Source organism: Nicotiana tabacum, chromosome 2 (genome assembly GCF_000715075.1).
Source record: "Nicotiana tabacum cultivar K326 chromosome 2, ASM71507v2, whole genome shotgun sequence".
NCBI classification, from domain to species: Eukaryota; Viridiplantae; Streptophyta; class Magnoliopsida; order Solanales; family Solanaceae; genus Nicotiana; species Nicotiana tabacum.
This window is the reverse complement of record NC_134081.1, coordinates 95,396,142-95,457,089: the sequence shown is the minus strand read 5'-3', so window position 1 is coordinate 95,457,089 and position 60,948 is coordinate 95,396,142. Positions and strand designations below refer to the sequence as shown.

The following is a 60,948-nucleotide window of genomic DNA, read 5'->3' as shown; positions in this document are numbered from 1 at the left end:
TCATATATAAGCCGAGTTCTTGTATCTTGGTCCTAAAAAACTTAATATCATACTTCCCAACGGAGGCATATACAAGACCACCCTAAAAAATAGATTCATTATTAGGATATATCATATTGCTAATAGATTGCATAGGAATTAGTGCACAATTGTGAAGCCAACTTTAGGAAACAGAAAAAGAAATACTTATACTACATATAATCGTTTCATATATGAGACAAGTTTCATTATGTTCGTCCTAACAAATTTAATAACAAACTTACCGATAATCGTTTAACCGAGACGACCATATCTAATATCTGCCAGAAATCTATTCTGAACACAATGGATATTATTTAGTACAAAGATTCAGTATAAATGAATTATAATAATTTCTACAATGAGTTCTATATCAATTAAAGAATATTTTAAATAGAATTTGAATTACTGGCGATTTTCTTAGACAGTCGAGAAACACAATTGTGAATCCAACTTTTAGAAACTGATAGAAAAATACTTATACTACACATAATCGTTTCACATATAAGCAAATTTTCTGTATGTTGTCCTAAAAAAATTAGTAACAAAATTTTTGATGATAAACTTTCAGAAACAGAATACTGGTACTACACATAATCGTTTAATTAGTACTGTGAGCACCTAATTTTTGACTATATTTGAATTTTTATCACCTTCTACTATGTAAATATTTTCAGAAATTTAATATATATATATATTATTGAAGGCAAAGAAATTTAATATATATTTTTTTAGCTTTGTTACATTTTTTTTATATAGGGTAAAAATTAATAATAATTTAAAAGGTCAATTATTACTATTAGTATTATTTTTATTTTTATTTTTAACTTTATTTTTAAATAAAATGAATTAAAAAACCGAAAATAAATAAATTTATTATTATTATTATTATTATTATTGTAAATTTAGGATGGAAATTAAAAAAAATAGTAAAAGTAGAAATATAAAAATAAAAAGTAAAAGTAAAAGTAGATGAAAATTATTTAATAAAAAGGTAAAAGAAAGTGAAAAATTAAAAAAATAAAAGTAAAAGAATGTGAAAATTTAAAAAAATGAAAAGTAAAATAAAGTTGTAATTAAAAAATAAAAGTAAGGGTATCTGATTTATTTTTTTAATAAAAGTAAAAGTAAGTGAAAATTAAAAAAAGAAAAGTAAAATAAGTGGGGAAATAAAAAAAGAAAAGTAAAAAGTGGGATTTTAAATATATTAAAAGTAAAAAAATGAGAAATTAAAAAATAAAAGTAAAGGAAAGTGGGGAATTATTTTTTAAAAAAATAAGAAAAATGGGAAGTGAAAATTCTTTTTAATTAAAAAATAAAATTTAAAAATAAAATTAAAAAAAATGTGAAAATTCCAAAAAAAATTCTATAAATAGAAGAGAAATGTGAGGGGGGAAAAGGGGGGAGAGAGGAAAAAAAAAAGATAGGAGAGAATTGAGAGAAATTTATTTTCTTCTTTTAGGATAAGGGAATTTCTACTTGTGTCATTTTTTTCGTCTTTCTTTCGAAAAAACCAGCACCTTCACCACCCAAAAACAACCTTTAAACCTCCATAGAAAAAAATCTTTTAATACCATAAACTACCATTCAAACCCAGTCGAAACAGTGAGGTTTTTAGTTTGAGGTCGTCGACGAGTTTCGATGCTCCGTTTAAGGTCTTGCGTGCGGTATGAATGAGTTTAAGATTCAAAGTTGTAAAACCGTAAAGTTTCAGATTCAACTTTTGAGGTCCACTTCTTATCTTGTTTTGATTAATGATATGAGTTGCTTCTTTTTCTTTTGGTGTTCATTTATATCTTGAATGATTGAAATTATTCTCTGTTAAACATGCCAATTTTTGAGCTTCCTCTTTGTATATTTACTTTAGTTCATTAGCATGTTCTCTTAAAAAGGGTTCATCCATGAATGGTTTAATAAAATTTGCTAATTAATAAGTGAGTTATGATTGTTTATTAAAAAAAAAAATTCTTATTGAAATGGAAGCTCAAGCAATGTTATGTCTCTATTTGGTTATTTAGTCATTCATGTGTTAATAAATGAGCTTTAGTAGTTCCATCTTTGTTTTAAATTAAGCTGTTAATTGTCTAAAGTATAAAGTTAAGTTGTTAAACAAGTTTAACTAGAATTATGTCACTGGTGAAGATCCAATGTTTGGGCCTAGACACATGGGTTGTTGAAGGAAGTGGAGTTGTGATGTTACTATAAGCTAATGAAAAAAGTTATTTTATTTTTGGGCCAAAACTTGAAATCTGCTAGGCACATTAATTTCATACAATGACCCCTTTTTGTAGTTCTTGAATAATTAATTTAATCTATTTCATATTTTTCTACAATGACATACTCTTATGGCTTTACAAATCTCAAATTAGTTTAAGACAAATAATTCATAAACTTCATAGCTTGCTTTAGGTGCGATTAATAAATTATCGTGGCCATGGGTACGGTTCCCGTGGCATGGTCACGATACATAAATCCCAATTCGAGTGCGCGTTTCACGCTACTTTACCATAACTTCAAATAATAATAATAAACATATTGTAAATCGCCAGTGTGTTTCACGTGGCGCGGTTTGCAATGTGTACCAAACGACAAGTGTACGACATCGTAACTTGTTCAAGAAATAACTCCATAAATATTAAAAATCGATTTAAATACATAATTAAAAGCGGTCAAAGGTAAAATACACAATAGGTTTAAAACAGGTAATAAATCAGATAATTAAAAAGTAAAAAAAAATAATTAAAAAAATCAGATAATTAGGCCAAGTATTAATTGTTAAGCGACCATGCTAAAATCACGGAACTCGGGAGTGCCTCACACCTTCTTCCGGATTAACAGAATTTCTTACCCGATCTTCTGTGTTCGTGGACCATAAATAGAGTCAATTTCCTTGATTTGGGATTTTAAAATAAATCGGTGACTTGGGACACCATAAATTATTCCAAGTGGCGACTCTGAATAAATAAATAATTTTATTTCGAATAATGTCACTTAAATTGAAAAAACTCCCTATCCCCTACCCCATCGGGAAAAAGGAGGTGTGACAAGTATAGTTTATTATGAAAATTTTATTATTAAACCAGCAAAAAAGAGAAATTTTAGAACTATGTAAAGTTGAATATGTTATATTTGCATCTTGTAAAATCAAATCTATGGAGTATGGTATTTCAGGCTTGAAACAATTCGGGATTTTTCACATTCGAACGATTCTAACTTTGAGATTCCATTGCATCGAGTTACTTGAAATTTGACTGATTTCATGAAGTATTGTAACCATATTTGCAAAGCTCTATATTTTAAGCATAGAAAGAAGGGAATGAAAATAAAATAAAAGGAGGAACATATGTTTGGGACATTATTATCATAGGAGATATTTTCTAAATTATGGAGATAGGTTTTGATGCCCACGTTTGGGAAGACGATCGTGAAGTGTTATTTTCTTCCTTTCTTCCTATTTTTATGTAAAATTCTTTGTAAAAAAATATTTTAGTCGAATTTTTAGGTTTATAATAACTTATAAAAAATTAATAAAAAAACGTGGGAGTCCATTTTTTTGAATAGACGATCCTGGAGTGTTTTGTTTTCTTTATTACTATTTCTATGTAAAATTCTATGTCAAAAAATTTTTGACAATTTTTTAGGTTTATAATAAATTAAATAAAAAAACAAATGAAAAAACCGTGGGAGTCCATTTTTTGAAATTGGAGTAATTATATTTTTTAGTTTTCAGTTTTAAAAAGTATATGTCCAAAAACGTAGGACTCCATTATGTGAATAACTGAATTGGTTAATTATATAAAATTTGTTGTAAGTTTTTTTCTATTTTAATTTTTTTTGAATCACCAAATTTATTGGAGTTTTGTCCTAAAACATGACACATGTTGATATTTCGTTTTGACACTTGCAATAATATCATGGATTTGCTTCTCCTTTATATATTAATAGATTGCTTTTTAGTAGCGATTTATTTGTCTCAATTTAGGTCTTTTTATATTTTTAATTTCTCTTTAGTGCTATCAATTGTTTTTGCTCACCTTTCTTGTTTTAGTATTTTTATTTTTCCTTACTTTATCTAGTTCATTGATGCAAAAGGAGGAAAAATCAGTTTCCAAAAAGACTCCAAATTAGCCTTCTTGATGACTCGAACAATTTTTAGAATCACATCGATGAATGTTTTAACAACATTAGTGGTGCATTTTAAATAATTGTTTAGTTTACTAGGTGGAGCGTACACTATTTGTAAGTGTAAGCAATGACAATATTATTTATATAGTTTTCAAAATGTAAAAAATTGTTTGAGTATGGTTATGATTTGTGACTGACAATTTTTTTTATAACAGTAATACTAATTGTAGTTTCCCCGTTAACTTTTAGTTCTACATTTATGCTATGCGATTGATAAAAACTTTATGTTTAAAAAAAATGAAGTACCACAATCTTAAAATCCTGAATCCGCCACTGATCTTATTGGTGGAAGGACAAATCGTGCACGTGTCAATTAATTAAAGGTTAAAAGTTATACTTAACCAGATAATACAAGGACCAAAATAAAAACTTAGCGATAACTAATGACTAAAAGTAATTTCTTTCAAAGAATGATGTTTTTGGAGTATAATAACCATCACTTTTAATTTTCTTAATTCTTATATATTATTTTTAAAATGAAATTTTCATACTCAAAGCCAAGTAAAAACAGTTAAATTTTATAACTATAAATATTTAAAAATATCATCAAAGAAACTATGGATAATTAGGAGCAGTAGTCTCCTTTTTTTGTGTGGGTGTGGATGGTGGGAATAAAAGGAAATAAATTTCAAAATTAGAATATTATGTTTGGATTGTTGTTATTTATTGTATTGTATCGTATTGTTACTTTAAATACAATATTTGTTTTGATTATTACTTAAATGTTATTATATTGTATTGTTAAATCCATCGTTACATAACAACCAAAAATGTCACTTTATGTAACGACCAATATGATGTGATCGCATCGTCACCTTCCTTTTTTCCTCTCATTTTGCCGTTTCTTATTATTAAATAAACTTATTTTATCCTTTAACCTACCTTTTTACATAATAATTCAATCTCATATCATGTTTTTTAATATAATATTATAAATTTATTCTTCTTATTATTAAATAACGATAAATAATATAATCTATTCAAAAATATTATATTCATTAAAACAATACAATACGATACATGTAATAACCATCCAAAAGCGGGACAGGGGCATGTACAGAAAAAATTAAATTTTGTGGTGCACCTATTTTCAGCCTCCTGTTTAATTAAATTGAGGTGTCTATCATAATAAAGGATTTTTTACAAGCAAAAATTGCAGCCTCATAAGTCATACCTAAATGGCCTTACACAACAATGGCTTTGAATTTCAGCTCTGTACAGCCTCTGCAACCAAAACATATCTGTTTTCTCATTCCTACCCATAAACATGATCCCTTTAAGCTTTTTTCCTATCAAGCTTGGTCTGCTTCTTCCTTGAGAAGAGCTGCTCTTTCTGAAGAAGGAGATGGAAGATTCACTGAGGAGGAGCTTCCCACTTACTCTGGTGTGCTTAGACTTCACTAATTGTTCTTTATATCATTTCTTCCTGTATTATTTTGTTTTAAAATTCATATATTGTAAAGTACTGCTAGTCTTTAGGGCATCTGAGTTCTGAAAGTTTTTGTCACAATCTAGAAGATGGAGATAAGCTGGCCTCTCTGATTGATTATTGATTAATATGAATTTTTAAGCTAATCATAGGGTGTGCCATTTCCTGTTATCCCGTGTGATATATGACAGCATGAGCTACATTTGTTCTGTTTAATTGTTGAACTTTTGCTGATTTTTATTTATTTATTCAGGGTCATTATCTTCTGCTCGAACGCAGCTAGATCTCTTGGAACAGCTTACTTCCAGCAGCTCAGCAGTTAATGGTATATGTTCTCCCCTTTGGTTCTTTGTCTTTTTCCTGATAAGTAATGTGAGAATTTCATCAAACTGCTCTAAGAAAGTACATAAATCAGAATTTGCATCATCTACAAAAGTCAACTTAGACCAGCAATTTAACATTTGCATACATCTAGCTATTAAGCAAAAGCATCTAGATTATGATCATCGAAGCATCTGCGATTCCTTTCCTTCAAACCGCCCAAAATATACGAGCAGGAATTGTCTTCCAGGCCGTATGGAGGTGCTTTTGTACCTATCCTTGACTGACCTTGGTATTTCTGACTGTACTCCTAATGTGTTAACGAACATACTCCAGACTTCCCAGATATATATACTATTTAGCAGTTAATAATTTGGGAATTCTACATCCTCCATACACACAGGGCACTAGTTGCACAATCTGTAGTCTTTTTTATGCAATTATTACTGTGTGAGACAGCTTCACGTAGAATCCATTAAGCATTCTGCTCTAGAGGGGATTCAGTTCTCTGTATCATCTTCTATGGTCATTCATTATCCCTTCCATTTGCTCAAAAAGTTATAGCAAGATTTCAAGTAAACTTGCCCATCTTTGCTTACTTTTGCCTTTCATTATCGAGACCTGAGTTACCCTTTAGTTATTCCTGACCATCGTTGACTTGATCCTTGGCCAGGTTACGAAAGTGATAGTAGCTCTAGTAAACCTACAATTCGTGCTCAGCTCGCAAAGTTGGTTGGAGATCGAGATGATGACTTCAGCATTCCCTTGGGTAAGAATCTGAAGAAGGTTAGCGCCAAGTTCTTAACTGTTTCACAGAAGAGAAATATCAAAAGACAAGCGTATCTGAACGAAGTATCTCAGAGGAATGACTCAGTATTCTTTGCTACAATTGGAGCATTTGTCATCCTTCCACCCCTTGTCATTTTAGGAATTGCAATTGCGACAGGTTATGTGCAGCTATTTCCATGACTTGTATAAAGATCCACTGTTTCTGTTACTAATATAGTGAAACTATATAAATTTGTGAAAGGCCTGTTTATTCTCGAGATGAGTGGTCATTGGGAGTTGCACATTAACAGATCATTGCTACCAAAAGGTGATCGAATGGACAATTTTCTCTCGCTTGAGTGTCTTTCATTGTTGGTGTCACCACAAGAACTAGAGCTGGTTAGAACTAGCTGCATATGTTGTGATGGAGTTGGATATGCTTAACTCATTGATTGAATCTCTCACGATAGTGAAGCCAGTTCTGTTTACTGTAACTTCATATCAAATGCAGATAAAATCATCAATTAGATTTCCACACATATCACCAATGCAGAGGTAGTTACAAAATTTAAACAAATGCAAAAAGGTGGACACAAAACTCCTCATATTAATTGCTGTATATGATGTTCTACATTAGTATCCTACACAAAACTCTCATATTTGTTGGTGAGATCATAACAAAATTGGAAAGAATTTAATGTTAGTAAAACGCAAATCATTTGTTTGTCTGAAGTCTTAACATGGCTCTGATTAAGGCATGGGTGACAGTTCCTTTTCCTCATCTGTTGGAGATGTTTGTTGATCCGTTGGTCGTACTGATTCATTGCCTAAAATCACTCCTGATTGCTTTTTATAGTGCCATTTTTCTTGGAGTAGATAGATGAACGCGATAATAGCAACCTCAGCACTGAAAAGCCAGTTCCAAACACTGGTGCTTTTCATTGTTTTCATGTGATAGGCCTGTAATCCTGTATATATGTTGACGATTCCCAGTAAAGTAACTGTGACTCCAATAAGCCAGTGGAAACAAAACCATGCACCCCTTCTTTTGCTTCTCCTGCAAAGGAAGAACAAGAAACAGTACTAATTAACTACACCCCTCTTTCCCACATAAAGCTTTTATTCAATTAAATGAAGAGAAAATTCCATGGGGAAATCATGGTATGCTTTACTTGTCAGGCCGAAAAATCCCAGCGACTATTGGCAGCCATATGGCAACATATAGAGCTAAGCCAATCCTTTGGTGAGTATTGTCGAAAAAGTTCTCAAAGTTTATTACTGACAAGGTTGTTGCTGTTATTACAAGGATAACACATAGTATCTGCCAAATAAGAAGAAATATTGATGTTAATATTATGCACTACATTATTATGTAAATCTATGTGGACTTTCTAAATAGAAGTAGTCAGCTGTCAAGTATCCTATGTCAAAATAAACGGTTTTAACTAACATCATAATTAACTTGAATTGCGCTCATTTCTAAATAATAAATTGATAGAGCTATTTGTAGTACTCAAATAAGAGACTTTGGGTGTGTTTGGTACGAAGACAAACATTTTTTGGAAAATATTTTCTAATTTTTTCATGTTTGGTTGGCTTAAATGTTTTGGAAAACATTTTACTCATCAACTCATTTTCCTTCAATTGTAGGAAAATATTTTACCTATCAAGAGAGGAAAAACATTTTCCAAAACTCTTTTTCAACCTTCCCCACCCTATTCCCCATCCCCACCAACCCACCCCTACCCCACCCCCACCATAAAAAGAAATATAATTGATAGTACTTTCTTTTCATGTGCCCACCCTTATCTCGCCCCCACCTCCATCCTAAATAAAAATATTATTAATAGTATTTTCTTTTCATGTTATGAATAGATTTCTTTTTTATTTCAACAAATGAGTATTTTATTTCATGATATAAAAAGTATTTTTTCATTTTAACAAAAAAAAAATTCTTTTAATGATGTAGAAAAAATATTTTATTTCATTTCAACAAAATGAGTATTTTCTTTTCATGATGTAAAAAAAGTATTTTCTTTCGTTTCAACAAAAAAATATTTTCTTTTCATGACATAGTAAAAGTATTTTTTTTCATTTCAACAATATGAGTATTTTCTTTTCATGATGTAAAAAAAGTATTTTCTTTTATTTCAATAAAATGATTACTTTATTTTCATGGTATAAAGAGTACTTTCTTTTTCAACAAAAAAAGAGTATTTTCTTTATAGTTATGGAGCATAAATTTCAACGTTGTTTTGCAAAAAAAAGTAAAGCAACACATTAGTTCCTTTGAGTTTGTGTGAATTTTTAGAAGAATAATTAAATTGTTGAAGAAAATAAAGTCCTGAAAACGTTGGGTATTTGGGGAAGGGGGGAGGAAACATGGAAACTTGGAGGAAGGGGGTGAGGAGAATAGCATAAAAAAATATTTTCTACTAAAAAAATATTTTCTACTCTCTAACTAAACACTAAAAATATTTTTCGGAAAAAGTCTTTCACTCATCAACCAAACAAGGAAAAATAAGTGATAACATGAAAACATTTTGCTTTCATACCAAACACACCCTTTATTAATCCTGTCTTTCCTCTCCCATCAAGCATTGATCGATCACTGCTATCAACTTGAGGATAAATTAACTTACAATTACTTAATAACAAACCAGGCTAGTTTAATTATTAGCAAATCTGTAATCATAGCTCTTACTCTCTTTCAGTATAATTAAAGGTGAAAAGTGGGGTACTTCTATATATCCAATAGACAAGGTTCAAATTTGTAATAATAACTTTCAGTAACTGCTGAGATACTGATTCTTATGCGCCAAAGCAAAGAATAGTACGGAATGAAGTTTATGACCCTTTCCACATTCACAGTGAAACAAAAGTTAAAGAAATTTTACCTGTAAAGAAGCATGGGTATAGAAAAGAAGCTTTAGCCTTCTTCCACATTGCTGTCTATTTGACATTCTCATTACAAGAATCGCAATAGGCATCAAGAAACCCATAGAAGCCCATAGCAGAAATCCATGTAGGATAATTTGGAATGACAACTTCGGACTTAACTGAAATTTGAGATAGATAATTAGTTGCTGCCCTACAAATATATGGGAAATTACAGAACAATAGCTTGAAACTGTTCACTGAGAAGGTTTGAGTCAAGTTTGAGTTCCCATAATACTTTCCAGAGGATAAAAGAAAATTGAAAGACAAAGAATAGGAGATGCAAAGGTGAATAACCTCAAGGACTTTGTGATCACTGCATTCATGAATAATCTTTTTTGTGTGCTTTTGAGTTGAACTGACTAATGGTAGAAGAGCAAAAATGAGAATCGCCACGTGAACTATGAGCTTCTGCATGGGCAATATGGTGTTTCTACTCATACTCCTATGTTGTTAATGCTACAAAACTTTGTGTTGATGAAGAGAGGAAACAACTGAGAAGAAAAAGAGACAGCACCACCAAAAGCTGTTGAGCTTAACTTGTTATAACCTGCTGTAGGCTCAGGTTCATTGCTTTCTCTTCAACTGCAATGGTCAATTAAACTTTATCATAAATTAAACAGCACACTTTGTCTAAAGAGTAAAGACATTGTAGAAAAACAAGTATTTCCTTTCTAAGAAGCCGAAGTGAAATGCTAGCTTTTGACAAATTAACAATGCTTTGGCATAGTGTTTTATAGTGCACATTTTTATATTGAGGAAAAGATAGTAGGGAAATGGGAGTTAGGCTGTGATTTCAACCTGGTGGGGACTCTACGACAGGCTTTTCTTTTTAATGGAGAGAATGTGGGATTTCAGAGCAGAAGATAGCCAGAGTGGGAGGACAAATTTCAAAAAAAATATCAAGTATAGTTGACAAAATATATGTACAATTTTAGTCTCTACTTACCCACTACTGAGCAGAAGCATAGTCACTAGTATTACTAAGCATTTTCCCATGTTGGGTGGTTGCTTTTGGAAATGCACAAAACTCGAACCCTTTAAACACATTAGACAGTAAAGTATTTGTTAAGTTGGTAAACTACAAATATTATTCTGTTCTGAAACAAATTCTCCGAACTTGCTTATTTAGCAACGCACGTAATACGTACTCTAATTTATTTATCAGCCAATTATAGACACCTTTTGCTGGCCAAAGAGAATTATATCGTGTGAGAATTTAAAAGAACAAAAGTATAAGACAGGTGGACCATGACATGCAACTTTATGCAGTAGATTTTACAAATGTGATTACTGAATAGCTTTATTGTAATGGCCCCTCCATTATCATATACTTGCAATCAATTTCTGTATCTAATCATGACAGTTTTGGCCTACTTACGTGCTTCATATATCTTGGAAGTATTAGCCTTGGACCACAGCCAATAACCTGTATTTGCTACATCCTTTTGAGACTCTGATTTGCGTTACTGGTCTAAAGAAAATTAGAATCCTTCTAACTAACAATGTACTATAGTTTAGAGTAAGCAAATGTTTAAGTCTCCAATCTTGGGTTAGAATATGAAGTGACTAGGAGGTCCCTATAGAGCAGGAGTTGGCACATGGGAGCCAATGATGCAAATTTACCCAAAGTGGTTAACATGTCACATGTAATCCAAGCACAACCGTCCACCTTGGTTTGATAACGTTAAAAGCAAATTGCAATCAAAAGCTTAGGTAGTTTCTCGGCTGAATAAGATTAGTAATTGAGAAGTACTTAAGGGTGTGGTCTAATGGTCAATGATGTTAAAATGGACCATGTGAGCCCAAGGTTCAGATTCAGTTAAGACAAATGACGTGAGGTGATTTCTACTAACTTATCTAAATTGTGATATTTGAAAGGGAGCCTTGGAGTAACTGGTAAAGTTGATGCCATGCGACGAGAAGATTATGGGTTCGAACCGTGGAAGCAGCCTCTTGTAGAAATACAGGGTAAGACTGCGTACAATAGACCCTTGTGGTCCGGCTCTTCCTCGAACCCCGCGCACTGCGGAAGCTTAGTGTAGTGGGCTGCCCTCTATCTAAATCGTAATAGATCTGATATCTACGCTGGTGGAAGGTAGCAACCAGGGTGATTAGTCAAGTTGTGCGCAATCGTCTCGACACCACCGTTATTAAGGCAAAATTACCTTAAATATAGTGAATTAACAAATAGGTAAAGCAAACCCTGGAAAGGAAGAAAGCAGTTCTCATTAACATGAATAATAGAAGCTTAGGCCAACAGGGAGAAGTGATTCCCAAAGTCGAAAGCGCCTTGGATTGCAACCAATAATCAAGTACGCAATGGAGAAAAAGCATAGTCTCGTTAACAAAGTTCCATAGGTAAAAAATAACGGTTGATTTAACCACCAGTGCAATGACTTTCCTTTTTGGTAGTGAAGAGAAGGTACCACAGTTTGCACATTCTAGAGCTAAAATTTCATTATGTGTTCATAGGATAAATATGTCAAATCAAGAAATATCAATATAGTGAATGAGAAGAAAAGTTCATCATTACCCTAACCAAAAGGAATCATTGCAAGTTAGAGAGCTTCAACCACTTTATATTGTAGCATCAATTACGTCCAATTACACTTAAGACATTAGTTAGACACAAGGTGTTATCTGAATCGAATCTCAACCTTGCATTGAGACGGTTGTCACCGAAGTTCGTGGTGTCAATGTGGTATTGAACGTGAAAATCAATAATTTTACATTTTATGAGAGTGAATGGAGCTTTGGCGTTACTGGTAAGTGACCAGGAGGTCACGGGTTCGAGCCGTGAAAACAGCCTCTTGCAAAAATGTGAGGTAAGACCGCGTACAATAGATACTTGTGAGCTGCCCTTTTTTACATTTTATGAGCATACTGGTTACATTCTTGGTTTTGGATTCTTACTTATATACATAAGAGAATTTCAATAACTTGCATTGCTCTGATGCATCTTACCATATGTATCTCTCCCAGTTGCTACCAATAAAATGTTTTCTTTCACATCAATTATAAGCGAATGACGCTTAAAAAAAAAAAAGAAGCAAAAAGCACCTTTTGGAAACAAAATTAAAGGAATAACAGGTGTTCTATAAACTCAGAAAATGGAGAACAAAGAAGAAATTAAAATCGAAAACAATAAGCAAAAAACATGGATGCCTAATTCAAATAATTCATATTCTGCACATACACACACACACACAAAAAAATAAAAAAACAGATAGAAACAGTGAAAAGATACATAGGTGCCTAATTCCCTTTTTTGGACTTAATTTTTCATATCTTTTTTTAAGTTTTTATGTATTATTTTAGTAGTTAAAAACTAAGGCTACAAGAGATGACCAAAAAGTGGATTACCTTGTATCGCACGAGTGAGGATGTCAAAATTGACCTAAAGACGTATCACACCTTCAATTAATCCAAAATTTAACGAGTCGGACAATATATATTTTATTGGTGGGCTGATTTGGGCAATGCCCAAAGCAACCCATCAAGAAATATCAGCTCATATCGACTCGTACAAATGCCTAGAAAGTCAATTTCATACAATCGATGCTTTTTATAGTATGAGATTACAGTTGATCTCTTGCATACTTTTTTGATAAATTTGTGACTATGTTTTAAGGAGTTCCTAATGTTTGGTCTTCCAAAAATGTAGGATCCATCCACCATTAGTCCTTTTTTAAGACTTTACAACCGATTAACTTCGAGAAAAATACTTGAATTTTGATTGACACTTAGTTATATTTTTTATAAATATTATTTTTGAGGAATAAAAAAAATGAAACCACCATAATTCAAGGGGGTATTTGGTGTGTGTGTGGGGGGGGGGGGGAGGGGGGTGGGGGTCGAATTTGTCTTGAATTTTGCAGCCAAGGAAGTTGAAGGGACCATCTATTAATCAGTGCACCATATTCATGCATTTACAAGTTTTAATCATCATATTAAGTTGTTGCCTAATGATGGGGCTCAAATTTCTTCCACTCCTTTTCTTCACCTTATTCACATACGCTATGTCACCTATTTTCTTAAAACAAAAAAGAAAACTAGAGATAACAATAAAATATAGAAGGTTGAATTATACCCCAAGCGATTGTACACATCAATTATGTGCATAGTTTTAAACAAAAAATGTCTAATTTGTTCATGTACTAGTTGGAATTGTTTAATTTTATCATTAGTTAAACTTTTGATTCATTCTTACCTTTGCTCATAACAAATTTTAATATTTGTCTTTACTATGAACAAAGCTTAACGCAATATGAATAAATTCTGCGTGTTCAAATTCTTAATATAAAGATATTCAATTTATCCTTCAACTTTTAACAATGATTTAAAATTTTCTAAGGTTGAAGCATCATTAGAGGTCAAGGAAAAAAAATGAGATTCATTATCTAAACATCAAGAAATAGATTAGAAAAAAAAAATTGACGGAAAATAAAGTTACTCAATTTCGAACAATATAGGAGCATATTGACCGTTTTGTATTGCTTTAATTTAATTCAACATAAAACTCTTCCATTTTCTATCTTCCACTCTCAATTATTCATTGGCCACTTCCACCCAAAAAGAATTTAAAATACAGAAAAGGAATAATAGCTCTAAAAAAAACGACAAAACAAAGAAAACATGCGGCAGTTGACAAAAAAAGAAAAAGAAATAAAAAATAATAAAAGGTAAACATGGAGCGGAGCTGCCCCGACCCGACCCGACCTGCTGCTAAAACATTTTTTCAGTAATGTTTCTGATCTGACGATATCTTTGATCAGAAGTTAAACTTTAGCTTCCAATCTCCCAATGGCGGCAGTCACAGTGGCCGCAGAATGGCAGCTCCTCCACAATCGCTACTACCGGAAACCAGAACTTTACCAGATGCAATGGAAGCACGTGGACCTCACGCGCAACAAAGTCGCCTGCGCTCCTTTCGGCGGTCCAATCGCTGTCATCCGTGACGACGCTAAGATCGTCCAACTCTACGCCGAATCCGCCCTTCGGAAGCTCCGTATCTTCAATTCTGCCGGCGTTCAGATCTCCGAAACTGTCTGGAAGAATCCCGGCGGCCGACTCATTGGCATGTCATGGACTGACGATCAAACCCTAGTTTGCATCACTCAGGACGGCACCATTTACCGTTACAATATCCACGCCGAGCCTATTGAACCGAATTCTCAGCTCACATTAGGCGCTGACTGTTTTACTCATAGCGTAGTTGAATGCATCTTCTGGGGAAACGGTGTCGTTTGTATTAACGAGGCGTTTCAGGTTTACTGCATACCCGATTTCAACAACCCGAAACCAATCAAATTGGCGGATACTGGTTTGGAGGATTTTCCGTTATGTACGGCTGTGATCGAGCCGCAGTATACTATGTCTGGGAATGTGGAGGTACTGATGGGTGTTGCTGATCACGTGTTGCTAGTGGAAGAGGATGGTGTTCAGCAAGTTGGGCTTGGAATTGGGCCTCTACAGAAAATGGTGGTTTCTCAGAATGGGAAGCTTTTGGCAGCTTTTACACATGATGACAGGCTTCTTGTTATCTCTACAGACTTCTCCAGCACTATTTTCGACTATACTTTTGAGAAGGTTATTTCATTCCCAATGCTCTAACTTGCCATTTCTGCATTCTTTTAAGTAAATTCTACTTGCTCTGTATTATGTTAAGTGGCTAACTAGAATGATTTTTCGTGATGTCTTACCACATTATTGTTAGATAGAATAATTCAAGCAAGTTACCATGCACATATAACTTGTTTGAGCATCAGTTAGATCTGATTTGTTGCTTTTCACATGTAAAAAATGATTTCTGGCTATTTTAGTTGGATTTTATATCACATGTGTGTGCCACCCTTTATTTTCATCTTTTGGAATTTTTAGTTCATCTGGATCGATGAATATTTCTTTACCAACTTATCCAAAAAACAAAACAGTGAATCTTTGCTTACCATGCTACTGCTTTTGTATTTCTAGTCAGCCCTACCCCCTGAGCAGCTAGCATGGTGTGGATTGGACAGTGTACTACTCTACTGGGATGATAAGCTTCTAATGGTGGGTCCTGGAGATCCTGTCAGCTATTTTTATGATGAACCAGTTCTCCTTATCCCTGAATGTGACGGGGTTAGAATACTCTCCAACATGAGCATGGAATTTCTTCATCGTGTTCCAGATTCAACTGTCTCCATATTTCAGATTGGTAGCACACTACCAGCTGCTTTGCTTTATGATGCCTTAGATCATTTTGACAGGCGGAGTGCCAAGGTAGGCTATATCTTTTGGTATTTACTCTATGAAATGACGAGGACCCAACTGCCTATTTCAATCTCGAAATATTTCCATAAAATGAGCATCATTAGACTTGTCCATTTGTGCACATATTTACCTCTTCTAACAAATATGTATCTACTTCTGCATCCAGACTTGTTTCCATACCTGCATATGTACCCTGGGATGCATACCCTTAGGACATTGTAATTGATAACCCTGTTTGACGAGGATAGCAGAAACAATGAAAAATCCTTAACGTCTTTTGGATAAAGTCAATTCTCTCTACAAGCATATCAATTCCTACTATAAATACTCTGCCATGCTACATCATTTCCCACATTCTTTACTACAATTACCTCCTTCTATATTCTTAACCCAATATCATACAATGACATAAAGCAGTGTTTTTGAGTAACATTTTCAATTGACATATTTTTCATAGAAAACATTAACCTAATACCAAACACATTCTAGGTTCCTGTGACATGAATGTAAATGATTCAAAACTCAGGTTACATGTCAGCTAACTTTTGATACAGATATTGAAGTAGATAATCTATAATGAGGAAAAATAAGTTTGGCCTTGCACTTAAATAAGCTCACATTTAGATTTCTTGAGTAATTGCAACAACTGTGATGTTAAAGTCTTTTCTTTATCTTTGCTGAATTCCAATAATAAAGGTCTGTCATTTGTTCTAAGACCTGGTATGCACTAGTATTGAGAATTGATGGGTTCTTGCTTCTCCATCTCTGCTCTTTATTAAAGTGCAAGGATGTTGCATGAATGCTATTTTTTCTGTTAATTAAGTTTTGTTGCCTCCACTCTGGACTAAAACCTTGTAAATTCAACCAGCAGTGCTTGCAGCCATCAAAAGGCAGTGGTATGTAATGATCATTCAGATATGTGAATTATTAAAGACAACATACCAGTTTTCTTTTAAATTTTTTGGTAAGTGACTAGATGTCAAATGACTCACATCCTTTGGTCTACATGGCACTTTGTACATTCTTTTTAGTGTAGTAGAAAGGAAGAGGTCTGACTAGGGACGATGGAATGAGGGATATCTACCTTTCATGGGATCATCTTAGGTATTCTAGACTGGGAGATCATCCATCTACTGCTGGATGAAGATTGATCTATTCATCACAAAATGGGTTGAGAACTTATGTGTACACACTTGTGCTTGTGTCATTGATGTTCAGAAAAGCTTCTTTTTTTCTCTCGGCCTTTTTCCCTGAAAAAAGGGATACACTGTGTAAACATCAGTTTCTGTTGTTTTATCTTTTATGTAAAGGTTCATATTATGTAAGCCAGTAAATTGGAATTTAAACCTTGAATTTCTCATCATTCCAATGTTTTTCCTCAGTTCGATGAATGCTTTTGCTAGTGAACTGTTTTTTCTGGTGGAAGTTGAAGGCTGAGAGAAAGAGAAACTTGAACTTAAGAGGAATGTTAAACATAACCTTTGGCATGTCCTCTTTCTCTTGAATCAGTTTCTAAGGCTCTTCCTTTTAGTCTTTTCTTCTATGGGACACTATTGTTTCAACTTTTTATGTCAGATGCCCATGCTTGAGTTTACATGCTAGAGAAGAATTGTTTTTTTTTTTTGTGAAGAAGGTAGCAAATTTTAATATATTAATGAAGTAGCCTTTAGTTGTGCTGAGCATCTATCGGAAACATCTCTCTACCTTCACAAAGGTAGGGGTAAGGTCTGCATACATCCTACCTTCCCCAGACCCCACTTGTGGGATTCTCACTGGGTTTGTTGTTGTTGTTGTATTGAAGTAGTCTTTAGCACAAAGATTGTGCTGAGTAAAATAGTTACAAGACACAATAACTTAACAAAAACTAGTCTTGTGACAGCTAATAGTAGAGAAAAATTGTTTTGAAGTTCAGCTTCTGGGAAAATTTTAATCACCTAATCATTCACCAGGCTGATGAGAATCTGAGGCTGATACGGTCTTCGTTGCCCGAGGCTGTTGAAGCATGTATTGATGCAGCAGGTCATGAGTTTGATGTTTCACAGCAACGGACGCTTTTAAGAGCAGCAAACTACGGACAAGCCTTTTGCAGGTTGGTCTGTTGGCTTAGTTGTAGAGATGATATTTTTGATAATATAATTTCTATTTTACTACTTCCTCAGAAAAAGAAAAGTTCCATTTTACTTTTTGCCTCTGGTGTGGGTACATATGCAAATTCTAATGCTGTATATATGTAATGCTGGTTTCATATGATGAGGGGAGTGGCAAAACGAACTGCTTCTTTGTTCGTGTAGAAATATAGGCTCTTTCCTTGTCTAAATTCCTTTAGAGGACGCAGTGCTTGCTGTGCCTGCTTTGCCACAATTGCAGCTGTGGTATTCAGTTGATATTAATGTATGGTTCCTTGACTATGAGAGGAATCAAAGGATAAGGCATTTCTTCGCTCTGACAATTTACTTTCTTGCTGTTATTCATGAAACAAGTTAAGCGGTGATGGAAACGTTTTTGATAAACAAGCTATGGTGGAAACTTCCAAGTTATATTAACCTGGTAATGCTGTGTTTTCTGTAACCTATACCCAGAGAGACACTAGTAAAAGGAAAAAATGTCTACATAAACTATTGATTGTTCCTTTGAGAAAAAATATGCATCTGATCTAGAGGTTGTTGGTTTCTTGAAGATAGATGATATTTTGGCAGTTATAAACTGGGTTTGTGTTATATCATAAACAACATTTCATCAATACGTGCTGCTTGATACCATCTCACTTGTTACTTCGGGTTTTTGTATCATGGGCTAGATAAGGGGGAAACGTAAATACCAGCAATCTATATTCTGTTTGTTAATGCGATGATGTGGGGATTGTGCTCCATCTGTCATGGGATTGTTGAAAAAGCAACAATATGTTTCTGTTTGGGTACTTGCCAGAACAAGGATGCCACAATTGGGTCCATGTTTGATACTTTATCAGTACAAAGTCCTCAATGAAGCTTAAGGACTAGAATGTGATCCCAAGTGTGGAGAGGACGTAAGTAAGGAAAGGGATTTGTTTGTTTGTGTTTTTTTTTTCTTTTTCTTTTTGGGGATTTTCCATCTTTTTCTTCCTTTGAGTACAAGAGATGAAGGGTCAAGGGTCTGGAGGGGAAGGGGAGGAGAATTGGGGCTTTAATTATGCACTTGCCTACTTTAAGACCAATCACTAAACCAGAGGTCACTTCTCAAATAATTTGTTATCACGAGGAAGTGCCAGAACTTTGCTTTGTCCGCAACTTGAATGCTGAATAAGCACTATGTCAAAATGGATCAAACTAATGGGACAATGGGCCTTGATTATTTGTTTATATATAGACGTTCGCCTATCATTTGTGTAGCTGCTGGAAAGTCGATTTTATCAAGAGATCATTTCTATTCTGATTTCTTCTCTTGTTAATGATATCCAGTTGGCTTTGGCAGCCATTTTCAACGGGACCACATTCAAGAGATGTGCAAAACCTTACGAGTCCTAAATGCTGTACGTTACCCAGATATTGGAATTCCTCTCAGTATTCAGCAGTATAAGGTACTCCATACTCGCTGGTTTTTAAGTGGAATTGTGCCTAAGTCACTCTAGACTCTCTGTCTGAATCAATTTCTGACATTTTTCCTGGCAGTTGCTTACGCCTGCTGTTCTGATTGCTCGTCTTATTAATGCTCATCGCCACCTTCTTGCGCTACAAATATCAGAATATCTTGGCATGAATCAGGTATGCTGTTTTTGAATTTTTTTTATCTCTAACAAACTTCCTTCTTTTAGATGTGGTCCAATTAAGAATATACATCCGCACGTCATTACTACTTCTATAATGGAGTTCAGACATGAGTTGCTCATGAAATGTTATGCGCTTATCGGAAAAAAACATATCAGTTTATGTGACATGTTGCTTGTTCTTCGGATACCATATAAGAGGTCAATCTGTCATTAAAATGTTCATTGTGTCTAATGTACTGTCTTCCCTCAATTTTATTGAATTTTAAGAGGGATTTTCCCCAAACTTGGTAGCTTTGAATAAAAAAGACAGACTCAAAGTGAACTTCCAAAAGTCAAAGGGGGAAGAGTTGATGTATCCGGATTGATTCTGAAGCTTTTGCATGTTAGCTTATATTGTTTTCCTTATCAAAATGTTAGCTTATATTATTCTGTTTGTACTTTGTGTATAGGAAGTTGTAGTCATGCATTGGACAAGTACAAAGATCACAGCATCGGCGGCAATCCCTGATGCCACTCTTCTAGAAATGTTACTTGATAAGGTTTGTGTTTTGAACAAGATGTCCAACATCCATTATTGTAGTGCAAACTCTCATGTAAATTTTTGGTATGTCAGCTGAAAATATGCAAGGGGATCTCTTATGCTGCAGTTGCTGCTCATGCGGATAAGAATGGTCGTCGAAAGTTAGCTGCCATGCTTGTTGAACATGAGCCACGTTCATCTAAGCAGGTTCTTTAATTTTTTTGATGCTCTTTGTCTTCCCGCTAATATCCTCTTTCTTCTGGTGGAGCCTAGTACTTCCTTATCCCCCAATGACAAAAGTTGTCATCTGAGGAAGACTTCTTTGTTCTTGGCTGGCTTTTCATCTGTTAATTGGATTTCTACAACATGGTTAGCTTAAGTTAGCTTATGGTGTACTATGTTATCCCTTAGGTTCCTCTATTGCTAAGCATTGGACAAGAAGATACTGCTCTGATGAAGGCTACTGAAAGTGGTGATACTGATCTGGTTTATCTTGTCCTTTTCCATATCTGGCAGAAGGTATATAAAGATGTCTCAAGTGGACTTTCTTGTGAAATATATACCTGAACGTTGTTTTTTCTAAAATGCCTAGTTAGTTCAGTTGTTATCAATCGTTATTAATAACCTCGTGCTTTTGCTTTCCAGAGACCAGCTTTGGAGTTCTTCGGGACAATACAGGCCAGACCTCTAGCTCGTGATTTGTTTGTTAATTATGCACGGTATGGAAACTTTTAATTTCTTAATCACTTCAAGAGTAGTTTGTTTAGCCTGCTGAATTTTGTTTCTTTTTCCCAATCTCAAGGCATTACAAGCACGAATTTCTGAAGGACTTTTTCCTATCTACTGGACAACTTCAGGTTGGTTTGTGTGAGACTACAACTTATACTTAGAAATGTAGAATTCTGTATCCCATATTGAATCTCATCCTAGTGATATTTAATATGTGTTTGACTGTTTTGCTGTTCGATTGGAAGTTTTGTGTAAATGAAGTGATTAGTTTTTTTATATGTTGATCTTTTTTGGATTTCTCCCTTATTTTAGTTTTCCTTGTACTGTTTCATTAATAAATAGAAGGAAATAATTTTGATGTCTAGCATGTCATCTTACTTATGTTCTTTAGCACATATTGTCGCTCTTATCCCTCCATTTATATTTATAAGTAGATGGAATTTGGTAAAAGAATATTCAAGGAACTAACAATATTTCAATTTGCCTTCTGGGATAGAACTACATTGTGTGTCGATGTGAATCTGATCCTACTTTTGGAAGCCTGTCGTAATCGCTCTGTAGTCCTTCTGTAAGATCTTGTTTTTAGCTTAATTTGCAAGACATGAAAAATTTGCTGCTAAATGCTAATATTTTACAGTTCATGGTGATTCTCCACTTTTCTATTCAACTTTCTTTATGTGACAAAGTTTCAATCTTGTAGGATGTAGCTTTCCTATTATGGAAAGAATCATGGGAATTGTCTAAAAATCCAATGGCTAGCAAAGGATCTCCACTTCATGGTCCAAGAATAAAACTCATTGAGAAGTCCCAGCACCTTTTTGCAGAAACAAAGGAGTATGTTTTTGAATCAAAAGCTGCTGAAGAGCATGCAAAATTGTTAAGGTGCCTTTGCCTTTCGTCTTAGTTATCAAGTCATTATTTTCATTGGAGCTCTCTTCATTTATTTCTTTTGTTTGCTCTAGCTTTTCCATTTCACTTCCTGCTTATTGTCTTGAGTTGATGGTCCATTTTCTTCTGCTGAGAGTGATGCTGAGTGTGCATTATGATTTATATGTAGGCTCCTGATAAAATTCTAAATCAATGAGAAAAGCCCTTTTCTATTATATTTGTCAAGTGCGCTAGTTGCAATCAAAACATGCAATGCTAAAATTAGATGATAGTTTCAGAATGGTTACTACAACGAGTCAAATAACATTCTTATCTTTTATATTATCCACTATATATGTGCCTCGTCTCTTATGTACTCAATTGATCCCTACTTTTCTTAGATGGGGTGTATCATGACTTCCCGAGGTTATCTTTAGTGCTTTCTTCCCATAAATTTCTATTTGAGGGATGAGTTTTTCTGCATAAATTTGTAGAACTTACATCTAGTTTATGTCAAGGTACCAGAATGGTGGCTCTGGAATTCTACATAAATATCTGAGTTTAGAGGTGACTTCGCAATAGATCAGAAGATGATATACATCCTTCCAAGTCTCATTAAGCGAGAACCACCGCCTAAAGTCTATCCTTTTTTTTTTTAAATTTTTTGTTTTTGCAGCCAAGGATAGTAGTCCAGGCTTTTATAGAATAACCAAGTCATTTAAGTTCTGAGTTTCGTCAACCACTCCTCAGCAAGAAATAAATGTTTGTTTATGGGCCATGATATGTTTTGTAGTTGCAATGATGCTCTTTGAAAATTAGAGCGACACACTTCCAGAATAGCTTTTTCTTTCTGCAACCTTTTCAGTTTATGTGATATTTATGGGTACTCTTATAAAATTTTGTAAAAAGTGCGAACAAATCTAACAGGTTACTTGCCCAAAAATGTGAACTCAGAATGCATCTCCCTCCCTCTCTTCTCTCTCTCTTGTTACTGTTTATTTCTGCTTAACTTCTCTTTAAATGTCGTTTGCTCGTCTTATTACTCATATACGGATACAGGATGCAACATGAGTTGGAGGTGACTACAAAACAGGCCATCTTTGTGGATTCAAGTATAAGTGATACAATTCGTACATGCATTGTGCTGGGGAACCATCGTGCTGCCGCAAAAGTCAAAACAGAATTTAAGGTCTCTACCTTCTCGTTTGGCTCACAGTGACGATATATTTCTATTCTCTCTTTTATTAGTGATTTCTGTACCCTCTTTTTAAGTACATGTGGGTTAAACTTTTGGCTTTATTCAATTTAAAGTGCCCTTGATTATAATTTTCTTGGATGATTCAGGTTTCGGAAAAGCGATGGTATTGGCTCAAAGTTTTTGCTCTGGCAACTATTAGGGATTGGGATGCCTTGGAGAAGTTTTCAAAGGAGAAAAGGCCACCAATTGGTAAGTTTCCTCAGTAGCTTAACAGGAAGGGATCTGTGAGTCTGTGACTTTCCCTATTATTTCAATTAAATATTTCTATATGCATTTTCACTGTGGTATTTGTATTATAATCGAGATATTATTAATTTTAACTTATCTTCTCTTTATTGTTGTGATAAATTGTATTTAGGAAATTGATAGTTTAATTCAAATAGGTTTACAATGGTTTTACATTTCAAGGAGCAGGAAATTAGGTTGAAAGTTCACACTTGAATTAGAAAATGTCATATGTACGTTATGTCACCTGATCTGGGAGTTTCTGCAATTGTGCCCTACACATTAATAGAGGTTCACTATACACCATAAGGCATCTGCAGAGGTGGCTTATCCCTATATGACTGCTGTATGTACTGCTGCTCTTTTTGATATCTTCAATTTTTTTTCTTTTTAAGTATTAACCCCTCCTTTATGGCAGTGCCCTCCATGACCATAACAACAACAAACCCAGTGAAATCCCACAAGTGGGGGAAGGTAAACTGTACGCAGACCTTACCCCTACCTTATGACGGTAGAGAGGTTGTTTCTGGAAGATCCTCTTCTGTAGAGTGCCCTCCATGACCATACCTAATGTAATAGCTACAGGCTTGGCTAGCTTAGTTCTTGAGGCTGAATAAGTTAATTTCTGTAATTAACTACACTTAATTGCTTGGTTGATCATGTTTCTTGGTTAAACTAGGTTTGTTGTAGCCATGTTGAACTAGCTCTCTTCTCTTGTAGCCATGTGAAATGTATTTCTGCTTCTTGTGACTGCCAGTGAAAGGGGCACCGTGGACATGTTTGTAGATAGCATTCCAAGTAGTCCTTTGTGACCATATATTACATGCTAATGAAGGGTAATGGATCTCTTATAGTCATCCCTTTTTCTCTTTTTTCTCTTCTAGGTTACCGCCCATTTGTCGAGGCATGTGTTGATGCAGATGAGAAAGGTGAAGCGCTAAAGTACATACCAAAGCTGACTGATCCTCGCGAAAGAGCAGAGGTAATATTTTATATGTTCTGAGATTTCCTACATTTGGTCTATAGACATGTTAAACATATCACATAGTCTCACGTAGTTTAAGTTTGAGTTTTGAACTTTACCCACATTTGGTCATTATCGGCTGAGTTTTGAAGTCGAAACCAACAGATGTTTCGACTAATATAAAAGGAAGTACTTTTGTCTGATCGTTGCAAAAAGCTAGTATGAGACAGATTCAGATATCAGAATGGGTTTACCAAGATATGCATTGTTTTTTAAAACATAGGGAGTTGCGTGAGCTTATTTCAATCAACAGGGCGGTAGCGATAATGAAGAGAGAATGATTACTCCATTCACTCTTTAACATAGACCACCTGGTTGATTTGAGTGCATGTAGTGTCATAAATGCATTTCCCACCTCAACACCCAGTTCTTCCATGAAAAAGGAAGAGAGGAGAATGAATTGATGATGAGGGTGAAAAGATGTTGGGTTACATAATCAACAGTAAAGATGCATTTGCTGCATCAATTAAAGTGATTTTTCTTGCTTATGGGATCTGTGAATTCATTAACAGGCTTATGCCCGAATTGGAATGGCCAAGGAAGCTGCCGATGCTGCTTCTCAGGCTAAAGATAATGAATTACTTGGGAGGTTGAAGCAGACTTTTGCTCAAAATGCAGCAGCTTCATCAATTTTTGACACACTGCGAGACCGGTTATCCTTCCCAAGTGTTTCTTGATGCCGGCCATCTCTTAGCTGCCTTTGGTGTGAGCCTGTTGTTGTTATGACTCTTCCAAATTAACATTGATTGAGGATTGATAGCGTTGGAGTGATGCTGTTCCACAGCACGATAAAAGAAGCCCTTGGAACCCATACGCCGCTGCATGCCCTCTCTCCTTGCCTTTTTTTTCTTCTATATATCTATAGCGTTTGAGGTTGTGGAAGTGTTTGAATCCGGCAAAGATTCCTCATGTTCTAGATCCTGTGAGTAGCTTGGCTGGAAACGATATATGAAAGCATGTGCTGATGTTTCTCCCTGAATTGGTAACAGAATTCGTTTGAGCTCTCTAATATTTCCATGGTATGTAGTTTCCATTTCTATGTGTCTTGAGTCATCCTCAGTGGATGTTCGAAAATAAACTGACTCCACCAGCTCGCTGGTAATGTTTTGCTTGTTTTTCCAACTCGTTTGGACTCTTGTTTCTATCCTATGTACATCACAGGATACCTTGCTGGTTCGAGTACATACTTGAGAACTAGTGATTGGGAAATCGTGGGAATTTTAGATTTGCTGTTCTTATCTCTATTTTCATGTGATGGATACTCATATTGTGCTTGTTTGTCTGTACGGAACGATTTAATGAGCATCTAATTTCTCTGTTTTACTTGGTGTATTTTGACACTTCATTTCTCATAACATCTAGATAGTCCAGCTCAATACAAGTTCGTTGCGTATTAGGTTGATCGCGTATGTGAAGTGCTTGAAAAATATACGTTGAAAGTACCAGAGCTAGACCAAGGTTTGATGGTAATCTTGGCCTTTGCCATAGGAAAACCCCCGTGTTAATTGAAGTATCATACAAAAACAAGATTTTACAGCTAACTGGTATTTCAATACAACATTTTTGAAATGTCAATACGATTGGTTCTGTTAAATCGATTCTCTAGCAATCCTTTTATATTGTCAGAAATGGCTTAGATAATTCGTGTCACAATTGAAGACAGCAAATTGTTACTCTAGCGAAATATGAAATGACCAATATGGGGGTGGGGGAATACTATATCTGTTTTCAATCTATTTTCTTGTATGAGCCTTTGGAAATTAGAGGTAATTTGCTTTGCAATAATCCATATTTATTATGCAAGTTCTTTTCTTTTTTTCACCTATTATGCTTGTTCTAATCCATTTGCACGTACAACATTCCACTTTATTTTTGTCCGTTTCCACTTGGAAAACAGAATGAAGTCGAACTTTGAGTATTACGGGTAATTAGATACAGTATATATTCGGCCTAAAGCTTTTGCTAGTAATTAAATTTCAAACTTGAAGAAGTCAAACATGTTGGTTGTCAGTTCTAATTAGTCCCGATTTATCTGGCGGATGTCGAATTTTGATATTTAAACTTCTTAATTTAAATCGTGAATTTAGACATAATTTTTTTAAAGTTTTATGAAACAAAATCTATATATTTGGAAACTACATAAAAAATATTATATGTTACAATAATAAACAATTTGAAATATATCCAAAAGACAAAAAATTTGTGGTTAAAGAAAAACTTGTTTAACTCTCAGAATTAGAACTGCGCCACCTAAATTGTTAAGGAAGGAGTAGTATTTATGTTCCACACAAGTGATGACTAGGGCAAATAAAGAAAACAAGTGATGACTAGCCTGTAGTTTTATCACGACTTCAAGGAAGCAAACATAATAAATTCAGTGGGTATTAAACGTCAAAGACTTGAAAGAATACAAAGCGTTTACTGACTCGAACTCTGAACAAGACACGGTGCGGGAGTTTGGTCTTTAAGTCAGAATGTCCCTACTCTCGACTCTAACTGATACTAACGTTGAATAGTTTGACTTGCTTGACTTATTATTTGGGCTAATTAAAGATGATCATTTTTGTCATCTTAAGTTTGTGGGGGTTCAAAGTTATACTTTATGTTAATGTATTAAAAATTAATGGTGAGAAACTGAGAATCTCTTCTACAAACAACCATCAACTCTCGAAAAGGTCGTGTACACGAGAAAGTTTAGAAAGAAAAGGACACGAGGGTAAAAAGTATACTCCAACTTTACAAATTAACTACGAGAAGTCAGCATTTGGGGTGGGGGGCTCTTTACAGCTAGGAAGTGTCATATTAGAAATATTTTGCTTCTTTTAATTTCACATACAACTATTTTATTGTCCTGCTAATGAGACAAATTAACATTAGTTAGGAATATTTAACTGATAATATACTAGACAGCGATCATTCAACTTCCTTAATGTAATGTCGTGGCGGCTGTCTAAACATTCCTAGAAAACAAGTAGTATAAGGTTTTTCCACGCTATTTAAGGATAAGGAGAATTAGATCACTCAAAACTTAATTGTAACCACACATCTTCAAGTGTCGAACACGTACACTATTAATTTAGCCTCGCAACCTTGAAGTTTCGAAGACAGTCCAAAACTGAAGTTTTGAGGAACAAGGGAAGATGAAGGTACTATATATTTATAGTGTTTGCGTCCAACACATGCACAACAAAGTTGTAGCTTAATTAGTAGAGTTACTGATAATTTGTTATTTCTATTTTTCTTAATATAATGCAGCAAAAGGTGGTTCTTAATGTGTCTGTCAATGGATGTCAGCCTCGTCCCAGTCTGAAGAAGTTTGTTTTAGGTTGTTTGGTACCTTTCCTGGTTCAAGAAGCTGCTACATGCAAAAATAAAGTCATGTCCATTGCAACAACTTTATCAGGTAACTAATTAACAACATTATTGGGCTCTTTAGCACCAAAAGCATAGTAAAACCTTAAACTTTTCTCATGTACATGCTGAGCATTTAGTTAGCTAAAACTAATAAGTAGTAATATGGGCTTCGTATTGTCAAGAGTGTGACCAGCTGATCATCTAAATTCTTAAGATGTTAAGACAGGCACATTTATTTATGGAAAAAAGGGTCAAATATACCTAAGTAATTTCGAAAAATATGTAAATATATCCTTCGTTATACTATGAGTCCAAATATACCTTGTCGTTATACTTTGAGTTCAAATATACCCCTCATTTAAACGGAGGGACACGTGTCATCGTCATGTTGGCCAATTCTAAATATCTTCTAATTAATTAGAAAGACCCATACCCATAACAATACCCATAACCATACCCATTACCCATACCCAAAAAATAATTTCTAAAGCAATGTTTTTTAAAAAACTAGAAAAAACTGAAATTATTTTTACTAAAAACTAAAAAAAAAAAATCTTCAGTTTTTACTAAAATATTGCTTTTAAAAAAGCTGAATAATAATTTTTTGTAAAAACTGAAAAAAATGACTTTCCTAAAGCAGTAGACTACAGGTGCATTAATTTTAAAAAAATGAAAATATTTTACAAAATCTGTTTTTTCAGTTTTTACACAAAAATTGCTTTAAAAAAACTAAAAAATATTTTTTTGTAAAAACTGAAAAAAAAGACTTTCCTAAAGCAGTGGACTACAGGTGCATTAGTTTTAAAAAAACAAAAATATTTTGTTGAATCTTTTTTTTTTCCTGTTTTTACAAAAACATTGCTTTAGAAAATTGCTTTTTAGTTTTTTTCCAGTTTTTACAAAAAAAATTGCTTTAGAAAATATTTTTCAGTTTTTTTAAAGCAACTTTTTTTGTAAAAACTGAAAAAAAAAATATTTTCGTTTTTTTTTTCCAGTTTTTAGTAAAAAAGAAATTCAGTTTTTTTCAGTTTTTACAAAAAAATTAGTTTAGAAAATTGCTTTTCGGGTATGGGTAATGGGTATGGTTATGAGTATGAGTCTTTTTAATTAATTATGAGATATTTAGAATTGGCGAATGGGACGATGACACGTGTCCTTCCGTTTAAATGAGGGGTATATTTGAACACAAAGTATAGCGACAGAGGTATATTTGGACTCATAGTATAACAAAGGGTATATTTAAATATTTTTCGAAAGTACATGAGTATATTTGACCATTTTTTCTTTATTTATTTATTTATTACAAACCGAAATAGCATATCTCGTATCAAGCTAGGCCTCTTCAGTTCAGTTGGCCGTCGGATCCCTAAATGCGCTAAGCAATTGACACGTTGCATTTACTTCATAATTTCGTCCTTTATGATCAATAGCTTAGTCCATCATCTACTGGAGCACTTGAAGTTCTTAAGTAAACCTTTACCCAAAAAGGAGAATTGGATTTTCTTTTCTTAGATTAATATATTATCAGATTAGTAAGTTTAAGAAGGAAATTATTACTGCTCGCTATTTATTTATTTGTTTGTTTTGTATTGTTTACGGTTTAAATATAACATGTATAATAAACATTGTAGGGGTGGAGAAAGTAAGTATAGAAGTAGAAAAGAATGAGCTGACAGTGATCGGAGAGGGAATAGATCCAGTAAAGCTGGTGAACATACTTAGAAAAAAGGTGGGATTTGCTCAGATCGTGAGCGTTGGTCCTGAAAAGAAAGAAGAAAAACCTCCTGAAAAGAAAGAAGAAAAACCTGCAGGGGAGCCAGTTCCAGTTCCAGTGCCTGTATTCAATTGTAATACTAATAGAGTAGTTGAAATGTGGGAAGTTAGAGATCCTTACTACTCTAACACCTCTTGCTTTTCATTTTGGTGATGGCTTAGATTTTCTTTTTTTATTTTCAAAAAAGGAGGGATTATTAATGAAACTATATATACATGTACTAAACCATAAGACGTATAATTGAACTGTTACTACTACTTTATATCTTTTGCAGCTAATGTTCCGGTATTACAACGACAAGAAAAACGTAAATTATGAGAATTATTAATCTTCGTTAAGTGAGTCTGTCAAGTGTTAACTAAGGATAAATGAGCTCAAAGTTATCCAAACAGAACGGCTATATTGCTAGCACCGTACTTACTGGTGGTGCTTTCCCAGTTTTCATTTGGTTAAGAACAAAAAGTTCTCCCTCTGTCACATTTTATTTGAAAGGTAAGGGTCAAAATGTTTAATTTTCAGTGTGATTTTGAGCATAAATTCTACAAGTGTTTTCAAACAAAATATTATGAATAAGTCAGCATGGTTAGAATTTTTTTTTTTCCAGAAAATCGTGGTAATGTTTTTTGCTTTGACTCCTCAAATAGTAAGTGTCAAATAAAATGAGGCATAAAGTGAGGTAGAGAGAGTAGTAATCTTCATCTTTGCAGGACGCGTGTTATAGACAAATTTGTCTATTCGAAACTTTTTCCTATAATTTCTCTTTATAGTACCGATTTTTTTTTATTTTTTCGTTTTCTTGAGCCGATGGTCTATCGGAAAAATATCTTTACTATTCGGGATAAAGATAAGATCTACGTGCACATTATCCTGCCCAAATCCCACTTACAATATTTCACAGGGTTGTTGTTATCCATTCGAAACTTTTGGCTTGTTGACTTTTTTTCCCAAAGTAAAAGCAGTGAGCATATATGGTAAACGAAATCTCTCACTACCAAAAGGTTGTGGTGGGATGTATGGTATTTTTCATGTTTAATTAAAAGTCTCGAGCTTGAACCATGAGTATGGAAAATATTCTGATAGGGAGCTCTTCTTCCTTTTATAGGTCTTATGCGGCGCGAATTCGAATCAATTAGACCCCAATCCAAACACTGAGCGGAAACCAAAAAAATCTTTGCATTACTCGAACGGGGTCTTAATGTCAGGACTATTAGATAGTGACTTAGAAAGTCTCAATATATGGAAAGATATAGTAAGCAATTGATAAGGAAAAAAGAAGAAAACATAATAGTAATATCTCCTGTTTGATAAGGAAAGATATAGTAAGCAATTGAAAATTTGCTTCTTATTTACTTTTTTAAAACATATGACAAGTTTACAGGTGAATTTCCTCGAAAAACTTTGGGCTTGTATTCCTAGTTATTGGATAGAATTGTTTTAGTGCTAGTACTACGACAAGTCTTCAGGTTCACCATATCTAATGTTCTATAGTCGACAACAGGGAAGATTGATTGTATTTAACGAAATTAAAATAGAGAAATTACAATGGAGAAACTAAGGAATAAAATAGTAGCAAAGAAGAGGATGAGATACCAGACGGAATGGTGATGAGTAGGACACAAAATTCTCTTCACAATTCACATAACCTCTTCATACTACAGAGAACTATATTTAATTTTCCTCTTAGAATTGTCCAATAGCCTTTCGACAACACATTTTACCGATCACCCAAAAATAATTATAGCGCTTAGCCAAATATTTAAAAAGTACATATTGACTATGTATAAAGTATTTATATATATATATATATATATATATATATATATATATATTTGTTGTCTATTATTTTTTGGGATCTCTTTTATCAACTTGGATCCCACACATAGTCCAATAAACGCAATTTCACATAGTCCAATAACTGCAGTTTCATTCATTTGTGTAGCCATCCGGGAAAAACTAATGACAATAGGTAGCCACAAAATAAATCATACAATTAATATCCCAAAACTAATTAAAGGGCTAGCCCGAGACCACTGCCACTCTTCCCCCTCTCTATGGCATCCTCCTCCGCTCTCTTCGCCGTTTCTCTGCCGCTGTCATAATTCAAATCATACCATCCATTCATCCTCACCCAACACCACAACCACCACCTCCTCAAAACCCTAACTTCCTTCTCCCTAAGCGATCATATGCATTTTTCTTAGCCGAAGAAGCCGATGCCGAACGTCGTCGTCGCAAGCACCGCCTCCGTATTGAACCACCAATCAACGCTCTCCGTCGTGATCCACTCCCGAGGGGATCTCCTTCACCTGACGACCCTCTTTCCCGCCTTCCCGATACCACGTCGGCACTGACCGGCCACCGACTTAATTAACCTTCACAGTAACGTTCAGTCTCTCATCCGCGCCGGGGATTTGGAATCCGCAACTGACGTTGCTCGTCACGCCGTTTTCTCAAAAACACTGTCGACTGTATTCACGTGTAATGCTATCATCGGTGCTATGTATCGCGCCGACCGATACAGTGATGCTAAGGCGTTGTTTCAGATTTATCCTAGAACTATGCAAAGTGAATTCAGATTTTGCTCTGAAAATCGAATAACAAAAATAGTAACGCACTTAAATTAAGTTTGGAATAACAAGTCTATTGTATATACATTATATAGTAATAGTCTATTTTGTATATATTTTGTAAGAGTGACAGTGTATTTTTTAAGTGTCACTATACAAAATATATATACAAAATAGACTGTCACTATACAAAAATATATTAAATAGATCACCACTATACAATTTATATACAATAGACTGTCACTATACAAAAATATATTAAATAGATCACCACTATATAATTTATATACAATAGACTGTCATTATACAAAATATATACAAAATAGACTGTCACTATACAAAATATATACTAAATAGACATTTCGTGCTATTAGATATAATATGTTTGGGCCAGAGGGCCATTTCGTATCAATGAGGGAAAAACATGAGCTATTAAAATTTTGAGGGGTTATAGAGAGTAGTTTTCTCTAAATCCTCTCCAGGCCCAATTACTTCATCTTGATTTGGCCCATCTTGCATGTTCACAACTAAGAGTGTATATAAGTCGGGTTGGTTGAGATTTTTTATTTACCAAATCAAACCAATGTTGTCAGATTTTTAAATCTATAAACCTAACCAAGCCAACAAAGTCGGGTTTTTCAATCTCGATTTTTTTTGGGTTTATTTTTCCGGCTTTTCGGATTATTTCCTTGGTACGTCTCCATAGCACAAAATATATAAGTTGTGCTCCAAATATTTCTTTAATTCTAGTAGGATACAACTATATAATGTATTTTTCAAGAAAATAACACAATAATATGAGATGAGTCATAGCATTGTACTAAAATATTCAATAATAAAGACAATAAAATCCATAAAGAAAATATTACTACCTAATACGACATAATAAATATTAACATAATCTAAAGTACTATATAGGTCATGCTAAAATAAGTACAACTAATACTATTATTTACAGAACTAAACACTAAAGAAAAAATAAACTAAGTTATGCATTTTTATTATAAATCAATACAAAACTAAAAAAATAGATATACAACACTATTTTCATTTTTAGTGTTGAATTGAATTTCCTTTGTTAGCATTAGTATTGATTTGAAGTTTATTTGAATTACTACTTTTATGGGCTATAAAACTTATTGGACCATTCAATAATGTTAAGTCCAAACTTGAAATAATGTGTTTAAAGATAAATCTATGAAACATTTAAGAAATATTTATAAATTATATTACAATAAATATTTTTTAAATTTGTATAAATGTAATGTCGGGTTGGTTTGGTTTCGATTTAATTTTTTTTTAGTTGAAACCAAACCAAACCAAACCAATTATAGTCGTTTTTTTTCCAATACCAAACCAAATTATGATTGAGTTTTCTTTCCGATTTGACTCGGATTATCTATTTGGCGCGGTTTATCAGTTTTCTTTGTACACTTATATTCACAACAATGAAAACAAGAAGAAGAATTAACCTAAATAACACCTAAAAAAGGGCAGCCCGGTGCACTAGACTCCCGCTATGTATAGGGTCCGGGGAAGGGCCGGAGCACAAAAGTCTATTGTACGCAGCTTTATCCTCTAATTCTGCAAGAGGCTGTGTCCACGGCTTGAACCCGTGACTTTCTGGTCACATGATAACAACTTTACCAATTACGCCAAGGCTCCCCTTCCATGTTCAGAACAATGTATCTGTACGAAATGATGTAATGATTTAATTAGTTCCACACAAGTGATGACTAGGGCAAATAAAGAAAACAAGTGATGACTAGCCTGTAGTTTTATCACGACTTCAAGGAAGCAAACATAATAAATTCAGTGGGTATTAAACGTCAAAGACTTGAAAGAATACAAAGCGTTTACTGACTCGAACTCTGAACAAGACACGGTGCGGGAGTTTGGTCTTTAAGTCAGAATGTCCCTACTCTCGACTCTAACTGATACTAACGTTGAATAGTTTGACTTGCTTGACTTATTATTTGGGCTAATTAAAGATGATCATTTTTGTCATCTTAAGTTTGTGGGGGTTCAAAGTTATACTTTATGTTAATGTATTAAAAATTAATGGTGAGAAACTGAGAATCTCTTCTACAAACAACCATCAACTCTCGAAAAGGTCGTGTACACGAGAAAGTTTAGAAAGAAAAGGACACGAGGGTAAAAAGTATACTCCAACTTTACAAATTAACTACGAGAAGTCAGCATTTGGGGTGGGGGGCTCTTTACAGCTAGGAAGTGTCATATTAGAAATATTTTGCTTCTTTTAATTTCACATACAACTATTTTATTGTCCTGCTAATGAGACAAATTAACATTAGTTAGGAATATTTAACTGATAATATACTAGACAGCGATCATTCAACTTCCTTAATGTAATGTCGTGGCGGCTGTCTAAACATTCCTAGAAAACAAGTAGTATAAGGTTTTTCCACGCTATTTAAGGATAAGGAGAATTAGATCACTCAAAACTTAATTGTAACCACACATCTTCAAGTGTCGAACACGTACACTATTAATTTAGCCTCGCAACCTTGAAGTTTCGAAGACAGTCCAAAACTGAAGTTTTGAGGAACAAGGGAAGATGAAGGTACTATATATTTATAGTGTTTGCGTCCAACACATGCACAACAAAGTTGTAGCTTAATTAGTAGAGTTACTGATAATTTGTTATTTCTATTTTTCTTAATATAATGCAGCAAAAGGTGGTTCTTAATGTGTCTGTCAATGGATGTCAGCCTCGTCCCAGTCTGAAGAAGTTTGTTTTAGGTTGTTTGGTACCTTTCCTGGTTCAAGAAGCTGCTACATGCAAAAATAAAGTCATGTCCATTGCAACAACTTTATCAGGTAACTAATTAACAACATTATTGGGCTCTTTAGCACCAAAAGCATAGTAAAACCTTAAACTTTTCTCATGTACATGCTGAGCATTTAGTTAGCTAAAACTAATAAGTAGTAATATGGGCTTCGTATTGTCAAGAGTGTGACCAGCTGATCATCTAAATTCTTAAGATGTTAAGACAGGCACATTTATTTATGGAAAAAAGGGTCAAATATACCTAAGTAATTTCGAAAAATATGTAAATATATCCTTCGTTATACTATGAGTCCAAATATACCTTGTCGTTATACTTTGAGTTCAAATATACCCCTCATTTAAACGGAGGGACACGTGTCATCGTCATGTTGGCCAATTCTAAATATCTTCTAATTAATTAGAAAGACCCATACCCATAACAATACCCATAACCATACCCATTACCCATACCCAAAAAATAATTTCTAAAGCAATGTTTTTTAAAAAACTAGAAAAAACTGAAATTATTTTTACTAAAAACTAAAAAAAAAAAATCTTCAGTTTTTACTAAAATATTGCTTTTAAAAAAGCTGAATAATAATTTTTTGTAAAAACTGAAAAAAATGACTTTCCTAAAGCAGTAGACTACAGGTGCATTAATTTTAAAAAAATGAAAATATTTTACAAAATCTGTTTTTTCAGTTTTTACACAAAAATTGCTTTAAAAAAACTAAAAAATATTTTTTTGTAAAAACTGAAAAAAAAGACTTTCCTAAAGCAGTGGACTACAGGTGCATTAGTTTTAAAAAAACAAAAATATTTTGTTGAATCTTTTTTTTTTCCTGTTTTTACAAAAACATTGCTTTAGAAAATTGCTTTTTAGTTTTTTTCCAGTTTTTACAAAAAAAATTGCTTTAGAAAATATTTTTCAGTTTTTTTAAAGCAACTTTTTTTGTAAAAACTGAAAAAAAAAATATTTTCGTTTTTTTTTTCCAGTTTTTAGTAAAAAAGAAATTCAGTTTTTTTCAGTTTTTACAAAAAAATTAGTTTAGAAAATTGCTTTTCGGGTATGGGTAATGGGTATGGTTATGAGTATGAGTCTTTTTAATTAATTATGAGATATTTAGAATTGGCGAATGGGACGATGACACGTGTCCTTCCGTTTAAATGAGGGGTATATTTGAACACAAAGTATAGCGACAGAGGTATATTTGGACTCATAGTATAACAAAGGGTATATTTAAATATTTTTCGAAAGTACATGAGTATATTTGACCATTTTTTCTTTATTTATTTATTTATTACAAACCGAAATAGCATATCTCGTATCAAGCTAGGCCTCTTCAGTTCAGTTGGCCGTCGGATCCCTAAATGCGCTAAGCAATTGACACGTTGCATTTACTTCATAATTTCGTCCTTTATGATCAATAGCTTAGTCCATCATCTACTGGAGCACTTGAAGTTCTTAAGTAAACCTTTACCCAAAAAGGAGAATTGGATTTTCTTTTCTTAGATTAATATATTATCAGATTAGTAAGTTTAAGAAGGAAATTATTACTGCTCGCTATTTATTTATTTGTTTGTTTTGTATTGTTTACGGTTTAAATATAACATGTATAATAAACATTGTAGGGGTGGAGAAAGTAAGTATAGAAGTAGAAAAGAATGAGCTGACAGTGATCGGAGAGGGAATAGATCCAGTAAAGCTGGTGAACATACTTAGAAAAAAGGTGGGATTTGCTCAGATCGTGAGCGTTGGTCCTGAAAAGAAAGAAGAAAAACCTCCTGAAAAGAAAGAAGAAAAACCTGCAGGGGAGCCAGTTCCAGTTCCAGTGCCTGTATTCAATTGTAATACTAATAGAGTAGTTGAAATGTGGGAAGTTAGAGATCCTTACTACTCTAACACCTCTTGCTTTTCATTTTGGTGATGGCTTAGATTTTCTTTTTTTATTTTCAAAAAAGGAGGGATTATTAATGAAACTATATATACATGTACTAAACCATAAGACGTATAATTGAACTGTTACTACTACTTTATATCTTTTGCAGCTAATGTTCCGGTATTACAACGACAAGAAAAACGTAAATTATGAGAATTATTAATCTTCGTTAAGTGAGTCTGTCAAGTGTTAACTAAGGATAAATGAGCTCAAAGTTATCCAAACAGAACGGCTATATTGCTAGCACCGTACTTACTGGTGGTGCTTTCCCAGTTTTCATTTGGTTAAGAACAAAAAGTTCTCCCTCTGTCACATTTTATTTGAAAGGTAAGGGTCAAAATGTTTAATTTTCAGTGTGATTTTGAGCATAAATTCTACAAGTGTTTTCAAACAAAATATTATGAATAAGTCAGCATGGTTAGAATTTTTTTTTTTCCAGAAAATCGTGGTAATGTTTTTTGCTTTGACTCCTCAAATAGTAAGTGTCAAATAAAATGAGGCATAAAGTGAGGTAGAGAGAGTAGTAATCTTCATCTTTGCAGGACGCGTGTTATAGACAAATTTGTCTATTCGAAACTTTTTCCTATAATTTCTCTTTATAGTACCGATTTTTTTTTATTTTTTCGTTTTCTTGAGCCGATGGTCTATCGGAAAAATATCTTTACTATTCGGGATAAAGATAAGATCTACGTGCACATTATCCTGCCCAAATCCCACTTACAATATTTCACAGGGTTGTTGTTATCCATTCGAAACTTTTGGCTTGTTGACTTTTTTTCCCAAAGTAAAAGCAGTGAGCATATATGGTAAACGAAATCTCTCACTACCAAAAGGTTGTGGTGGGATGTATGGTATTTTTCATGTTTAATTAAAAGTCTCGAGCTTGAACCATGAGTATGGAAAATATTCTGATAGGGAGCTCTTCTTCCTTTTATAGGTCTTATGCGGCGCGAATTCGAATCAATTAGACCCCAATCCAAACACTGAGCGGAAACCAAAAAAATCTTTGCATTACTCGAACGGGGTCTTAATGTCAGGACTATTAGATAGTGACTTAGAAAGTCTCAATATATGGAAAGATATAGTAAGCAATTGATAAGGAAAAAAGAAGAAAACATAATAGTAATATCTCCTGTTTGATAAGGAAAGATATAGTAAGCAATTGAAAATTTGCTTCTTATTTACTTTTTTAAAACATATGACAAGTTTACAGGTGAATTTCCTCGAAAAACTTTGGGCTTGTATTCCTAGTTATTGGATAGAATTGTTTTAGTGCTAGTACTACGACAAGTCTTCAGGTTCACCATATCTAATGTTCTATAGTCGACAACAGGGAAGATTGATTGTATTTAACGAAATTAAAATAGAGAAATTACAATGGAGAAACTAAGGAATAAAATAGTAGCAAAGAAGAGGATGAGATACCAGACGGAATGGTGATGAGTAGGACACAAAATTCTCTTCACAATTCACATAACCTCTTCATACTACAGAGAACTATATTTAATTTTCCTCTTAGAATTGTCCAATAGCCTTTCGACAACACATTTTACCGATCACCCAAAAATAATTATAGCGCTTAGCCAAATATTTAAAAAGTACATATTGACTATGTATAAAGTATTTATATATATATATATATATATATATATATATATATATATTTGTTGTCTATTATTTTTTGGGATCTCTTTTATCAACTTGGATCCCACACATAGTCCAATAAACGCAATTTCACATAGTCCAATAACTGCAGTTTCATTCATTTGTGTAGCCATCCGGGAAAAACTAATGACAATAGGTAGCCACAAAATAAATCATACAATTAATATCCCAAAACTAATTAAAGGGCTAGCCCGAGACCACTGCCACTCTTCCCCCTCTCTATGGCATCCTCCTCCGCTCTCTTCGCCGTTTCTCTGCCGCTGTCATAATTCAAATCATACCATCCATTCATCCTCACCCAACACCACAACCACCACCTCCTCAAAACCCTAACTTCCTTCTCCCTAAGCGATCATATGCATTTTTCTCAGCCGAAGAAGCCGATGCCGAACGTCGTCGTCGCAAGCACCGCCTCCGTATTGAACCACCAATCAACGCTCTCCGTCGTGATCCACTCCCGAGGGGATCTCCTTCACCTGACGACCCTCTTTCCCGCCTTCCCGATACCACGTCGGCACTGACCGGCCACCGACTTAATTAACCTTCACAGTAACGTTCAGTCTCTCATCCGCGCCGGGGATTTGGAATCCGCAACTGACGTTGCTCGTCACGCCGTTTTCTCAAAAACACTGTCGACTGTATTCACGTGTAATGCTATCATCGGTGCTATGTATCGCGCCGACCGATACAGTGATGCTAAGGCGTTGTTTCAGATTTATCCTAGAACTATGCAAAGTGAATTCAGATTTTGCTCTGAAAATCGAATAACAAAAATAGTAACGCACTTAAATTAAGTTTGGAATAACAAGTCTATTGTATATACATTATATAGTAATAGTCTATTTTGTATATATTTTGTAAGAGTGACAGTGTATTTTTTAAGTGTCACTATACAAAATATATATACAAAATAGACTGTCACTATACAAAAATATATTAAATAGATCACCACTATACAATTTATATACAATAGACTGTCACTATACAAAAATATATTAAATAGATCACCACTATATAATTTATATACAATAGACTGTCATTATACAAAATATATACAAAATAGACTGTCACTATACAAAATATATACTAAATAGACATTTCGTGCTATTAGATATAATATGTTTGGGCCAGAGGGCCATTTCGTATCAATGAGGGAAAAACATGAGCTATTAAAATTTTGAGGGGTTATAGAGAGTAGTTTTCTCTAAATCCTCTCCAGGCCCAATTACTTCATCTTGATTTGGCCCATCTTGCATGTTCACAACTAAGAGTGTATATAAGTCGGGTTGGTTGAGATTTTTTATTTACCAAATCAAACCAATGTTGTCAGATTTTTAAATCTATAAACCTAACCAAGCCAACAAAGTCGGGTTTTTCAATCTCGATTTTTTTTGGGTTTATTTTTCCGGCTTTTCGGATTATTTCCTTGGTACGTCTCCATAGCACAAAATATATAAGTTGTGCTCCAAATATTTCTTTAATTCTAGTAGGATACAACTATATAATGTATTTTTCAAGAAAATAACACAATAATATGAGATGAGTCATAGCATTGTACTAAAATATTCAATAATAAAGACAATAAAATCCATAAAGAAAATATTACTACCTAATACGACATAATAAATATTAACATAATCTAAAGTACTATATAGGTCATGCTAAAATAAGTACAACTAATACTATTATTTACAGAACTAAACACTAAAGAAAAAATAAACTAAGTTATGCATTTTTATTATAAATCAATACAAAACTAAAAAAATAGATATACAACACTATTTTCATTTTTAGTGTTGAATTGAATTTCCTTTGTTAGCATTAGTATTGATTTGAAGTTTATTTGAATTACTACTTTTATGGGCTATAAAACTTATTGGACCATTCAATAATGTTAAGTCCAAACTTGAAATAATGTGTTTAAAGATAAATCTATGAAACATTTAAGAAATATTTATAAATTATATTACAATAAATATTTTTTAAATTTGTATAAATGTAATGTCGGGTTGGTTTGGTTTCGATTTAATTTTTTTTTAGTTGAAACCAAACCAAACCAAACCAATTATAGTCGTTTTTTTTCCAATACCAAACCAAATTATGATTGAGTTTTCTTTCCGATTTGACTCGGATTATCTATTTGGCGCGGTTTATCAGTTTTCTTTGTACACTTATATTCACAACAATGAAAACAAGAAGAAGAATTAACCTAAATAACACCTAAAAAAGGGCAGCCCGGTGCACTAGACTCCCGCTATGTATAGGGTCCGGGGAAGGGCCGGAGCACAAAAGTCTATTGTACGCAGCTTTATCCTCTAATTCTGCAAGAGGCTGTGTCCACGGCTTGAACCCGTGACTTTCTGGTCACATGATAACAACTTTACCAATTACGCCAAGGCTCCCCTTCCATGTTCAGAACAATGTATCTGTACGAAATGATGTAATGATTTAATTTAAATCTGTTTTGGTGTATTTGACACTTCATTTCACTCGATCATAATCCAACTTAATACAAGTTCTTTGCTTATTAGGCTGGGTCATGTATGTGAAGCGCTTTACAGTGAAGTACTAAAGCAAGACCAAGGTTCGATGGTAACCTACCTTGCTTTTGCCGTAGGAAAAAACCCAAGTGGTAATTTGTTGGGATTAAAAGATTGGTGAATGGGAAATGGAGGAATGAAAGTGAAGAGAAAGTGAGCTCCGTGTTGCTTTGGAAAGAGCAAGTGTCCCTCATTGGTGGCGAAAAAAAAAGTGAATGTGCTTATATTGAGAAAATACTTCTCTTGGTGTTAAATGGGTTGGAAAGAAAGTAAGCCTTGCGCCGTCATCGTTGCTTGCTTGGCTTCAGATTTGGTCAAAGATTGATTGATTAATCTTTTTGGATAAAATTTCTTTCAATTATTTCCGGAATATTTTACATGGGAATCGTTCTCACCTGTTCCAACAGCTATGGCTATTTCTGAAAAATTTGTAACCTTTCAGAAATAATGACAGAAAATGACTATAAATATGTCTTGATCTGAGAATCTTTCCTTATGAAATTTTCTAAACTTCTTCTTCTTCTTCTTCTTCTTCTTCATAATTAAATCATTGTGTGGTTTACAACCTTCAAGTGGTTCGCTGTTTCACCGACGTTTTTAGTATCGATACTCTGGTGAGTTAAATCGTTCTATCCTGGGAGGATAATATTCCAACACCTCGGTTACTTGAGGGAAATAATTTTCTTAAGGACACACAGTGCATTCAATGTGCTCGATTTTATTCCGAAATATATTTACTGATTCTAGTTTTTGATAATCTCCAGTTTCTCCCTATTTCTGTTTTTTCTTGTTTCTATTTTATGTTATAGAAATTTACTATTTCGTAATATTATATTATATTATTACAGATTACTAACAATCTTAAGAAAATTATTAATATATTGTAATCTATATTCTGATTTGGAGATTAAACCTTTGTGGTTTTCTACTCCGCCCGATTTTTTCTATTTCTGATTTGAAGATATAAAAATTTTATCGGAGTATTAAAATTCAGAAACGATTTGAAGAACATAAAAATTTTATCATTTTATTATGAAACAGTATATACAAAACTTCGGTTGTGTATATTAAACGTAAAGTTTATCATTAACTACAATACTGTTTACTGTTTTATTTTCTGCCATTAATAGAACTCTTTTGTTCTGGACAGTGAGAAATGACAATTGATAATGAAAATTATTCTACGACTGTTGTGGCAACGACGATAGCCTCGTCAAGCCGAAGTGTTGTACCACTGGCCAAAAAATCGAGGATATTTTCTGGAGCCAACATCAAAAGATGGCAGCAAAGGGTGTTCTTTTGGCTTACCACACTTGGTATGCAGAAGTTCACCAGTGAAGACCCTCCAGTGTCTGTCGTCGACATGCCAGACAATGAGAAATTTTATGATTGTTGAGGCATGGAAGCAGGCAGATTTTCTTTGCAAAGGCTACATCTTAAATATTTTGGAGGATGACTTGTACAATGTATACAGTGCTATGAATACTTCGAAAGAATAATGGGACGCACTTGAGAAGAAGTACAAGACTGAAGATGCATGCTTAAAAAAGTTTGTGGTTGCCAAGTTTCTAGACTATAAAATGATAGACAACAAAACCATTGGAACCCAATTTCAAGAGCTTCAACTTATTTTTCACGACTTTATTGCTGAAGGTATGGCAGTGAATGAAATATTTCAAGTGGCTGCAATGATTGAAACGTTGCCTCCTTCGTGGAGAGATTTCAAAAACTATCTAAAGCACGCGCGCAAATAAATAAATTTGGAAGATCTTGTGATTTGTCTCAAGATTGAGGAAGATAACAAAATAGCCGAGAAGAAGTCGCGTGAAAATTCAACAATTATTGTTTGTTTATATGTTGATGACATGTTGATAATGAGCAAAGATATGGCAGATATAAATGCTACTAAGCGAATGCTGGCTAGCAAATAAAAGACTCAGGAGTTGCTGATATGATCTTAGGAATCATAATTCACAAGACTCCACAAGGTCTAACATTATCATAGTCTCACCACATTGAAAAAATAATTGACAAGTTCAAGTATTTGGATTTCAAGATTGCCAAGACTGCAATTGACGTGAGTTATGCACTTCAAAAGAATGAAGGTGAAAGTGACTCACAACTGGACTATGCAAGAGTATTAGAAAGTTTGATGTATATCATGAATTGTACGCAACCAAATATAACATGTGCTATTAGCAAACTGAGTCGGTTTACAAGTAATCCCAATCAAATACATTGGATTTAAATGAAACGAGTTTTGGGGTATCTGAAATATACCCAAGACAATGCTTTGCATTATAACAAATATCCCTCTATGATTGAGGGTTATAGTGATGCAAATTGGATCACCGGATCATCTGAAGTTAAATCCACGAGTGGATATATTTTTACAATTGGGGGTGGAGCAGTGTCTTGAAAATCATCCAAACAAACGTGCATCGCCTGTTTTACAATGGAATCGAATTCATAGCTTTAGACAAGGCCGATGAAGAAGCTGAATGGCTCAGGAATGTCTTGGAAGATATTCCATTTTGCCCCAAACCTTTGGAACCTATAAGTATACATTGTGATAGTCAAGTGACAATAGGAAGGGCAGAAAACGTTATGTATAACAGAAAATCTCGTCACATACGAAGGAGACACAATACCGTTAGACAACTACTCACTCGTGGTATTATCACGATTGGCTACGTAAAGTCAAGAGATAACGTATCAGATCCACTCACAAAAGTCCTATCTAGTGAGGCAGTTGAAAAATCACCGAAGGGAATTGGATTAAGGACTAGGATAAGTCATCATGGCGGTAACTCTACCTAGTAGACTGGAGATTCCAAGAGCTAGGTTCAAAGAGATCAAACAAAGTTATGAATGACGGTTCAACATTGTCAAATAACTCAACCCATTCTCGTGATGAAGACACTGTTCAGAAATCAGGGTAAATCATTAAGGTTTTTTTGATGAGTCAATAAAGCTTAAGCTTTTTAATGATTTGCTAAGTCTGTAAGGAAATGACCAGATAGTGTGTCTATAGGATTACACATTTAAAAATCAATTATGTGAGTGTAAAGTGTAAGCCGCTTCAAGGGGAATGAAAGTAAAGGCCCGTTCTCTAAGCACTCATAAAATCAGGCAGTGCCCATGGCTGAAACGAACACAACCGTGAGAACCATAGATGGTTAAGGGTTGATTGTGTGACTTATGTTGTCTAGGTATACAACAAAGCTCGATGGTTCAAAGATATCAAATCTACCCATTGACCGAGTATATCCGATATAAGTTCACTACGAAAATTTCAAAGGGAAACCTACTTATCCAGATACAATTAGTCCTTGCATGTAAATCACACACTCGTCCGTGCATTCCTTTATCTTATAGTCATTCGCCATTCATGTGGGGGATTGTTGGGATTAAAAGATTGGTGAATGGGAAATGGAGGGGTGAAAGTGAACTCCCTTTTGTTTTGGAAAGAGCAAGTGTTCCTCATTGGTGGTGGAAAGATAAATGAATGTACTTATATTGAGAAAACACTTCTCTTGGTGTTAAATGGGTTGGGAAGAACGTAAGCCTCGCGCCATCGTCGTCGTCGCTCACTCGGCTTCGGCCTCAGGTCGATTGATCGATTAGTCATTTTGGACAATATTTCTTTCAATTATTTAATTAATTAACGAAAATTCAACCCGAAATAACCTTGGACCCGCGACGTGATCTGGTCCGTTTCTTTCTCGGATTATTTTAATTTAATTTCCCAAAATATTTTAATGGGAATCGTTCCCACATGTTCCAACAGCTATGGTTGTTTCTGAAAGGTTGCAAACTTTTCAGAAATAGTGCCAGAAAATGGCTATAAATATGCCTTGATCCCAGAATCTTTCCTTACAAAATTTTCTGAACTTCTTCTTCTTCTTCTTCTTCTTCTTCTTCTTCTTCTTCTTCTTCTTCTTCTTCTTCTTCTTCTTCTTCTTCTTCTTCTTCTTCACAATTAAATTCCAGTGTGGTTTATAACCTTCAAGTGGTTCGCTGTTTTACCGGCATTTTTGGTACCGATTTTCTGGTAAGTTAAATCGTTTTATCTTTGGAGGATAATATTCCAACACCTCGGGTACTTAAGGAAAATAATTTTTTTAAGGGCACACTGTGCATTTAGTTGGCTCGATTTTATTCCGAAATATATTTACTGATTCCGGTTTCAGATACTCTCCTTGTTTCTGTTTTATGTTACAAAAATTTACTGTTTCGTAATATTATATTATAGTATTACAGATTACTAACATAATTATCATACAAAAATAAGATTTTATAAGTGATAATGAATTGTCGTTTCCGTACAACTTGTCATCTTAATCAATTCTCTGGTAACCTTTTTAAATTATAAGAAATAGCCTAGATAATTCGTGTCAAAAAGGTAGATGGCAGACTGCTACTCCAGAAAATATGAAATGCCCAATATTATGGGAATTGGGGATGCTTGCAATAAATTTTCAGACATACTAAAACAAACTGCAATCACAAAGAAAAGTAATTAATTAATCAACTGTGAGAACAATTATCTTTGTTCCATTGATTTTTCTTTCCGAATTGTTCCCTATAATTCAAGAGCTTAAGCAACATGTTTTTCGAACATAGAATGATTGGAACCTTTAGGGGATACATTTGATTTTCAGAGGATGTTGTGGATCTTGTTGAAGTATTTGATCGTCAAGAAATGTCCGATCACATCTTGATCTCTTTTTGAATATTCCATGAGTTTATGAAATTTTTGAGATATTTTTTCAAAAAAATATGTACACTTTTTTTATATGTGTGACATAGAGTTAGGGTAGAGTAGCCTCCAAGAAATTCTTGATAAGCCTTGGGGTTTCAAGAGCAACGATTGACTCGTCTTATAGTATATTAAATTTAGAATTTAATCCAAAATTTATATGAGTTTGATCCGTTAAAATTTTTAAGCCTACATGGGATACAAACACTGAGAGAGAATTTGCTTTGCAATGATCCAGATTTATTAGGCTTGTTCTGAAAATAGTATACCAAGGTACAAGATTCCACTTTCTTTTTCCCCTTTTCCACTTGGAACACAAAACGAAGTCGAACGTTGTATTAATTGGTTTATTGTTAATTACATATTTTGTATACCTTTAGGAAAAGAAGAAAGGAAATAGGGTTTTGTGTAATAATGAATAGAATCACGATTACCTATTCATACTTTATTATACAAGATTGTACAATACTTCAAGTACAATTTAGAGTGTCTCTGCGTAGGTTCTATACTTTTTTATTTTAAAAACAAGTCAATTGGTTATAAAATAATGATTAAAAAGTCAATTGAAAAATTGGTTAAAATTAGTTATAAAATTGGTTATAAAATAATGATTAAAAAGTCAATTGAAAAATAAGTCATGATGTATTTTCTCATTATTTAAATTAAAAAATTATAGTTTTACTCTTTTAATATTTTCAGTTGTGTTAATGTATTACTTTTTCTTTTTATACTAACCAAATTTGAATAATAAAATATATTAATTGTATTCCAAAATAGTTGACGAAAAGGTAGTTTTTAGTTCTTTGAAATAATAATTGTGATTTTTAATTATTAAGAATTTTTAACAAGAAAATTTATATTTTATTATAGTTTAATTACATATCTAAATAATTTATTAAAAATAAATTATTCTCTCAATCGCTCTAAATACTAATTGAATTGACCTTAAATTGAAGCATTATAGTTTATTTTAGTTTCTTTTGATATGTTTGACATACTATTTAGGGGTTCTTCACCATAATTATTTGTTGAGCCTTTGTAAAATTAGGTAATTGTATATTTATGTATTTTCAAATTTATATAATATTAAATTCTTATTGAATAAAGGAAGTACCCAACTAACTTCGATCATAGAGGGAGAAATATAATCCTGCATAATGATACTTCTCATGCTTCCTAATATATAATAATTTTTGAAAGAAAATAATTTCCCAAATTAATTGTCTTAAATTTTAATTTAGATTATTCTCAGATCATGTTTTAGAAAGGAAGTCTTTATTATACAATTTGAACATCAATATTCTATAATAAAAAAGGGACTTGAAATTATATTTTATTTTTAAGTATTTTTTCCTAATTTTATAAAGTATTCCAATTGAAATTTAATAAGAACTTGTATAAAATGATATCAATTTATAATAATATAAGAACATCTGAATATAAATCTACATAAATTATCGTCAAGTTTTATATTAAAAGATCTTCTTTACCTGAAATAGTCCATAAATAAGCAAATGAAATAATGTTTCTCAAGGAGATATTATAATTGTTATATATAAATGTATGTTACCATAGTTTTAATCAAATGAACGCTTGAATTATAAAATTACCAAAAAGATAATTATTTTTAGGTAAAAGTACTTATTGAAAAAATATTAATAACAATAATCAAGTGGTGCATTTAAAGAAGATAGTAAAGATTAAATGGGAAGTAGGGTCCACACACAACCAAGCTTTTGAGCCTAGTATACAAGCAAATAGTGCAGTAATATATTTGAAATGACCATGATGCCCTTGGTCGTCCTCTTCTATTTTCTATTTAATATAAAAAAATTGGCCTAAAGTAAATAACTTCAACTTGAAAAAGTCAAACATGCTGGTTGTCAGTTCTATTATAGTATTTATGTTCGACAGGACTAGAAGCAAAGAAAGGAAAAAAAACAAGTGACCAGTGTGTAGTTTTAGGGAAAATACATTAAGTCCCCCTTAAACTATGTTTTTTTCCTTCTAAAAAGACACTGAAAACTTTGAAAAGGTCCTATTATCCCCTTAAATAATTTCAAAGTAGTATATTTTCCCTTTTCTTTGCCAATATAGTTATAAGAAAAAAAGTGCAAATCACGCACCAATTGTTTCTCGCTACGTGTAAGATTCGGTCACTTTCTATTTTTTCGTTTTATTTATGTTTTCATTTTATACTTTCTTTTTATCCATAGATCATGTCAAAGCTCCTCCACAATAGTCACCATACTCCAACAACAACAACAACAATAACAATATAATCCTACTAGTAGGGTCTGTGAATGGTAGTGTGTATGCAGACTTTACCCCTACCCTGAGGTAGAAAGACTGTTTCCGATAGACCCTCGACCCCTCCCTCCAAAAACTCCTACCTTGCTCTTGGGGTGACTTGAACTCACAACCTTTGATTGGAAGTGGAGAGTGCTCAATACCAATATTATACCCCCACTTCCACTGGCCACCACCAAACCATCGTCAAACCACCACCAAATTAACTAGGGAAAATAAAGTACTAATAAAGGTGGGATTTGGGAGCTAATAATTTAATTTCAAGCTGATTTATTAAGACCCCCTCAAAGTTCAAACGTCAAAAGTGATAGTTCAAGGGATTCCTATGTATTCTTGGTAGTTTTATCATGACTTCAGAGGAAATTGATAAGATAACACCACAATCAAGTCGCTAACAGTAGAACGATACATTTTATATTTTTAAATATTTAATTTTAAAATTTTATTTTACTCTTAATGACATACTTTTATAATCACAAAATTCTATCCATATTTAAGATTATCAATTTCAAATGTTTTTTTTTTGCTTCTTAAATTCCGTTGACAATTGAACACCGCTACAGTGGAATACTAAATGCAAAGACTTGAAAGAATACAAAGCGTTTAGTGACTTGGAGTCTGAACAAGATCAGGTGGGGGAAGCTTTGCCCTTAAGTTAACCTAATGATTAGAAGGTGACTCATAACTACTTTCCCACCTTACTTTTATTTGTTTATAATGAACTGCAAATTCTTAAGAAATAATTTATCATAGTACCCACAATAAAGATAGTATTTTGAGAAATTTTGAGAAATAGTTAGTGAAATAAGTAATTAATGATACGGGTAAAATATGAAAAAATATGATCTTCTCTTGATTTAATAGAATTGACAAGAAAAATTAAAAATATATATTTAATATAGTGGACAAGTAAAAATGGACGGAGGAATTAGTAGTTAAATGTGAATTGGTTGACTTGCTTGACTTTTGATTTCGGCTAATTAGCGATGATCATCTCTTCTATACCCAACCATCAAAACTCGAAAAGGTCGTGTTCACGAGAAAAAATATATAGAAAAGATAGAAAAGGAAAAGGACAAGAGGGTAAAAATATATATACTCCAACTTTACAAATTAACTAAGGGCTCGTTTGGTACGAAAGATATGAAATAATTAATCTCGGGACTAAATTTAAGATGAATTTATTTCATGTTTGATTGGTAGAAAATTGCGGTATAATTAATTCAGTGATTATAGTATTTTTTTTTATCCCCATAAAAAAATAAAATAACTAATCTCGGAATAACATCTTTCCAACCAAACGACCCTGAGAGATGTCAGAATGGAGGGGCTATTTACAGGTCGGAATTAAGTGTCATAATAGACACCTTCATTTATGATGTAATGCCGTGGAGGCTGTCTGAATATTTCCTAGAAACGTTTAGTGTAAGCTTTTCAATGTGATTTAAGTATAAATACGAGGACAAGATCAATCAAAATTGTAACCTAACAACCTTGTTAAGTGTCGAAGTTTCAACAACAGAGGAACAATGAAGGTACTGTACATTTATAATCATTTCTTTAGCATCCAAAAAATCAAATGCACAATAAAATTGCAGCTTAATTCTTATAGAATTACTGATAATGTTGTACTGCTATTTTCTTGTTAATATAATGCAGCAAAAGGTGGTTCTTAATGTGTCTGTCAATGGATGCAAGTCTCGTCCCAGTATGGAGAAGTTTGTTTTAGGTTGTTTGGTACCTTGTCTGGTTCAAGACGCTACATGCAAAAATAAAGTCATGTCCATTGCAGCAACTTTACCAGGTAATTAATTATCGAACATTATTGAATTCTTAAGCATCTAAAGCAAAGGAAGACCTTAACTTAACCTGAAAAAGTATATGTTGAGCATTATTTAGTTAGCTAAAACGTACAAGTACTAATATTTGCTTTGTATTTTTAAAGGGTGTGACAATCGCATCATTTAAAATCTTAAAATGTTAGATGAATTAATTAATTTCACGTAAGCACTCACCAAATTACATTTTTTTATCACATTAATGTAGACTTTATTCATTATAGCAGTAACATCACAAACTTTACCTGTTGTAACAATAAAAATATCTTCGCAAGTAGGTTTATCATTATAGTGAATAAAGTTCAATCGTAATTTTGTAACTCTACTATTATAAAATTATATTAATAACTTTACTGTGATAGTGGATAAAAATCGATTTAATGGATAAAGTTTAATAACCATGCATAAAATTAATTAAATGGTAAATTGACATGTTCATTTATTCATATATTTAACGTTGCAGGGGTGGAGAAAGTAAGTATAGAAGTAGAAAAGAACGAGCTGACAGTGATTGGAGAGGGAATAGATCCAGTAAAGCTGGTGAACATACTTAGGAAAAAGGTGGGATATGCTAAGATGGTGAGCGTTGGTCCTGAAAAGAAAGAAGAAAAACCTGCTGAAGAAACAGTGCAGCCAGTTCTAACAGTGCCTCATGTGGTCTGTTGTAATAATAGTAATCGAGTACCCCACATGGTTGAAATGTGGGAAGTTGATCCTTACTACTCTAACACCTCCTGCCTTCCATTTCGGTGAAAGAATTATTATTGAGATTGATTACTTATAAGCAAATTATCTTCTCTTCAATTGCGCTGGCTTGACATCTAGTGTGTTGTATTTGCTTTGTTTACCCTTAAAAATGAGTAATTAGATTTGTACGCGGTTTAAATGATACGTAATTTAGTTCAATACAAACGATTTGAGAACAACAAATAATTAAATTAAAGAGAGAATGAACGATCAAACCAATCGTAATGGAACAATCAAGCCTGGTCTTAAGTTGAACACTAAAACCCGGCCTCGATCGAACCCTCGATATGGGCTCGGTTGCAATTAAAGAAGAGAGTAACTGAAGAACACTTTGAATAATAGCTAGAAGACAAAAATAAACTTTTATTGCTTTGATATGCGTGTCAACAGTATGTTAAAATAAAAAATTCTCCCCTTTTTATACCAGGAGAATTTCAATTCTAGCACAAGTCTAAATAAGGTAAAAATCTTTTATTTCCGGTAAATGACGACCCGTAATTGATATCAGACGAGATTTCCGCCGTAATATTCGGTTGAGGGCGAATATTACGGCTCCCTACTTGTCATGCTCAACTGTTTAACTTTTTTCCGTGGTCTCGAAACTGTACTTGGTCTGGATCCGTCATTTAGCCGTACCCGATCCCAAATGCATCGTTCATCCCTCCTGAGCTCCTACACGAGGGAAACTTCGGCTTCGCTTGAAGTTGTGTTGGACCGTGCTTCCCTCTCGTTTCTTCATTGGGGAATCGGGGGTAACATTGTCCCCGATTTTACCCGCACACATATAGTCCCCTCACTTTTTGGAGAGTAGATTTATCGAAGCGACGAGAAGTGATTAATTGATCCCGATTCCTTCTACCGTATGCTACAACCGGGTCGACGGGTCAGTGAAACATCCTATCAGTCGCGTCGTTCTAACTTCGGACACGTGTTAGCCGACGGTTGCCCGTCCTCGAATGTGAAACGTGACACATTAATTACCTCTTCTCTATAAAAGCTTCGGTCCTTTTTTACTTTTCGATTCCAGAAATCCTCAATTTACCCCCGAACTTTTCACTTGCCTTTAACCCCTTCAAATCTTCATACATTGTTCTTCATATCTTCATCTTCCCATCTTCATACTTCATCCTTGAACTTTTAAGTTTGATCTTCAACTCTTCATCCTCACCTTTAAATCTTCATACTTGCATTCATATATTCATATTTCCCAGAACTCGATGGGAAGACATCAAAATACGTGCCTCAACAGACCCGACCACAGATGCTGAGGTGGTCGTACCGGAAGTGGCCCCGAAACTTCCTCTAAAGAACTTCATTCATGGAGGTTGCTCTATAGAAAATGACTTCAAGGTCGAAAAAGCTTCTAGTCAAGGGGATCGAGGCGAGGAGGTATGGAGGTACACATGCTCCATCACCGAGGACACGCTCCCTACGCTTCGGGAGGACTGCAAATGAGAAGGCAAAGAAGTGGTCATCCCCGGTCCTGATGAGGACATCACCACACATGTGGAGGGGTATTTAAGTGTTTACACATATCACTTCACACTTGTCCCGGTGGATCCCATAGTGCTTGACATTTGCAAAAGGTACGAGGTCTGCCTCGGGCATATTCACCCATCCTTTTGGAGGATCTTGATCTTCCTCCACCACTTTGTTAATAACACTAAGGCACCCCGATTCACCATCGACCACCTGCTTTGTCTATACAGTCCCCGAATCTTTTGAGAGGGATTAATCAAGCTCGTTCGTCGGGCAAAGAAAGCTCTATTCTCGAGCATTGACAAAGATAGGGATCGAGGCTGGTAGGGGAGATTCGTTCGGGTAAAAACCGAGGATCTCATTCCCTCCGAGTTCCTGCCATTCCCTGAAAAGTGGAACCTAGACCGTAAGTTCCTCTACTTTTTGAGTATTTAGAATTTCTTTTGGATTTTTGTCTTTCTTTTTCATTGCCTGGTTCTATCATCGTGCAACGGTTGCCCGAGTCCCCAACGTAGTTCCCCACTTCAAAGAGTAGGTCGAGGGGATCTGCACACAGCTATCGTATTTCAAACACGAATGGCGCAAATTCTCGAAGGGCAAGTGGGGGGGCCGTTCCCATGGTGAGTGCTCTCCCCGACCAAGTTTACTCTCATATTCAATTGTCATTTTCACTAAGTCCCTCTCTTTCTTTCATAAGTTTGCCCAAGACCACTTAGCTCCGGGCATTGGATGAGGACGAGGCTTCATCCTCACTCGATAAACCCCCCGCTTCGGGACAACCTGAGGCTACTACGAAGAAGGAAGAGAAAAAGAGAATAAAGAGGAAGTCTTCGGGTTCCCTCGACGCCGAGGCCAAGAAGAAGATGGTAGCGGTTCGGGCTCGAAAGCGTAACAAGAAGAGTACCCAGGCTAGGGTCCCGGACCCCGAATATCTTTATCGGCTCAGGATCTATCCTGTAGATGACGACCTGAAGTTCATCGCCCATGGGCTGGCTGTTGATGAAGAAGAGCGGGCGGTGACCGGTGGAAGTGATCGAGAGGTCGACCCCTCTTTGGCTCAGGAATCCAAAGGAAAACCAATGGCTATGGCTTCCCGAGAAGCTACTCCTGCTCCGAGTGAAGCCGCCGGTGTCATTGACATCACGAGATTTTCGTCCCACAAAGAGTCTTTATTCGACGAGGCTCAGGCCATTAAAGAGAAACCAAACGAGACATCGCGGGCCACTGACAAGGCCCTCAACTTGTTATTTGAGGGCATGGACATCAACGCATTGGAGGATTACTCCGAGTTCGGTCACCTAGAGATCCCGGAAGCTAGTGAAGCAGTTCCCTCTCTGAGCGTGGATCCCGACCGTAGAAGAATGGTCATATTTAGGATCCCGCCAGATACCTAGGTACTGTCCAAACTACTTAGCGTGGCTAGTTATCCGCGCTCCTTGGTGACCGAAGAGGATCAGGCGAAGATAAACGATGTGAGGGCACTGATCCTTTTTAACGAGGCACAACAGGTGCTGAATCGGGTATGCTTCTCTTTCTTTGTGACCTTCGTGTAGGTCATTTAACCGTAGTGTTTCTTCATGATCTCATCACTTTGTTTTTCAGGTCTTGGTGCTTAATCATGAAAGCTTCCTTCGGTATCGGATGGAAGTAAGCCAGCTCGAGTTCGAGCTCAAAGAGAAAGTTTGGCAGAAGGACATGTACAAGGCTCTCAGCGAGCAAAGAGACGAGGCTATCAAAGACCTCTCCATTCTCCAAGCTGAGCTGAAAACAGATCAAAGGGAGGCTTTGTTAGTGAAATAGGAGCATGCCGTACTGGTCGAGAAGGTAAGGATATTTGAGAATAAAAATGAGAGTCTAAGTGTTGTTGATGACGTCCACAACATACCTCAATAAGAGATATGATACGGTCGTATGCAATATAAATTACCAAACTATGAGTCAGGGTCGAATCCACAGGGAGTTATACGGGGGTGTTAGGTGTATATACTTGAAGAAAGTGAATGGACTAACTAAATTTACACTTCCACAATGAGTTGAGATTTCTACTTCTACTATTACTCTAACAATTGTGAGCTAAGGAAAATAAACTAGAAATGAACGATTGATTTTGGTATTTTTCCAAATAGTTTAAAAGCCTAGAGATGTGACCATGACCTAGGTGTTCGCCTAATGAGTTAAATACGTTAATACTTGTTTTGTTGATTGGGGTGTATTATAGCTCTCAATTCTACATTACCCACTCAATACCTCTCGTTCAAAGAGTGATTTTATCCAATTTGGCTTTATCAAGTTCAAATGGGTATCAAACAAAATAATTAATATGAGCTCAATTCGGGTTCTTACTATCTCTAGTTTGAACCCTTAATTAGGCTAATCGAACTCTCAATTAACCCAATTCCTTATTAGCCAAGTTATTCTAAACTAGGTCTCTTTCTCAAGTAGAGACTAAGTAAAAAAAGCATGAATCAGTATTTGTTACCATTAATTCTAAAATTGAAGCATGAACTAGGCTAAATAATCAACACCTAGTCATAAACAATCATTAAATTAAATACTCATAAGGTTTACACACTATGGTTGGGTCACAACCCTAGTAAAAATCTAGCTACTCATAGTGGGTAATGAAGAAAATAAAGAAGAAATGCAGATAAAACCCATAATCAAAGATTTAATTGATGAAGCATAATGTTTAAACACTAAAATAATCAAACACTTCCTAAAATGACAAAAGGTAACGACTACAACAACTTTCTACTTTGAAATGTGACCTAAAATTGTGAAACTCGTCTATTTATAGAGGGCGGGAATTCATTGACAAAAATGCCCATTGCGGCCGCACAATTCCATGTGCGGTCCACAGACTTCTTCAGCTGATAGGAGAGTGGTTTTTGCAGCCGCACATTTCTGGATTGCAGTTGCGAAGCAACTTCCGCGGTCGCACAATATTTTGTGATGTCCGCACTTCAGCAAGGCGTCAGGACTTGGTCTTTTTGCATATTATCTGAACATTGAATTTTTGTCAGTGAAAGCCAATTCATGTGTGGTCCGCACATTGGTCAAAATCCTGTTGGGTTCTGTTGCTTGGTTTGTGGCCGGAGATGGAATTCTGCGATCTGCAATTTCTTCTGCAGACCACACTTCTTTACCTCTGCGCCCTTTTATTCCTTATACTGCGAACACTCCTTTTTTATTCGGATTTCATCATGGTAGACCAAACTTCCAACATTCATGCAATCTGCACAATTTCATTAGTTTCGAGAACACAAATTAATACTTTCGAACTAAAACTAAAGCAACAAGGTGCTAATAAGCAGTCAAAATCCCCATTTAGCAACTCCCCAAAACTTAAGTCTTTGCTTTTCCTCAAACAAATAAATTAGTTCCCACCTCCTAAAGTTAAGGGTCATTTCAGCGAGTCAAAGGTGAGTCATTCACACATCAGTTGGGACCAACAATTACCCACACTACTCATGCATTATCAATAAGGCGACAAGTCAAATATTCATGCACATATAGTTCTAATGTGACATTTGAGCTTCAAGAATTGACTTTACTCATCAAGGACTATTGTTCTATCATGTAGGTCATGGTGGACTCCAAACTCTTCCTCCTATACTTTCCATTTGCCAAGCTCACTTAAGAAGTTAGCACTCAATCCGAAGATTCATGAAAAGTTCACTCATCTCTCACAAGAGAATGTCACAAGTACGGCTTCAAGTACCACAGGCTTGCCCCTCATGTAGATCACCACTAATGTAAGCTCACTCGGTTTGAAACTAAGTAGGGCTTCTTTCAGGATGTAATGAAGGCTTTTGGGTTAGGGTAGGATACCATATGGGTAAGTGGTTACACTTTTTCGTAAGCACTCCATCTTTCATTTCTCGGCTCACAATTGCTAATTCTTAGAGGCACTTTCTTTTCATTGGGGACTAGAGAATCACTCTTTCTTGATCATTTCATTCTTTTTCTCCCCTTTTGATTTCCCAATGTTTGGGATTATTACTTCTTTTTGAATCCATCAACCCTTCCACTTATTCACGTTTTATATTTTTCTTTTTGTTGTTGTTTTTTCTTGCCTTCTCTTTTCATAGAGATCATTTCTTTTCTCTTTTTGTGCCTTGATACCTTTTTTAAATTCCTCATCTCTCCCCCAAACTTACATTTTAAGCCACTTGTTTCACAAGAGTATTAAGGAAAGTCCGAGTGCCAAGAGAGGGTCACGACAAAACGGGTAATGGCTTATCACATGGTTATCAAATGAGAAAGGCTGGAGGCTCAAAGGGGTTGACTAGGGATACCGACATTGGGTGGCAATAGAATGCTAAAATAGGCCAATGAGAGCCTACAATCACTTCTCAAACCAAGAAAAACTTAGGATTTCGCCTTGAAATACATTCGGGGCAAGTTCTAGACCCTTCGCACATATACTTGGACTAGCAACAATTCATTTCACCCCTCATGCAACTAGATTGTAAAAGAGGATAGAGTTGAGGTCCCACAATGACCACATTCAAGTATAAAGATCACTATGGTCCAACTAAACCACTCGATGATTGCTAAAGTCAACTCAAGAGTCAAAAAGTTACTAACTAGCGCTATTTCTTTCAAAATCCTTGTCTCTAACCATAAACACATAGTTAAGTGTGTTGGTACCAATTGAAGCATGGTTGACTCTTCGAGTATGACTTAATTAGGTATTTTTATTTATTACTACTAATATTATTACCTAAACACAAAAAATAGACTCATTCCCTTAAGAAAGTTATCACGATATCCACCGTTGGGATGAGTCACCCGGTTCACATAACAACTACCTTTGGAAAAAATCGCGGCGTTAAGAAAACCAAATGCTTATTATCTACTAAAGCATAAAAAGAAGCTATTAACAAAAGAAGAACTAATATTGAAAACATAAAGAAGCTAATAAACAAAAAATAAAGATAAAGAAGCTAATGAGCAAAACTACTCAAGATAGAATGAATTTACATAGTAAGAGAGAAAAGATAGTTAAATACATGTACAAAAAAGAAAAAAGTATCATCAAATTATTACAGGCCAAATGTATCAAAGTGTACCAAATGTGTCAAATAAACTCCACCACCCTCCGAATAAAAGTAAGCATTGTTGACAATGCTTAGAAAAATAAGAGTAAAAGAGGACAGGGTGAAGAAAACTCCCTATGGCTCCTTGGACATCTCTGTGTCCCCAAAAATGCCATCGCCCTCCGGATCAGCCAACTAGATCTCATCATCCTCGACTCTAGGTGTGGCTGGGTTGGCAAACATCTCACGCACTGCTTCACCAGTATCGACAGCAAGGTCTGGCTCTTCAAACTGGCCAGCTGGTGCTACCGGTGAATATAGGGCTGAAGGATTTGGGGCAAACTGGTGCAAGTCAGGTAGTATGTGAAAGGGAAGGTCTCCGGTTATAGCAAGTCTGTGCACCTCTCTCCGGTGCTTATCCACTGACTTCTTGCTGGATTGGGACTTCCTCATCTTCTTTACTTCCTTTCTCAGCTCTTCAATCACCGGAACAAGTCTGTGCACCCCTTTACTTGTTGTACCAAGGTGTTCATGATTGTCTTCTGGTTCTCCAAAATCTTCTTTAGGGTCTCATCAATGGTAGAATGAGCCTGAGGTGCCTGAGAAGTGGATTGCACTGCAACAATACTGGACAAGCTAGACAACTTTGTAGTAGCTGTCTACATCCAGTTGTTGAGACTCGCCAGTGTCTGGCAGACTCGTAGCGTAGATAGTGGGACAATAGGCATGTGCACTAGCCTTAAAGTTATGGTGGGAGCTGTGGCATGAGCTGTGGTAGGGGTTGTGGATGATGTCGGAGGCATAGCTGCGACAATGGAGGAAGGCTCAGCCGAAGTGGATGGTACATGAACTGCCTCAGTAGCTACCATTACTGGCTCATCAGACTGGCCAGTGGTGGTAGGAGGCTGAACTTTCTTCTTCGGGTTGCTCGCATCCATCAGTGAGTACCAAGTAAAAGTCTTCTTCGGCTTCACCTCTGTGTCAAAATCCCTTAGCTCTACCTTTGCATCGGTGAGATATTATGTAATAGTGTTGGGATATGGGTAGGACGATTCATCATACCGTGTGATCACTTAGATGTTGGCCGACATCATAAAACCCACATTGATTGGGTACCAGGTCATAACAGATGCTACAAGAACTGCATGAGGAATATGAAGGAGGGTTTCTTTCTATCACGGATCCAACCTGCTGCACATAAACGTCTGCCACCCTTTGCCTCAAAACTTAAAGCGTTCCTCTTAATAGGAACACTAGCGGTAATCCGTAGTTGTGGTGGCCCTAGTGGTGCTAGAATCTCAAGTAACCAAGGCCGGACTTCGTCCCCCCAGTGCACACTTCTCCAAATACTCCTTCAGTTCAACATCTTCAAATCCCAAGTATGCGTTTAGCATATGCTGATCAAACCTCACCTTGAGGTTGTGTACTTTGGTCATCTTCGTCCCCTTTTTTATACGAGCCACATTGGCATAGAATTCATAGACAAGGTATTTTTTGAAATCCACTACACTCTGGGTGAACCACATCCACCCGTTGTGTTCCTTGAACTATCTCAAAATGGTTGGGTTGTACCTCTCCAAATCCCTCAATAGAAACTGTCGATCAAGAGTTAGAGACCTCACTGGCCACCACATACGAAAGCTGGTGAAGGCAGCTAGGCTATCAAAACGGTCCTTCCAAACCTCTTTCTTCTTTGATCTTTCAAGGCCGGAAGCTGTAACCCTCTGCCATCATCGGGGAACTCATGAACTGGTTTATCCTATGCCTCAGGGACTGGTGTAGCTGATGGTTCAGAAGCATGACTAGCACTCTCCGATCCCTCAAAAGTGTTGTGGGATGAAGATGACTCGTCCCTGATATGGTATCTCCCTTGCGGCCTCGACTGTATGGCCGGCTGCTCCTGAATAGAGGCTGAGTTGCCCTTTGACACTTCCCTAGACGGGGCATATGAGCTAGTCTCGGAGAGGTCTATACCTCTCCCTTTCATGACTGTTGCTTTCTTTCTTATTGTCTTTGGTTGGCCAAGGGTTAAGGCACTCTTGCTTCGACCCCGAGAAGGTTCACCTCTCCCTTTTGTTGTGTTGCCTCGTCCTCTAGATCAAACCATTATATGTAGTAAGCAAAGACTATTGTTAGTTGCAATTCGATGTTCAAACATATATAGGACATATGTGATTAAAGGAGAAACTATAAAACTCAGTGGGAGATACAGTTGAATCATGCTTGTAGAGGAAAGTGATCTACAGTTCGCACAATGCTTCTTGCGGCCGTAGATGGGGAATTGCAGATCAGACATTTTTATTGGGCGGCCACAGAAGTGAAGTGTGGTCTGCACTATTTGACTTGGGCCGCACCTCTGAAGCCAAAAAATTCCAACCCTCTGATGACATAGAATTGGCTAATGTGCGGCCGCAACAGGATTTCTGTGATTCACAGAATTAAACTTGCGGCCGCACATTGGAGTCTAAAGGTAAGGACTCTCTGATGACAGTAAATCTGTAATTTTGCGTCCGCGATGGATATTCTACGGTCCGCACATTTTAACTTGCAGCCATAGATCCCTTCTTTACTAAGTTGCCCTAAATTTAACATCTGCGAACCGCACAAATTGAAGTGCGATCGCATAATTCAAAAATTACGTACAGATCAATTTTGTCTACTTAGGTTTTTCAAATTCTCACACAATTAGACATGGCAACACTATAAAAACACGAAATTCCACTATCCCAATCCCCATAGAGAATGTATCAAGTTAACCCTGTTCAAATTTACCCCATATGGACACACAATTGAACTCTAATGACAAATGGCCTAAAAGAACTAAAAATCTACAAATTAAACTAAAACAAAAAGTAACATGAAATTGAAGCATACCAGATGATGTGAATGTAATGAGTGAACGATCAAAGTGGCTGTGTGTGTGGACAGATGAAATTTCCAAGAAATTTCAACATAACATAATTTTTCTTAGAGAGTGAAACAAAACGTAGAATGGGTCCCGTTTCTCTATTTATACTAGTAGTTTGCTAAGGGGAAAGGATGAGTGCGGCCGCACATTTTCATGTGCGGTCCGCACTCTATTACCTGGGGACCTCATCTCAGCTTTTCATGTGCGGCCGCATATTTCATGTGCGGTCGCAGATCGACCTTTACACTGACAGGCAAAAACTTCATAGAGTTGGTGTTTTCAACATCTCAATTGTGCGGTCTGCAAGATAAATGTGCGGCCGCAATGCTCTTTTGATATAGCACCAACAAAAATGCTTTTCGCACAATTAAAATGAGTTCCGCATTCCTTAGAACGCGTAGCCATAATTTCGTCCACAATTCTTGAAAGTCACACTCACCCCTGTAGCACACTTAAAATCAGGTCAGAACAAAAAAAATAACACCTAACTACAAATTAAAAAAGAAAAGAAACATAGGTTGCCTCCCAAGAAGCACCTGATTTGACGTGGCTATCTCCAACTTTTCCCAAGTAGTATTTCACCCGATGACCATTGACTCGGAATACCTCATTATTTTTGTTCTTCAAGTCTAATACACCAAAAGGTGTCACACCTAAAATTTCAAAAGGACCGCTCCATTTAGACTTTAGCTTCACGGGAAACATCCTCAACCTTGAGTTAAACAACAATACAAGATATCCTACCTTGAACTCTTTATTCCTAGTGTATTTGTCATGAAGATATTTCATCTTGTCTTTGTACAAGGATGAACATGTATAAGTATGGTACTGGAACTCATCCAATTCATTCAAGTGCACAACCCTCAAGTTAGCGGCTACGTCCCAATCAAGATTCAACTTCTTTAGAGACCATATGGCATGCGCTCTAGTTCCATCGGAAGATGACAAGC

At 35.0% G+C, this 60,948-nt stretch overlaps 6 protein-coding genes across 6 annotated transcripts; 5 read left to right on the top strand and 1 right to left on the bottom strand.

Moving 5' to 3' along the window:
- Window positions 1-5,346: 5,346 nt before the first annotated feature.
- LOC107828787 (uncharacterized) lies at window positions 5,347-6,995 on the top strand. Its single transcript, XM_016656156.2, has 3 exons — window positions 5,347-5,587; window positions 5,886-5,957; window positions 6,627-6,995. The coding sequence occupies exons 1-3, from the start codon at window positions 5,398-5,400 to the stop codon at window positions 6,920-6,922; spliced, it is 558 nt and encodes a 185-aa protein (XP_016511642.1). The 5' UTR covers window positions 5,347-5,397; the 3' UTR covers window positions 6,923-6,995.
- A 313-nt stretch (window positions 6,996-7,308) lies between these two features.
- On the bottom strand, window positions 7,309-10,381 carry LOC107828786 (cytochrome b561 domain-containing protein At2g30890-like). The gene is made up of 4 exons (XM_016656155.2): window positions 9,956-10,381; window positions 9,619-9,780; window positions 7,894-8,042; window positions 7,309-7,778 (listed from the first exon to the last, which is right to left on the bottom strand). The coding sequence occupies exons 1-4, from the start codon at window positions 10,097-10,099 to the stop codon at window positions 7,472-7,474; spliced, it is 762 nt and encodes a 253-aa protein (XP_016511641.1). The 5' UTR covers window positions 10,100-10,381; the 3' UTR covers window positions 7,309-7,471.
- A 3,778-nt stretch (window positions 10,382-14,159) lies between these two features.
- On the top strand, window positions 14,160-25,604 carry LOC107828785 (protein VACUOLELESS1-like). The gene is made up of 15 exons (XM_016656154.2): window positions 14,160-15,250; window positions 15,635-15,922; window positions 17,863-18,002; window positions 19,364-19,469; window positions 19,561-19,653; window positions 20,108-20,197; window positions 20,272-20,385; window positions 20,590-20,697; window positions 20,824-20,897; window positions 20,981-21,035; window positions 21,608-21,789; window positions 22,834-22,963; window positions 23,119-23,221; window positions 24,142-24,239; window positions 24,794-25,604. Exons 1-15 carry the CDS (start codon window positions 14,465-14,467, stop codon window positions 24,956-24,958), a joined length of 2,532 nt encoding a protein of 843 aa, XP_016511640.2. The 5' UTR covers window positions 14,160-14,464; the 3' UTR covers window positions 24,959-25,604.
- A 1,665-nt stretch (window positions 25,605-27,269) lies between these two features.
- Window positions 27,270-29,671, top strand: LOC142161682 (uncharacterized). Its single transcript, XM_075236365.1, has 3 exons — window positions 27,270-27,427; window positions 27,537-27,684; window positions 29,267-29,671. The coding sequence occupies exons 1-3, from the start codon at window positions 27,422-27,424 to the stop codon at window positions 29,560-29,562; spliced, it is 450 nt and encodes a 149-aa protein (XP_075092466.1). The 5' UTR covers window positions 27,270-27,421; the 3' UTR covers window positions 29,563-29,671.
- A 4,731-nt stretch (window positions 29,672-34,402) lies between these two features.
- On the top strand, window positions 34,403-36,804 carry LOC142172689 (uncharacterized). The gene is made up of 3 exons (XM_075236362.1): window positions 34,403-34,560; window positions 34,670-34,817; window positions 36,400-36,804. Exons 1-3 carry the CDS (start codon window positions 34,555-34,557, stop codon window positions 36,693-36,695), a joined length of 450 nt encoding a protein of 149 aa, XP_075092463.1. The 5' UTR covers window positions 34,403-34,554; the 3' UTR covers window positions 36,696-36,804.
- Window positions 36,805-49,383: 12,579 nt separating this feature from the next.
- On the top strand, window positions 49,384-50,666 carry LOC107828788 (heavy metal-associated isoprenylated plant protein 47-like). Its single transcript, XM_016656159.2, has 3 exons — window positions 49,384-49,519; window positions 49,644-49,788; window positions 50,286-50,666. The coding sequence occupies exons 1-3, from the start codon at window positions 49,514-49,516 to the stop codon at window positions 50,573-50,575; spliced, it is 441 nt and encodes a 146-aa protein (XP_016511645.1). The 5' UTR covers window positions 49,384-49,513; the 3' UTR covers window positions 50,576-50,666.
- The last annotated feature ends 10,282 nt before the right edge of the window (window positions 50,667-60,948 follow it).

What these genes read in the sequence shown, in the direction of transcription:
- LOC107828787 (XM_016656156.2), top strand. Translation starts at nt 5,398, where the DNA reads ATGGCTTTGAATTTCAGCTCTGTACAGCCTCTGCAACCAAAACATATC. An exon ending in GGAGCTTCCCACTTACTCTG is followed by an intron (nt 5,588 to 5,885) that starts GTGTGCTTAGAC and finishes TTATTTATTCAG; the next exon opens with GGTCATTATCTTCTGCTCGA. An exon ending in CAGCAGCTCAGCAGTTAATG is followed by an intron (nt 5,958 to 6,626) that starts GTATATGTTCTC and finishes ATCCTTGGCCAG; the next exon opens with GTTACGAAAGTGATAGTAGC.
- LOC107828786 (XM_016656155.2), bottom strand. Translation starts at nt 10,099, where the DNA reads ATGAGTAGAAACACCATATTGCCCATGCAGAAGCTCATAGTTCACGTG. An exon ending in GTGATCACAAAGTCCTTGAG is followed by an intron (nt 9,781 to 9,955) that starts GTTATTCACCTT and finishes CTCAAATTTCAG; the next exon opens with TTAAGTCCGAAGTTGTCATT. An exon ending in ATACCCATGCTTCTTTACAG is followed by an intron (nt 8,043 to 9,618) that starts GTAAAATTTCTT and finishes CTTATTTGGCAG; the next exon opens with ATACTATGTGTTATCCTTGT.
- LOC107828785 (XM_016656154.2), top strand. Translation starts at nt 14,465, where the DNA reads ATGGCGGCAGTCACAGTGGCCGCAGAATGGCAGCTCCTCCACAATCGC. An exon ending in TACGGACAAGCCTTTTGCAG is followed by an intron (nt 18,003 to 19,363) that starts GTTGGTCTGTTG and finishes TGGCTTTGGCAG; the next exon opens with CCATTTTCAACGGGACCACA. An exon ending in GGAGAAAAGGCCACCAATTG is followed by an intron (nt 23,222 to 24,141) that starts GTAAGTTTCCTC and finishes TTTCTCTTCTAG; the next exon opens with GTTACCGCCCATTTGTCGAG.
- LOC142161682 (XM_075236365.1), top strand. An exon ending in CATTGCAACAACTTTATCAG is followed by an intron (nt 27,685 to 29,266) that starts GTAACTAATTAA and finishes TAAACATTGTAG; the next exon opens with GGGTGGAGAAAGTAAGTATA.
- LOC142172689 (XM_075236362.1), top strand. An exon ending in CATTGCAACAACTTTATCAG is followed by an intron (nt 34,818 to 36,399) that starts GTAACTAATTAA and finishes TAAACATTGTAG; the next exon opens with GGGTGGAGAAAGTAAGTATA.
- LOC107828788 (XM_016656159.2), top strand. An exon ending in CATTGCAGCAACTTTACCAG is followed by an intron (nt 49,789 to 50,285) that starts GTAATTAATTAT and finishes TTAACGTTGCAG; the next exon opens with GGGTGGAGAAAGTAAGTATA.